The sequence below is a fragment of the Protomyctophum bolini genome (assembly GCF_963924005.1).
Source record: "Protomyctophum bolini genome assembly, chromosome: 11".
NCBI lineage: Eukaryota > Metazoa > Chordata > Actinopteri > Myctophiformes > Myctophidae > Protomyctophum > Protomyctophum bolini.
This window is the reverse complement of record NC_137872.1, coordinates 43168182-43240270: the sequence shown is the minus strand read 5'-3', so window position 1 is coordinate 43240270 and position 72089 is coordinate 43168182. Positions and strand designations below refer to the sequence as shown.

The 72089-nt window shown below is 44.5% G+C and overlaps 2 protein-coding genes across 2 annotated transcripts in view; both read right to left on the bottom strand.

Moving 5' to 3' along the window:
• Window positions 1-44167: 44167 nt before the first annotated feature.
• On the bottom strand, window positions 44168-57861 carry LOC308323519 (meteorin-like protein). The gene is made up of 5 exons (XM_080775248.1): window positions 57731-57861; window positions 53691-54063; window positions 52691-52832; window positions 46018-46077; window positions 44168-44977 (listed from the first exon to the last, which is right to left on the bottom strand). Exons 1-5 carry the CDS (start codon window positions 57817-57819, stop codon window positions 44589-44591), a joined length of 1053 nt encoding a protein of 350 aa, XP_080631374.1. The 5' UTR covers window positions 57820-57861; the 3' UTR covers window positions 44168-44588.
• A 12008-nt stretch (window positions 57862-69869) lies between these two features.
• LOC308323644 (chromobox protein homolog 8-like) overlaps window positions 69870-72089 on the bottom strand; it is a 4372-nt gene continuing 2152 nt past the window's right edge. The window contains exons 5-6 of the mRNA XM_080775405.1: window positions 71484-71787; window positions 69870-70951 (exon numbers count right to left, since the gene is read on the bottom strand). Coding sequence (XP_080631531.1) covers window positions 70143-70951; window positions 71484-71787 — 1113 coding nt within the window. The 3' untranslated portion in view covers window positions 69870-70142. The remainder of the gene's footprint in view (window positions 70952-71483; window positions 71788-72089) is intronic.

Sequence of the window (72089 nt, the reverse complement as noted above, 5' to 3'; positions counted from 1 at the left end):
GACTAAAAGCAGCACTATTGAAAGGCCAGTGACAAAATTGTGTTTGGTTCATGAAACATAACATGTTTTGGCCCCTATTGCTTTGTTTTCTTTGTTTTGGTTGTTTTGAATTGTTACGGCTGCCTTAACAATTAGGAGCCGGTGTGTAAGGGCCAAAATGACCACTGATGTCGAACACATTTATGTAACCTGGGGGTGGCGCTGTTGTTACTTAAGCGTCAAGTTCACAGTCACGGTGAGGGAAGGATTGACCCGGAAGGGCAAACGGCTTTGACCGCAGGTATGTCAGCACTATGAAATGGTTGGAGCGAAATGTTTGTCTGTTTCTGTCTGAACCATCCATTGTCTGTAAATATGTCTAATTATGGTTTATCTTTAACACTGCAGATCTGATGCTGTGCACAACACTGTACATGGTGAAATAAATACATAAAAGCCAATGGAGAGAGCTGCCTGTGTGTATGTTATTGGGGCTGACACACAGGAGTAAACAACACAGCATTATGATGGCGCGTCAGTCAGGTCCAGCGACGGGATCAATCCCATGAGAGATCCGAGGCTCTCACAGCTATAGAATGATGACCAATGCTATAGCATTAATAATACATAATAATGGATATTTATAACACACTTTACATTCGCAAGAATCTCAAAGTGCTACAGCAGTGAATAAAAGCAAAAGAAACAGCACACCATTAAAAACATAAAAAATAACAGGAACATTTAAAACATAAGGGCAAGGCTATAAAAATGCTTTGGTAAAAATGAAAGTTTTGAGTCCTCTCTTAAAAGCGTCTATACCGACTGTGGGGCTCTCAGGTGGGCGCGGAGAGCGTTCCACAGTTGGGGGGCAACCGAGCAGAAAGCCCGGTCACCCATGGTGCGTAGGTTGGTCTTTGTGGCTTTGAGGAGGTTGGTGTTTGAGGAGCGGAGGGAGCGGGTTGAGGATTGAAGGGTGACAAGTTCCTATGACCAATGCTATAGAATGATGACCAATGCTATAGAATGATGACCAATGCTGACCAATGCTATATGTAGGAGCCGGTATCTGAAAACACATACTGTACCTGTGATTTGTGAGAATTGTTTATTTGCAAATTTGTATGGAAATTAATGTTAAATAGGTTTGTATTGTCCAGTGTTTGTTCAACTATTCTGTAGTAGAGTTGGGTATAATTGATCTGTGCAGGGATGGTTTTACTCTAGGGAGTAGCCTATGCAGAGGCTACAAGGTTTTACACAGATGGGTGTCTGAGGCTGTCTCACAGGAGAGGCTAGAGAGGAGAGCAGGGAACTCACAAGGACACTGGATGCTTTGAGGAAAGAGCATAATTATCCCATTTAGACCTGATTTAAAAACATTAACTTTGAAAGAATATATATTCAAAATGTTTGTGCCACATTTTTAAGATTTTTCAAAAATAGCAGACCTACAAGCTCGTATGAGCTTGTAGATCTACTATTTTCCAATAGCTAAATGATAACATGTTTAAAACACCAAAAGGGGTTTCCGCCCAAAATGGGTTAAACTATACATGCATACTGTATGTTCACTGCATTTTACTGGATTTTGATAATAATTTTGTTGCACACTAAGTGCACTGAATGATGTTTGTATATAGATCATTTTACCATGAATTAAAAAAAAAAAACATTTTATTTTATTTTATACATGATTCAAGAATGAGTCTCCTCAGTTCAAAATAGCAAGATTTATTGGCCATAATAACGTCGAGCAATATCAATATCAACTGTCCATTTTCAGGAACTGTCGCCCGCTGTTAAAATGTACTGTTATGCTCTCTGTTGTAAACATTGAACACTTTACAAACCTTTACAAATGTAATTTCCAACAGTGATCAAAGACCGGGTCAAAGTTTAGGCTGTATCATAATTTGTATTTGTTATTTTTATTCTAACTCACGTTTCTATAGGCGACACAGATGATGCTTCGCTGTAAACCAGTGGTCCTTGAGGGGGTTCCAGGTGGTCCCCAGATAAATACATATGAGTTGGTAACCATCTGGACCTTAAAATGAAACCAACCAAACTATCAATAATGCAATAATAATGCAGCTTCCGCCTATACCTTTTCGATCATGTCAAATGAGTTTAATACATGATTCTTCTTGTGATGTTCCAATGACATAAGATCGAAATAAACCATTCAAACAAATATAGAAATACTCAACCTTGGTCACATTTATTCAGTGGCAACAAAAACAAGTCAATGTAGTGCAAGTCCAACTATGGCCAGAACATCTAGATCAGGGGTGTCCAAAAGGTAGATCTACCAGTAGATCACAAAGGCTCTGCAGGTAGACCACATGACATCCTAAAATATATATAATTTAAAATGAAAGAGCTTTTCTCCAGTGTGGACACGCTGGTGTGGGAGCGTACCCATGTTCCCCAGGTTCTATATTCCCAACCATGCAAAAAAGGTTCTTTGTTCCCCAATTAGCCTGTCGCTAAGTCCCACCCAAGCCCGTTGTTGGCCAATACCACATTAGCAACGGTTACTAGGTTAGGATCCTCGTTCAAGCTTGCAATGCTGGTCAAAATGGTTAAGCAGTGTCAATAAATATATTTGACGTACAGCATGTGTGGGTTTGTTTTCTTACCTTATGAGCAAGTCCATTCCATGAATTATTTCGCTCCGTTGTGCAGTTTAATAGTAGCCTACATATTAGAAATAAAAATAGGCTCTCATTGACTTCCATTGTAACAGGGAAACAACTCTCAAACTCACTCTTTTAGAACACTAAGCCGATTATGACCGTTTTATTTTTAATAAAAAATATCAACTGTAATGTTTTTGTTTTGACTTCGGTGTTGCCACATTGTGTGAGAGATATAAGCCAACCCACCTCCAAAAACAAGCCAACTCTTAAAGCCAAATAAGGAAAAACAAGCCAAAACAAACAATAATATGACCATATATAATCCTAATAAAAATATTGTATGCATTTATCATTATAAATACTATGTAGGCCTATATCTATGATAATTCATGTTTTGGTAATGTATTACAGTACTAATTATTAGCCTTAGGCCAAAAGTAGCGGGAAATAAGCAGACTTGGCAACCCTGTCAAGTTTGTGTGGAAATTAAGTTCCTGTTTGCCTACAAAACGATCTGATTGGTCTGAAGTAGCCTCGGTCCCAGATTTACCATCCAGAACGTTGTTTGTAAACAAATGCATTTGATCTCGTCCACTTGTCGCAAACACCATACACAATTTTGGACGTGTTTGAGGGAGATGCTTTAGGAGAAATGTCTGGGACTGCAGCTGGGTGCATCTCAAACAGCATGGCGACTTAATTGTTTACAAACGAGGAACACCAGAACCGCTTCACTGTATATCTCCAACCAATATAGTTACTTTATAAATCTATCAAAAGACGAAAATAAGATGCCATGAGTTTTCCTGATGTCATAAACTGTCAGAATCAGCTTTTGTTGTGTTCGCTTATGTGCTAACTGGCTGATTTTGAGAGCCGTTTCCCCGTTACAATGGAAGTCAATGAGAGCCTATTTTTATAGATACTATTAAACTGCACAATGGAGCGAAATAATTCATGGAATGGACTCATTTGCTCATAAGGTAAGAAAACAAACCCACACATGCTGTACAGCTAATATTGACACTGCTTAACAATTTTGACCAGCATTGCAAGCTTGACCGAGTTTCCTAACCTATAGTAACCGTTGCTAATGTGGTATTGGCCAACAACGGGCTGGGGTGGGACTTAGCGACAGGCTAATTAGAATAAACATAATTCTAGTAAGACTAAAAGTATTTTAGCAACTTAGTCTTACTCTTTGAACAATCCATTGAACTTTAGGCCTGCCTAGGCAACTTAAACTATCTAGTCTTAGCCAACTAAATATGAACACTGGCATTAAAAAAAACTAAAACATAATTGCTCAGACACTTCAACCACTGACGGCAAAAACAAACATTCTTTGTTCTGTATTTATACATACAATTGTATAATACAAAACACTGAAGTCCATAAACCAGAAAATAGATCAGTTAATTCGTTATTTTCAGAGTGTTTGTGCCAGGCGTGGATGATTACATTTATGTATTGATCACCTCCTGTCTTGATTGTTTAATGTTGCTTAATGTAAATCCCTCTGGATAAATGCTAAATGCCTAAATTGTAAACATGATGTCATGGGCCGCTATGCTCCATAACAGGCTTGATAAGCCCAAAGCTTATTGATAACGGGTACTCAATAAGCTTGTTATCAGATTTTGTCGGGTATCGGTTATCAAGCTCAATCCCTAGTGTGGACATGCTGGTGTGTCTTGAGATTCTTTGACTGAGTGAAACTCTTGTCACAATATTTACACTGAAAAGGTTTTTCTCCAGTGTGGATATGCTCGTGTGTCTTCAGATGACATGACCGGCTGAAACTCTTGTCACAATATTTACACTGAAAAGGTTTTTCACCTGTGTGGATAAGATTGTGCTTCTTCAGATCACCTGACAACCTGAAACTCTTGTCACAATATTTACACTGAAAAGGTTTTTCACCTGTGTGGATACGCTCGTGTCTCTTCAGACGACTTGACTGATTGAAACTCTTGTCACAATATTTACACTGAAAAGGTTTTTCTCCAGTGTGGAGACGCTGGTGTATCTTCAGATAACATGAAAAAGTGAAACTCTTGTCACATTTTTTACAACTAAAAGGTTTTTCTCCGTGGATAAGATTGTGCTTCTTCAGATCACCTGACTGACTGAAACTTTTGTCACAATGTTTACACTGAAAAGGTTTTTCTCCAGTGTGGACATGCTGGTGTTTCATCAGACAATCTGACCTAGTGAAACTCTTGTCACAATATTTACACTGAAAAGGTTTTTCTCCAGTGTGGATATGCTCGTGTTGCTTCAGATTACTTGACTGATTGAAACTCTTGTCACAATGTTTACACTGAAAAGGTTTTTCTCCAGTGTGGAGACGCTGGTGTCTGTTCAGCCTACTTGAATTTTTGAAACTCTTGTCACAATGTTTACACTGAAAAGGTTTTTCTCCAGTGTGGCCACGTCCACTTGTCTTCCCCCAATCATCACTGGCTTCAGTGAGTTCAGTGTCAGATTCAAGTTTAACTTCAACTTCAGGGCAGTGTGAAGAGATGTCTTCATCAACTTCACTTTTTACTGCTAGTAATGTCAACATTGACCCAACAGGTTCCTCTGGTCTTTGAAGTAGTTCCCCCTGTTCCTCTTTAACGTGTGGAGGCTCTGGTTCCTCCTGGAGCAGACTGGAGCTCCTCTCCTGTTCAGGAGAAACTTCCTTTTTACACACAACCAAGTGTTCAGTTGAGGTGCTGGCCAGAGGCGTCATTCTGTTTTCATCATCTTCATTTTTTACAGCTACTAATGTGAACATTGACTCATCACCCTCCTTTGGACTTTGAAATAGCATCTCCTGTTCCTCTTTAATCAGTGGAGCTTCTAGTTTCACCTGGACCAGACTGCTGCTCCTCTCCTGCTGTTCATCTTTAATCTGTGGATGTTCTAGTTTCACTTGAACCAGACATGGGCTCCTCTCCTGCTGTTCAGGGGAAACCTCCTCGAAATCTGGAAGGAGGAGAGGGGAGGTAACATCAGCAGAGAGAAACACATTGTGTTTTCTGTCACTCTCTGTGATCAGCGTCTCTGTTGCTAGTAGATGAGATACAGCAGCATAATGTGACACATAAATACAACTGAAGCTACTGGACAAACAGAAACAAAAGAAACAGACACAGGTGGCCAAAAACACACAAGACCAGGGCAAAAATAGGACAGTATGCATTAGGAGAGACTGTTGTTATGCATTTGCATTATAGTCGGATGGCAGTTGACATAAAATAGTCTGTAGCGCTCCATATGCATCCTCAGGGGGAATGTGAGCATTCGGCTGAAGGTGCTGCACCTCTGAGGCCAACAACAGAGGTGGCCTTCTTAACACTTTTAATGCTGGGGACATTTTCAGAACAAAGGGTGCTAGAGTGCCAAACAGATGAGACACACACATTAAAGGAGGTACAGTCTGCTCTAGGGGTGTAACGATATAGTAACTAAAACAGCAACATTGATTATGTATCGTATCGTTTTGCTATGCAAATAATCGATTGTATGAATACTATATTTTTGTGCACGGTATTTAGCAATTTTTAGAAGATAAAAGGGGATTAATTACTTAGTTTAAAATAATGTCAATGTATTTTAAATAGTTACTGTATCGATTTCAAATAATTTAATCGCATCGGATCACCATAATGAACCAATATCGTCCATGTATCGTATGTATCGTATGGCTGTTGAAATGTATCGTTACACCCCTAGTTTGCTCTGTCCCTTTTTGTAGACGGCCTCTGTGTTGTCTCGCCGGTCCAGGTCTTTATTCAAATGGACAACGCGTTGCTTTTTTAAAACAAGCCCCGCCAACAGAGCTAGCTCCCTTTGTAGGAGCAAGATACGGCCAGGTCTTTTGCAGGGTCCTTACAATATGTTTTAAACTCACATGTTCAATGATCTTTTTTTTTTCATGATTACATTTGTTTTTTCATGATTACATTTACTATTTTCTGGTTATCACATGCAATTCTACTCATTACCTTTTTCTATAGCCACATGGTCGGCACCAAACATTTTGAATGCTACGTCCTATTAGGGCTGACCCAAAAAATCGATTAATCGACGTTCAATCGATACGCACGGGAATCGTTTTTTTTATTTTGAATCGAGTAGTCATTAAAAAAAAGCGGACGATTTAATCCGCGAGACGGCCCCATTTGGTCCGCGAGCCTGCATGCTTGCGCCTCGCAGCACCTCGCAACGCCTCCTCTTTCCCCGTGTTAACAAGGAAGTCAACTGACTGCAGCTGCAGTCCCAGGAGCCAGGAAAAATAAATCGAAAGTGTGGTTGCATTTTAAAATACCCTATTTGAATAAAGGTTGTAGGCTACACGAGAGTGAAAATGACCGCTGGGAAAATCCCTAATTTAGAGTGTATAGGCAAGCGCATGCACCACAGCTCAGTGGACATTAAATATAGGCTACCATGTTTGATAAGTCATATAAAAACATTACTTACACGAAAATGAAAAATATAAACTTCACAGATTATAGATCACTTGGAATTATAACAATCTGTTGAGTATTGCCTGAATAATGCCACTATAAAATCCCAACTTTTATCGATGCGCCATTGCGCTGAGAACCTTGTGGAGCCTGGCGGTGTACATTATACTTTTGAGGACCTGCTTGGATTGACATGGTGAGTGCGCTCAGTGCGCGCACCGAAAATTCAAAGATCTGCAATCTCATGCGCTGCGTTGTGCATATTGGCTGAGTATAATGGCACGAATTAAACTAGGCCTATAGATTTATTTTGGCGATGCGGAGAATTGATTTTGCCGTTGCCAGCGATATCTTTTTTTCTTGTCTGAAGACTGACCTGTTCCATCACAGTGAACTCCCATGCAGCAGAGCAGCTCCTACAGACCCAGACCAAAACACCTTTTCTCTTTGGCATTTAATTGCACCTGATCGTATTATTGTAATTATGTAGCCTATACTATTTGCCTGTGTTTTTTCTTTTAATTATGCTTTTTTTGTGCGCCGATGGTGATGCTCCACTTGTTTCAGCCTGTAGGGCTACAGCACTTTGGTCAGCTTTTATTGTTTTAAATGTGCTATATAATTAAAGTTTGATTTAGGCCTATATTGGAGCAGGTGCTGGCAAATAACTAATTACTGTAATGCCGTGCAGTGAAGTTGCGCAAATGTCAACTCAATTAGCAAGCGGAGCTGCTCTGCATGCACTCTGCACTGCAGTCTGCAGATCTCTTCTTAAAGTTTACTTATTATGGTTTACTTTCAACCATAAACCATAATATGATTGACAAACCTTGGATTATAATTCTTCATCGACCAACAGCGCATGCAGCATGACTATATGAGGTAATTTAACTATGTGGGATTTCTCCATCGGCATCGCATGTCGATAAACAATGGGATTTCACTAGTGGCATTATTCAGGCAATACTCAGATTGTTATAATTCCAAGTGATCTATAATCTGTGAAGTTTATATATTTTTTCCCATACGCACACTCACAGTCACATTAACTTTATGATCAATCAAATCAGACAAGTGTCAGGCTTGAAGAGTTCATGCATGTTACCGTTCGTTTACAATTGACAGAGGAGTTTGGATTATATATATTTTTATTTGATGGAGAGGTAATGCCTGTTTCAGGCAGTTGACTTGTTACGGTCGGATGTTTTATTAAGCCTAATTATTTCTGTGTCACTGCTTTCATGAAGGCTGCAACAGTTGTTGCTTATTGTTTAAAATAAATGAGACCAATCCAAGCATGCCTTTCTCTCCGCTATATCGTTGTTTAAGCCAAAGAGTCACTGCTCTCATCCCCCCCCCCCCCCCCCCCCCCCCGTTGGGTTTCGAAGCGTTGATGATCGAAACGCGGGAATCTATCTTGAATCGATCATCAAATACGTAATCGAAGGTCAGCCCTACGTCCTATGCTAGCTACGTGTGTATTCAGCTCTAGACAGTTCCCTCATCAAAAGGTACTGCTTTAGACTTGTGCTTGAATTAGGCATGTACGTTTACCGTTTTCCTTTTTCTTGAACCGTATATGTTTGGACAGTGGACACCTTCCTTGCATGAACAAAAAAACAAATCTAAATGTTTCGTTGTCCATTTCTGTACACCTAGCCCTCATCCAAACAAACTCATTTGCAATGACCTACCAACAGTGATGAAGAAGTGTGTGAAAACATGTAAGGTAGGTGATGATACCAATTTGTTCAGTGGCATAGCAGGCACTACCCCCATTATGTTTTACAAATCTTAGTTGTATAAACACGTTTGTCATCTCGTCTCAGTTCATTTCATGACAGTCACGCAGTCACAGTAAGTAACCTGACACTGGCACGTGTGTTACAGCGGAATGTATGGGCCACGTGTCGAAAATAGCAGATCTACAAGCAGGGGTGTGCTGAAGGCAGCGCGCTAGTTCTGCGAACCCATTGGCTTGAGAGATGAGTTCTGAAGGTTTTTTTATTTCCACAAAAGCTACCATATCACACGCCATGCGCCCCTTAATGCTGACGTCACTTTGCCAGGCTCAGTGGCAAAGATTTCAGCACTTTTTGAATCCAAGGTACAACAGGACAGTCAGAGAGGAGCACATGTTTAACTAGCTGTAAATAAAACGGTACCTACCCATCCTGTACAACTTTACTACGGGTTGCAGCGTTGCATCAAACAGTCCATGTCCCTGGCGGTCCATATCCCGCTGTTCCTCTGACCGTGCTGAATGACTTTTGGAGGCCATCTCTCTCCTGACGGCGTGAGATCTCCTCCTGTGGTGCTCTGTGGAAATCACCAACAGAAAAGAATGTTTAGTTATCATTCAGCAACCTGAATGATCACAGCATCCTGACATGCTGTCTCCATCATGGCCATCGGACATAGATGCTACACACACACACAGACGTGGTCCAAGTATAAAGGGTTTAAGTGGTTAAACTGAAGAGACATTGATAAATTCCAAATATGAAAGTATTCTGCAGCACCACTGGACCAGCTGGGCTAGTCACTGTAGGCTCATCATAAACCCTAACCCACCCACTGGGCTAGTCACTGTAGGCAGTGTTGTACCCGAACGCGTTCAAAGAACGATCGTTCACGAACTCGTTCATATTTCGGGTGAACGTGAAGTTCACGTCGTGAACGGAATGTATTGTATTTCTACTTGGTGAACGCGTTCATTTCTGGCGTGTGTGAACGTCACTTTCTCATGTTCAACTTCGTTCAAGAGTGAGTGTTTCCATAGAGCCTTCCAGGCTAAATCCCCGGCGCTAAAACATACACCCTAAACATGCCTTAATATCTAGAGAAAACCCACCAATAAGTCCTTATCAGACACAAATTAACTAATCTTTCTCAGCCGTCAATGGAGCGCGCATCTAGCTACTGCATTATGGTCATGCACTCATGCTGCATGCACACAGCACGCAGACAAACAGCAGACACTGTCCCAACTCCCAACACAAACACTGAGGAAACTTGTTTTTTGATTAAACATAAAATGCCACGAAAAAAAGCTTCCAATAGCTTAGTTGGTTATTATCGTGTCGAGGATGTACGTGTCCATAATATCGCCACGAACGGCCAACAAAAGACATCTCTCTTCCACAGTGAGTGAAGCACAGTGATGCCTGATTTATTCTTCGTCGTACAATGTGTTGCGTGCTGAAAATAGCTGATTTACACAACACGTTGTGAGCTTGTAGATCAGCAATTTTCATCATGCGGAGAGATGCAGGCTCTGAGAACATTCAGAAACATTTGCCTTCACAATAAAAGCATGCAGCTTTCAAAAGACAAGGAAAATATTTAAGAATTCGGTGGCATTTCACATTGCAAAAGAGCAATTTTTGTAAAATGTAAAAAAATAAAAAAAAATTATACAGAATTAATTTGGATAATGGTAATGGAGATATTGTAAAAGATGTTACTTTATTAATCCCAACGTAGGTTTTTAAGGTTTTGACTTGGAATAAAGTCTAAAGTTTTATATGGCTATGGGCTGTGGCAATAATACAAAATAAATAAAAAGAACGAAAAATAACTATAATAGAACGATGAACTATGAACGGAACTAGCTAATTTAAAAAACAATGGAACTGAACTAGTTCATTTAAAATAAAATAAAAACTTTCCCAACACTGACTGTAGGCTCACAATTCATATTTTTCATTCAAAACGTACATTTTAATAAAATAAAATAACCAATTGACCAGCCTCTGATCAATCATAACAAAATAGAAAAAAGTTGTTAACTTTAACAGCCATGAACATTCAAGTCATATTTTTGTTATTAAATTGTAAGATATAATCCTGCATAGTTATAGTAGCTGTGCTGGTTTAGAAAGTTAGAAATACTAGACTGGTGCCCGGTAACGAGTCGGTAACGATGGAAGTTGGAGATCCATGCCCCACCCGGCTATACAATACCCATTGCACCCGTGTCAGAGTACCCATCTGTCTGTGTCTCTTTTATGCCCATATATGGAGATTTCTGTATCTGTTTTTTGTGGCGGTTCTGGACAACCGTGGGTCCTAACGACTCGACACCGCGGGTGTGGAATATGAAGTCGGCGGGGCGAACGGGTCTCGAGTTATGTGCATTACAGCCGTACACACGTACAGGCGGACACACGGTGCATTTATAGATAGATTTCAGACCTCCTTTTCTTTACAATGTTGAGGGTAAAATGCACTTAGACTTGAGATGTGATTGATTGAATGGTTTATTATATAAATGTCATCATCATCATTGCGAACGCAGTGAGCACTTACTATGAGACCTAGCAGATCATGTCTGTGTCCCCCCCCCTTTGTGCCCATATATGGAGCTGAGTGATTTGTTTGTGATTGATGCAACACACTCCATATTTGGACGTATAGCTGCTTTGGGGACTCCTTATATGGTTATGGCTAAGATAAAAAAATAACTTAACTTAAAAAAAGAATAACTTAAAAATAAATCTTAAAAAAACCCAAATATGTACGAGCTGCGTTCACTTCCCGCGTTTGCGCGTCTTACTGGTTTATTTAACTCACGACCATGATCACATGGTTTGGAGCACAGATTCATAAAAGTATACAATCGAAAGTATACAATACATTATAGATTACTTTTTGTTTTTTAGATTTTAGTAATGCAATTAATTTAAACATAGAAGGGTGGGTAAAAAAATTAATTGGCAGGTATTTTTGCCTGAAATTCATAATGCCAGTATTCTTACATTCCAACAAAACACGATACTCATCTTCAATTCTGGCTTCATTACATAGGTTACAAATCCTCTGACTTCTTTCCAGTCCTTTATATCTACCGATGACCTTTGGGATTCTTGTGTTGTTTAGCCTAATGTTGCAATTAGCCTGTCTATACATACACCATATTACTACAGGTAGTTGTTTTAACTTTTAGGATATACTTGAGAAATTTAAGATGTAAATTTTCTAGTTTTTCAGAGAACAGTCAAACACTTCGTCTAAAGTCTAGAGTAACACCAAAAACAAGCTTGCGGCCTTGTTTCCATTTAGGCCCTACGCCATCAATTCATAGACATGACATGAATAATAACATAAATGTGGAACGCCCTACCAACAGTCATTAAGACATGTGAATCCCTTGACTCCTTCAAAACCGCTCTCATAGGGCACCTACAGACGGCTGCAATTCGAAACTGGCCCCCGTAAAATCTTAATCCCCCCCCCCCCCCCCCCTCTTTTTTCCCCTCACTGTATATGTTTCTTTTCCCTTTTTGCTTCCTTCATGATGAATTCCTGTTCTGTTCTTTAATTATATAGAAGTGTCTATTTGAACGTCTCTGAATGTTTTGATGAATTGAACATGGTGGACCTTCTTATAAACAAGTGTAATGCTTAATAGGGTCGTCCACTCACAGTTAACAGTCTTTGTATTGAGTTTGTGCTTGAAATGTACTGTAGCCTAATAGACGACTGCAATGATAAGTTCAGGACATGTAGTCAGTGTTCTGCGCTGGCTTTTCAGACGCCTATGTAAACATTACATTGATCTGCGTTACAAAATAAACGGTAAAACTATAAAGTCTGACACAATAACTGATACAAAACGACAAAATCCACACTATTAGCGACCACTGTCACGTGACAGTGTGCATTTCAACAGATCTTACGTTAGTTTTAGGCTACTATAAAAAAATAGTATAACTTACTGTACTTTATCAGAGAAACAGCAACGAGGGACTTAGCTACTAGCACAACTGTTGTGACTGGAGCAGAGTGAGAGAAATAAGACGTTTGAGTGAATTAAGCCCGGATTTCTCAAAGCTCTGGGTTGTCCTCTGTGTGTCTTCAGGTTGAAAAGGACAGACAGTCCCTCAAAACGACCAACTGGTTCAAGATTGTTCAACTTTAGCTACTAAAACGTCTGTTCACTTGGAATGGACGGACCCGACGAACACACATAGCCGTTGTGTGTGCACTGCACATGCGCATTAGCACTGGAGTTAGTGTTGCCAACTCTCGTGAGAGAAATAAGCCAACCCACCTCCAAAAACAAGCCAAAACAAACCAAATAACATCCCCATATAATCCTAATAGAATTGATTTTATGCATTTATCATTATACATACCATGTATGTCTATGATAATTCATGTTTTATTAATTTATTATACTAATAATAATGGCCCATAAAGAAAATAAAAGGATCTCTGGAAAAGAAGATGCCAAAAGTCGCGGGGAATTGTAGACTTGGCAACCCTGGCTGGAGCGTGCACGTAGCATAAACGGTCGCTAGGGGGGAGCCATGGTACAACGTAATACTATGCAGCATAGGAATTATACTATAGCAAATACATATCCGTTACTCCAGTGAATTTCAACCAGTGGTCTTAAGGGGTTTCTACAGTAGGTGGTCCCCATGCATCAAAATGATGGAGAGTTGGTAACCAAATGGACCCCTTTTTTAACCCTTGAGTGTAAAATGAAACCAAATGGACCCTTGGTTTCATTCTACACTCTCAACTATAACACTATATAAACACTATAACACTATAGAAACACTATATAAACACTATAACACTATAGAAACACTATAACACTATAGAAACACTATAACACTATATAAACACTATAACACTATAGAAACACTATATAAACACTATAACACTATAGAAACACTATATAAACACTATAGAAACACTATAACACTATATAAACACTATATAAACACTATAACACTATATATAAACACTATATAAACACTATAACACAATAGAAACACTATAACACTATAGAAACACTATAACACTATAGAAACACTATAACACTAGAAACACTATAACACTATACAACTATAGAAACACTATAACACTATAGAAACACTATAACACTATAGAAACACTATAGAAACACTATAACACTATAGAATGATGACTAATGCTATAGAATGATGACCATATGCTATAGAATGATGACCAATGCTATAGAATTATGACCGATGCAGGTATCTGAAAACGCATATATACTGTACCTGTGATTTGTGATAATTGTTTATTTGCAATTTTGTATGGAAATTAATGTTATATAGGTTTGTATTGTCCAGTGTTTGTTCAACTATTCTGTTAGTAGAGCTGGGCATAATTGATCTGTGCAGGGATCTGCTTTAATCAGACTTTAATTAACATCAGAGGAACTCCACCTCCTGCTTTAAACGGTCACTCTGCCACCCTCATCGGGACAAATATCGAAATATGTTTGTATTTGGGGGCTATGGGGGCTGGGGGAGTCAGTACTAGAGTTCTCATTTTCTGCCCGAACCCGACCCGGCCCGGCCCGGCCCGACATTTTAGGGCCGGGCCGGGCCCAAAAAATATGCTAATTAGCCGGGCCGGGCCGGGCCTCGGGCTCTGTGATTTTCCGTGATTTTCTTATTTTCTTTTTTCAAAAATGTTATTATAATAAAAATAGCAATTGTGTAATGTGTACACATTGTGTAGGCTATATAGCCTACAAGTATGTATTTATTATGAAGAGGGCTGCGCTATGGCGATTCACTTCACGACAGGAGGAAGACGGAGGAGTGGAGGTGGGGGGCTTGGAATGGATTACTGCGCGCAGGCAGAGAGAAGTGAACGGTGGGGTGGTTGTTTAATGTTTATACCGCTGGCTGGCCTCTGGTTTGCAGCGCACCAAATGAGCTTCAGTTCATAATGCTAAATGTTTTATAAATCAATCGGATTATCACACGATAGACTGCAACATAACAAAAACAGTTGCACTGAGCCATCTCGTTAAACCCAGCTGGCTGCGATGAATAACCTAATCATTAGGCCTAATCCAACGTCATATAGTCACCAACGATCCATATTCTGTAGTGTATGATCTGACCACGCAATGTTACAGTCCACTGCAGGCTACAGGCTAATGGCTATTTGATTTACAAAATGATTAGTATTATAACCGCCGTCCAGTGCGGCAGCGGCGCTCCTCGTTATATGTGGCCGATTTAAAATAACAGATCTCTAAGCTGTCGAGACACGCCATGAGCGGGTGCATGGATGGTTTGTAAACTTTGTAGGCTATGTTTGTTCTTTTGGACACCGAACGGGGACGATACTTGGGGTCTTGGACATAGCTTCACTTCAGAGGAAACGGGGAGCTACAGTAGGCTACTCACCACCACTGGAAATGGAATCCATTAGAATGATATGGAAATGGTACATAAATGAGCTACATAAATCATTAAGGTTACTTTAGTAACCATGGTTCTTTAAGTAAGTGAGCGAAATACTTCGCTTATGGGAGGTTTCGATCTGAGAAAGCGAGGTGGTTTCGATCTGAGAAAGCGAGGTGCAGATTTTCATTTATGAACTCACACAGGCATTATTTAATGCACTGTGGGTTTAAGGCTCGTGACGTAGGCACCCAGCGCCCTAGGCGTATATAAGGCCTAGCTGCTACGTCACAGGCCACTCGAACAATTTCCTTCTGCCACAGAGCATGACAGAAGGGTGTTCAGCGAAGTATTTCGCTCACTTACTTAAAGAACCATGGTTACTAAAGTAACCTTAATGTTCTTTTAAGTTGTGTTCGCGAAATACTTCGCTTATGGGACTTTATGAACTCCCGTATCCAGAACTTAGCCAGTCCTAGGACTTGGGAATCATTTAAGGGCTGGGGACAAACCTCAGGTTTGTGGCCCGGTCCCACCTAGTGGCTAATTGGGGTAGAGAAGGGTTACCCCAGATAGCCTGGGTTTATAGAGGAAGGAGGGGGCATTGTTCCCTTCCCTCCGGGGCTCTGTAAGGTGGACTTTATTAATATTATGTTATTATATATATTATATATATAATGTACGTAGTCCACCTATGGTGCGGCTGCTCCCAAGACCGCGTGCGCTATAGAAGGCACTGCCACATCTAGGTTATAGTATGTGGCAAAGGTCGAGGAGGAGGACCAGCTCGCTGCTGTGCAGACGTCCTGGATCGAGATGCCCTTGTGGAGCGCCCAGGATGCTGCCATGCCTCTCGTGGAATGAGCCTTCAGCGTAAGCGGTGGCTCTACCCCTTGAGTGGTATAGGCCAGGCGAATGGCCTGCACTATCCAGTTGGAGATAGTGACCTTGGTGACAGGTTTTCCCCTGGTTCTTTCACCCCAGGATACGAACAGTTGATGGCCTATCCTGTAGGGGCCTGTCCTATCCATGTAGGCGCGGAGCGCTCTTACTGGACAAAGGCAGTTCAGCCTCCTGTCCTCTTCCGTGGCGAAGGGGGGAGGGTGGAAAGCCTGTAGGTCCACCGGTACGCAGACCGAGAAAGCGTTCTTTGGTAAGAAGGCTGGGTTTGCTTTGATGGTGACCTTGGTTGACCTGTCGTCGAATCTCATGCACTCTGGAGTGGTCGAAAGTGCATGTAGATCGCTGACCCTCTTAGCGGTCGTTAGAGCGATTAGGAGGGCTGTCTTAAGAGTAAGGGATTTTAAGTCAGCCGTCTGCAGTGGCTCGAAGGGCTCATTTGTTAGAGCCCTGAGTACTAGTGACAGATCCCAGGAGGGGGCCAGGGGCCTGTTGACCCTACAGTCCCTGCGTACGCCCTTCACAAACTGTTTTACCAGCGGATGTTTCCATACTGTCTGGTTGTCAATGCCCACGTGGCAAGCCGAAATGGCTGAAAGGTGGGTTTTCACTGAGGAGAGGCCTAGACCTCTATCCAGGAACTCCTGCAAGAATGTCAGGATGTTGACTATTGAAGCTTGGAAGGGGATAACCTGGTTAGGTCGTTCTAAGCACCACCGCTCGAACACGTTCCAGGCTGTTTCGTAGCGTATTGCTGTTGACTGGGCTCTGGCCCTCTGAATTGTTGCAATAACATTCGGAGGGAGGCCGGTTTCTGTCAGCATCACCCTTTCACGGGCCAGACCCAGAGGTCCAGGTCCCTGGGGCAAGGGTGGAAGATCTCTCCTCTCGCTTGCGTGAGGAGGTCCGCTCGTAGAGGGAGCTGCCATGGTTGGCTGTAGAGGAGGGGAGCTATTTCCGTCCTCCACACGCCCCAGGCTGGTGCTACTAGAAGTAGCGTCAGACCCTGAGTCCTCACTCTGTCCAGAGTGTGAAGAATGAGACCCAGTGGAGGGAAGGCGTAGAGAAGGGACCTGGGCCATTGGTGAGCTAGAGCGTCTAGTCCCAATGTTGATGGTCCTCTCATGGCGAAGAAGAGAGGACATTTCGTGTCCTGCTCTGAGGCGAACAGGTCTACCTCGGGTGCTCCGAACCTGCACCAGATCTGGTTCGCTACTTGGGGGTGTAGTGACCAGTCTGCGTATCGGAGGTCTCCCCTGGACAGCAGGTCCGCCCCTGTGTTTAGAACACCCGGGACGTGGCACGCTGTAATGGATAAGAGACGAGCGTCGCACCATAACGTGAGTTTCTGAGCCAGTTGGTGCAAGCGGGGGGACCTGAGTCCTCCCTGCTTGTTGATGTAGCACATCGTTGTCGTGTTGTCTGTCCTGACCAGGACGTGCCAACCTTGGATGCGCGGTTCGAAGCTCTTCAGTGCGAGGAACACCGCCATCAACTCCAGATAATTGATGTGGCAGGACAGTAATTGTCCCGTCCACAGTCCTCTGGCTGTGGTGCCCTCCAATGTGGCTCCCCAGCCAGACATGCTGGCGTCTGTGGTGACGACTTTCCTGGTCAGAGGTCTGCCCATAGGGACGCCTTCTGAGAGGGCTCGTCTGTCCGCCCACCATTTCAGTGCTAGCACGCATTGTGACGTCACTGTTATTCTCTGGCGGCGACGGTGCATGGGTATGCGTAACGCATTCATCCACCGTTGAAAAGGTCTCATATTTAGCCTGGCTAGGCGTATTATGTAAACCACTGAGGCCATAAGCCCCGCCATCCGCAGGCATGCATGAAATGGAATCGAGCGATCCCTTTTGAATGACGCCGTGGACTGTATTATTGCCTCTATTCTTTCTTGGCTCGGGCGAGCCGTGAAAGAAATCGAGTCCAGCGTTATACCGATGAAGTCTATAGACTGTGTCGGAGTTAACACGCTCTTTTCCTGGTTCACTCGGAACCCTAGGGAGTGGAGGTGGTTGAGCACTTGTTGTGTGTGCAACAGCGCCTCCTGCTGTGAGTCTGCTGACAGGAGCCAGTCGTCTATGTACGTTGCTAGACGAATGCCCTGTTGTCGGAGTGGAGCTATAGCTGCGGCTGTCACTTTCACAAAGACTCTCGGACTCACGGACATTCCGAACGGGAGTACGTTGTATTCGTAAATTCTCCCTTCGAACCCGAAGCGCAGGAATTTTCTGTGCGGGGGGTAAATTGGAACGTGAAAGTAGGCGTCCTGTAGGTCTATTGACGTGAACCAGTCCCCCTCGCGGAGTGAGCGTAGTAGGACTGGCGGCGTCAGCATCCTGAATCGAAATTTCCTCAGAAATTGATTCAGGGCTCTGAGGTCTAGAATGGGGCGAAGTCCGCCCCCTTTCTTTTTTACCAAGAAGTAACGAGAGTAAAATCCGTTTAGGGATTGTATGGTAGGGACCTCTGAGATGGCGCCTTTCTGCAGGAGGGAATTGATTTCCCCCTGTAGAATGTGCACTGCCTCCCCGCTTGCTTTTGAAAAGATGACTTTGTCGAAAGTGGGCGGCTTTGAGGCGAATTGGAGCATGTAACCTTTTGCTATAGTGCGCATGACCCATGGGTAATCCCCCTGCGTCTGCCACTGTGGTAGGTGACGTAACAGGGAACCCTCCATGTTCAGAGGGGATCCTGTCCGTGGTGCTCTGGCGCTCTCTAGCGTTTTGGACGCGTAGAGGCATGGCCTCTTGTTCCTGCTCACACTCTGTGTCAGAGTGTGAGAGGAAAATCGGGCGTGACGGCTCTGGCCTACGACAGCTAATGCTGTCGTAGAGTGGGTTATGCCTCCCACATGTGGGCTTATGCCCGTCAGAGTGCGCCTTATTGTTTTGTTTTTGTGTTTTTTTGTTTTTTCTTTCTTTATTGAATTGAAAACATACACATGTGATTCTCTTGCACATAAAACAACATTTTTCTGAGAGACAAATACAGGGGCAATTTTTGCATATACAGTCTCTCTGAAGCGCTTGTGTTGCGGTTCGGGGCTGAGGTCCGTGACCACTAGTCCCCTCGCAGAACTCTGAACTGTAGGAGGAAGGGGGGGTGCGGCCTTGACCCCCCTCTGGACCCGGCCGGGCGCCTCACTTACGCTTCCCATAACCACGTCCTCTGGGAGCGTCCTTCTTGTAGGGTGGGGGAGAGCGGCGGCGGGTGTCGTCCCTCTTGGTACGTCCTCCGCGCTGCGCTGGTCTGTCCCCGCCACGGTCCTGGTTCCTGGGTGGTCCCTTGACGTCCGTTCTGGTCTTCCATGGTGCCTTCTTAGGCCTGGTAGGGCGGTTGGAAGGGGCCTGGACAGCCAAAGGTTCGAGAGCCTTCATTGTCTTAGTGGAGGACTCGGCCTGCTGTATGGACACGGACATTTTCTCTAGGACCCCGTGGAACAGGCTTGTAGGAGAGATAGGGGCTCCTATCATGTCCTTCTTGACGGGCTCTGAGAGAGGGGCCAGGCTGACCCACCTCATCCTTTCTTGTAGAACGGAGGACACTAGGGCTTTCCCAGTGTGCTCCGCTATCTCGCACTGTAGAGACGCCATCTCGTGATTGAGGCGGCGGAGCTCGGCGAGGTCCTGTGGGCAGGACAGGTTGCCCATCTGGGCCAGGAGTCTTTCTGCAGATCCCTGTAGGAGGGCTCCAGCGTTGACTGCCTTGGCCACGAAACACATGTGGGCGTGCATCCACTTGTTGATTTTCGCTGCCTCCTTGTCTGCTGTGGAGGAGAAGACAGGGTCTCTGTTCAGTGGGATGACGCGTGGGACGGATGGATTGGCGAGGTAGGCCGCCACGTCCTTGTCCATCGGTGGCATGCCGTCCAGACCCATGTCACCGGCGTCCACCATCTCCATCACCCCTCTGGTGCTGCGAGTGGTGCACTCCACTTCCGTCAGTGGGTCCCCCCACGCCATAGTAATGGTGTTGAGGAAACCTTTCCCCTGGGGGAGCTTCTGCTTCTTAAGTGGGAGGGGAGGACAGCGGTCTTCGTTCCTACCTTCCCACTGGATTCTTTTGACTGAAGACTGGGGCCATTCGTGGCCGCAGCGCAGGACCGCCTTCTTGTAAATGCCCATGATGTCGGATTCATCCGTCAGCATTTCTTCGCGGTGCTGCTGCTCCTCGGTCTGCATGTCCCCGTCGTCCTCCTCGTAGAGAGTGCCGCGGGGTATGCTGCCGTCGTCCTCGTCGTCTATGTAGTCCGAGTATTCGGCCTCGTCGACGACGACGTAGTCCTGGACGTAGGGTTCCTGCTGGTAGGAAGGGAGGCTACCCTCCTCTTCCTCCTCGTCGTACCCTGGGGACGGGTCCATGCGGTCAGCCATCCTCCTAGGCACGACAGTATGTGCTGCGCGCTTCGGGGGAGGCTCCGCTGCAGCTTTGACTAACAGCGGGCGCGGTCTAGTCAATGGAGCGGGGGGAAACTCTTCCACGGTAATAGGCCGTGTAGTGTGTAACTTCCCCCGCTCCGCTGGCTGCTTTGGCTGGGTCGACATTTTCTGCTTTGCTCCCCAGGCCCCGTAGTCATGGGTTTCGGCCCTGTCTATCGGGACCCGGGAGGCTGCAGAGTTGGCCGTGGCCGGGGCGCGCGTGCGCGGAGCCGGCACAGGCTTTTCTTTTTCTTTGTTAGCCGCGCTAGCATGCGGCACTGGTGTGCTACGTGCTAACGGCGGCCAGTCGACCTTCTGTCTAGGTGTGGAACGTGGAGGCCCTTCGCAGACCTGCTTCTCCCTTTGAGGAGGCAAGTCTGGGTCGGGTCTTTCGCCTTCGAACTTTTCATAGAACATCTTCACGCGTTGAAGACGGGACCTCTTGAGCGCGTCAGGGATGGTGTCGCAGGGGATGCAGCCGGGGCCTTCCCCGGTGATAGCGTCGCGAGCATGAGTCTGTCCTAAGCAGTAGACACAAATAGCATGCTCGTCCTTTATAGCCATGGTGTTGTTACACCCCCCCACGGCACACGTCTTTCCCCCGGAGAGGTTGTTCTTCTTCGAAGCACACTTAGACATATTGTTTCTTATTTTTTTACTATCGTCACAGCTTAGAGACGGCTAGCTAAAAAACAAGAGCGGCTAAAAAAGAAAGCGGGTTCACCCTTTCCTTCCGTTCACTAACGTCACAGCCAGTGACGGCTAGCTTAAAAAAGAGCGGGCTCGCCTGTTCCTTTGTTCTTTAAGTTAGCTAAGCTAGCGGAGCCGCGGGTAATAGGCCCGTGAAGCCGCACAGCTAAGGCTAAATAGCTTGCTACGGTAATAAGCCGTATCGGAATTTAGCTAGTTTTCCTAGAGTCAAAACAAGTTTCAACGTCGAGAAAAAAGCTGTAATAGAGTTCTTTTCTGCTTTTAAAATTACAATGAATGCTAACCAGTTATACCAGGGAGCCTCACGGAGCTTGAGTCTTGTCCTCTTGCCCGGTTTTCGAGACGCTGAATTGCCCAAAGTACAGGCTGGATAGCTTAATCATGCGACCTCTGTGGCAGAAGGAAAACGAGAGGCCTGTGACGTAGCAGCTAGGCCTTATATACGCCTAGGGCGCTGGGTGCCTACGTCACGAGCCTTAAACCCACAGTGCATTAAATAATGCCTGTGTGAGTTCATAAATGAAAATCTGCACCTCGCTTTCTCAGATCGAAACCACCTCGCTTTCTCAGATCGAAACCTCCCATAAGCGAAGTATTTCGCGAACACAACTTAAAAGAACCTTTATTTCGGCGATAAGTCCATTGAACTCCGTTCTCACTCTCACACAGACACACACTGAAAGAAAAAAAAGAACGCCACTTTTATTGCATGGCCAGCGCAGCGCAGCAACATGCGCCGTCAGTGAACAAAAGTGGCGTTCTTTTTTTTCTTTGTCGGGCTTTATAGGGCTTCGGGCCTAACATTATGGTATTTTTTAGGGCCGGGCCGGGCTTCGGGCTGACCCAGTTAGGGCCGGGCCGTGCCGGGCTTCAAATTTCGGGCCCGATGAGAACTCTAGTCAGTACTACAACACCATCAGAGTCTTTGACTCAGAGACAAACCTGTGGATGGACATGCCTTCTGCACAGTCTCTTCCAGAAGGACGTTGTGGTCATTCAACTTTTACCTACAATGGAGAGCTGTACATATTTGGTGACTGGAACGGTATTAACCCGTTGAATGATCTGTGGAAATTCAGTCCCGAAACCTTCTCCTGGACGAAGGTTGAGCCCAAGGGGAAAGGACTGCATGTCTCCGACGTCTAGGATGTGCTGTTGCATGGTGGGAGATCGCTTTGGAGGTAATAAATCCTTTGCAGAGAATGGAATACACAAGTACACATCATCTGATGACCTGTATGTCTTAGACTTCAGTCCTAGCCTCAAGACATTATGTAAGCTAGCAGTTATTCAGTACGGTCTGGAGCAGTCGGACCTCACACACGACATCAGGTGGGAACTATGGCAGCCATGATTACCAACAACAACAACAACTGGAACAAATAACGTGAGTGTTCTCACTGGATGCTGAAGATCTTCATATACCGGCAACACATGAGCAGCCATAGCTGAATAGGCCTAGCAAGGCTGACGTCACGGTATAGGCTATAACGCCTACCGCCGCCATTGTGATTGTGATGGCCTACAAGCCCTACATATTGGATCTGCAAGTGTATAAAGTTGGTGTTTGAGTGTTTAGTGCACAGTGCTAGAGCTCTTTCAGTTTGCCAAAATGGGATTTATTAAGCCTACTTGAGTAGCCTACTGTTGTGTGAAATACAACAAGTATATAGGCTTCTCACCATCATTTTATCAGAATAAAGGGGATAAAATAGACAATGGACTGACTAACAACGTTTCACCGGCGCATTGATCTCACTGCTGCCTGAGTGTGACTCTCTCTCTCGCTATATTATGGATCTACTATTCTCTCCCTCTCTCTCTCTCTGTCTCTCTCTCTCTCATATATCTCACACACGTTATACATTTGCGTGTGTGCATGGACGTGCTGGCCATTCGGAAATTCGGGACAACTCCCGAACGGCCGGTCCAGTCCAGGCCGGTCTGGGCCAGCCGTTTTTTATTTTTATATACATTATTCGTCGATTGGCTATAGACTATTGTCGATTATCGATTATTGACGATTATTTTAAAAATGCTTTTAAAATAATAAGCTTTCTAGGGTGTGATTGAGGCCCTAAGGATGAAAACAAAATTAATATCCTAATACTGTCCAATGCTGTCCAATGCTTAGATACGGAGGGGGTGAAATTATGACAGGCAGTTTCTGCTGTCAAAATATGATTCCCCGGTCAAAAAACACTTTGTGTTGCACTAGTGCCTCCCAGGGCCCTAAAGATGGAAACAAATCAATATCAACATCTTAATACTGTCCAATCTTTAGATAGGGAGGGGGTGAAATTATGACAGGCAGTTTCTGCTGTCAAAATATGACTCCCAGGTCAAAAAAAAGGGGTTTTAAAACAGTTTAAAAAAACATTTTAAAACTGTTTTTCATATTTAATATCATATTTAATATCCCTCAAACTTATTTCTAATGGTTTGAGCCTCAATCACCACTCTGGAACCAGTCCTTTCTTTCTGGACTTTGAATGCAGTTTTAGCTGCAATACCACAATGTCCTGAGGTGGTGGGGGTGCTGATATGCAGATTATTTAATATTTGAGGCATTATAATACTGATGCTATAAAACCAGGCTTGTTTCCATTCCATGCCAGTTTGGAAAATCAACAATGGCGGACATTGTAAACAAAGTGGAAATGCACATTTGGAACTGAAGACTGAAGAAGAGGAGGAATTATACAAAGCAGGGTGACATTGATGACATCACGATGAGGACAAAATCAGTTGAGCTGTTCCTTAATTCCATTAAAGCACCCATATGATATGAAAGCCTTATTGTTCAAAATTGGTTATTTGTGGGGATAGATAACACATATGGGAGCCCCTAAAACACATGTGTATTTGTGTATGTTTTGCCATCTTATCTTTGTATGGTTAAACAAATTAAATTGAAATAGGCAGCAGAAAGTAATTGAAGCTGAGTCCAGGAGTCCACGCAGGCAGCAAGGAAAGAAAGAAAGGATATATTACCAGTTACCAATTCAATTCAATTCAATTCAAAGGGCTTTATTGGCACGAGAAAACATACGTTTACATTGCCAAAGCAGAAAGAACAATACAACAATACAGCAATACAATCAAAACAAAAATTATGTACTTTGAAGGTCAGAATCTTCAATAGATCAACTTCTGTGTACCAAGATAACTCGATGCAGGTATAGTGCAGGAATATACACAATTATTAGTCTTTAGGGTGGTTGTGTTCCATTTGATATCCTTCTCCTATCACAGCAACTCACAAATCTTGCTGCTGTGTTTGCACATTGTTGTACTTCGCCCAGCAGATATGGGAGTTTTTTGTCATTGGTCATGTTTTCAAAATCTCCGTGTGTGGTTGTAATCTGTGGGAAGTATGTGTCTCTGATGTCTTGGTACAATGGGCAGATGGTTAGGAAGTGTAGCTCGGTTTCCACTTCGTTTAGTGTGCAGTGGGTGCATAGTCTGTCTTCTCTCGGGATACAGGTCTGCCTATGACGGCCTTTCTCGATCGCGAGACTGTGCTCACTGAGTCTGTACCTAGTTAAGATTTTTCTTTGTTTTGGGTCGGTCACGGTGCTCAGGTATTCTGCCACTGTGTATTCTCTGTTTAGGGCCAGATAGCATTCTAGTTTACTCTGCTTTTGTGTTGCTTCTTTCCAATGTGTCAGATAGTTTTCCCTTTGCTGTTTTATAATTTGGTTTAGTCCAATGGGTTTTCTATCTCGTGGCTCTGTTTGTGTTTGTGCCCGGAGTTCCAGGGCCAGCTGGCTGAGGGGGCATCTCTCTAGAGTTTCACTGTGTGTGAGTGCCTTGTTATGGAGTGCATCTAGGTCACTTTCTTTTAGGTGGTTGTAGAACTTAAGTGCTCTCTTTTTTATTTTGATTATGAGTGGGTATCGTCCTAATTCTGCCCTGCATGCATTATTTGGTGTTTTTCGCTGGGTACGGAGAATGGATTTGCAGAATTCTGTGTGTAGGGTCTCGGTTTGGTGTTTATCCCATTTTTCCAGGTCATGGTTTGCTAATGGTCCCCAGATCTCGCAACCATAGAGGGAAATTGGTTCTATCACCGAGTCCAGTATTTTAAGCCAGGTTTTAATTGGGATGTCTATTTTGATGTTTCTTTTGATGGCATAGAATGCCCTTCTTGCCTTGTCTCTCAGGTCCTTTACAGCTTGGTTGTAGTTCCCTGTGCTGCTGATGTTTAGGCCAAGGTAGGTATAGTTTTTAGTTTGTTCTAGTGGGATTGTATTTAGGAAAAATTGGTGGTTTTGGCGGCTGGGCCTTTTTTGAAATATCATGATTTTAGTCTTGGTTAGGTTCACTGTCAGGGCCCATGTCTGGGAGAATTTGTGTAGGAGATCAAGTTGCTGCTGTAGTCCTTCCTTGGTTGGGGACAGCAGCAGCAGGTCATCTGCGTAAAGTAAGCATTTGATTTCTGTGTTTGCCAAGGGGATGCCTGGAGCTGTAGACTGTTCTAACGTTTTTGCTAATTCGTTGATATATATGTTGAAGAGTGTTGGACTCAGGCTGCATCCCTGTCTAACACCACGGCTCTGGGGGAAAAAGTCTGTGTGCTTTTCGCCTATTCTAACTGCGCATTTGTTGTTGGTGTACATTGATTTTATGATGTCATAGGTTTTTCCCCCAATGCCACTTTCCAACAGTTTGTACATCAGACCCTCATGCCAAATTGAATCGAATGCTTTTTTGAAGTCGACAAAGCAGGAGAAAATTTTGCTTTTGTTTTTGTTTATTTGGTTGTCAATTAGGGTGTTGAGAGTGTAAATGTGGTCTGTTGTGCGATATTTTGGTAGAAAGCCAATTTGTGATTTGCTCAGGACGTTGCTTTCTGTGAGGAAATTTAGAATTCTGTGGTTGAGGATCATGCAGAGGATTTTTCCGAGGTTGCTGTTTACACAAATCCCGCGGTAGTTATTTGGGTCATATTTGTCTCCAGTTTTGTGGAGTGGCGTTATTAGCCCTTGATTCCATGTGCTGGGGAAAATCCCAGAACTGAGCACAATATTTAGGAGTTTTAATATGGCCAGTTGGAATTTGAGGTCGGTGAATTTTATCATTTCATTTAGAATTCCGTCTGCCCCACAGGCCTTCTTGGTTTTAAGTGTTTTTATTTTGTCTTGTAGTTCTTTTAGGTTGATTTGGGAATCTAGTGGATTCTGGTAGTCTTTTATGGCTGACTCTAGGTTTTGTAGTTTATCTTTTATTTGTTTTTGTTCTTTGTTCTTCTCGATTGGGCCGAAGAGGCTTGAAAAATGATTTACCCATACATCTCCATTTTGGATGGGTAATTCGTCCTGTTTTAGCTTATTAAGTCTGTTCCAGTTTTCCCAGAAGCTGTTTGTCTGTATGGAATCCTCAATGTCTTGCAATTGGTTTCTAACGTGTTGGTCTCTTTTTTCTCTTACTGTGTTCTTGTATTGTTTCAGTGTTTCCCCATATTGGAGACGTGTGTTGTGGTTGTCTGGGTCTCTGTGTTTTTGGTTTGATAGTTTCCTTAATTTTTTCCTGAGATTCTTGCAGTCATTATCGTACCATTTGTCATTCTCAACATTTTTTCTGGCTTTCTTGTTTGATACTTTTAGGTTTGCTAGTGAGGCTGTAAGTTCGAATATATAATTGAGGCCTTCTACTGCCCTGTTTACACTTTCACTGTTTTCTTCAAAGGTTTTTTCTAGGAACTGGTCCAGTTGTGATTGGACTTGTTTTTGTCTAATAGCATTTTGGAAGGCTTCTGCGCTATGTTCCTTCCATTTGTAACGTTTTCTTATATTGTGTAGTTTGTTTGGCGTTTGTTCTTTGTGTCTGTGTGTTGATCTGTTTAGATAGGCTGTGGTTCTGTTGTGGTCTGACAGGGGTGTTTGCGGGCTGACTGTGAAAGCTCTGAAAGATGCCAGGTTCATGTCAGTGATAAAGTAATCTACCGTGCTGTTTCCCAGGGATGAGCTGCATGTATATCTACCGAATGAGTCCCCTCGGAGTCTACCGTTAACGATGTACAGACCCAGTGAGCGACAGAGCTGTAGTAGTTGTGACCCATGTTTGTTTGTAGTTTTGTCGTGGTTGAATCTTGGGGGACATGTTGGGGAGCTGATGTTTTCCCCTCCTGGTAAGTGTTTGTTTCCCTGTGTGTTGAGGGTGTCAGGCCCATGTCCTGTTCTGGCATTTAGGTCTCCACAAACTACAATGTGACCTTGTGCCTGGAAACGGCTGATATCCTCTTCTAATGTGGGGAAAAAGTCCTCCGTAAAGTAGGGGGATTCAATTGGGGGGATGTAGGTGGCACACAGGTAGACATTATTTTCGGTTGTGGTAAGTTCCTTGTTTATTTCTAGCCAGATGGAAGAAGTTCCAGTTTTGACTAGCTTAATGGAGTGGATTAGTTCAGATTTGTACCATATTAGCATACCTCCAGAGTCCCTTCCCTGGGTGACTCCTGCCAGCTTTGTAGATGGTACCACCAGTTCTCTGTAGCCAGTAGGACAGCCAGTGGGGCCGTCCCCTCTGTGCCATGTCTCTTGTAGAATAATGATGTCTATGTTTGCAATCTCTTTGACAAAGTCTGGGGTTCTGCTCTTGATGCCAAGGGCAGTTGACCTCAAACCTTGTATATTCCAGGATGATACAGTGAGTGATTTGTACTCCATTGTTCACATTGTTGTTACATTCCAGGGGTTCTGCCCTGGGCCCATGCTGCGTAGAAGTCCATGAACATCTGCTCGATGTTGTGTGTGCTGGGGATGGCTCTGGTCAGCGCATGTGCGTATGTGTATGGTTGGCGAGGGAGGGGGAGAGAGGGCGGTGGTGCGACTGATGCCAGAGTGTATGGGATGGACATCAGTGGTATGGGTGAGCTGTGTATGTCGTGAGGTCTGGGTGGAGCGGTGGGGGTGGGCATCAGGGGTGTGGATGGGCTGCCCTGGAGTGTGGTATGAGGTCTGGTTGGAGCGGAGGGGTGTCTAGGAGAGGGTCTGCCTGGTGGATAGGGGTGATGTCTAGTAGAATGTCCTGTGTATGCAGTGCGTTGTCGTCTGGGTGTAGGATGTTGTCCACGTTGGTTTCGTTTGTAGGACGTTGCGTCTGTAGGATGGTCGCGATCGAGTGCGGTGTCCTTCAGGCTCTTTGCAAAAGCTGGGATTTCAGCTTTGCGGATGTGTACCCCGTCGTGTAGGCTTCCCTTGTGCAGGGTTGGGTGTTCTGCGAAGTGGACCTTATGCTTCCTTGCACAGATTTTGGAAGTCTGTGCGTTGATTGCGTCGATGTAGTTGTATTCTGTGTCTCCTCTGTGTAGCAGTGCCGAGATGACTACTTCTGCGTTGGGAAATGTTGAGGTGGCTTTCTCTATCATTCCCTTGGCTTTCTCTATCATTCCCTTGGTGGATGTGACCATCTGGTAGTTTTCCAGGTCCCATATGTCGTTTGTGCCGGTGTGGATTATTATGTGGCTGGGGGAGCCCAGTCGGTCCCTGGTCAGCAGCTCCATTGCACGTGCTGTGTTTCGACATCTGATGTGTTCAACTCTGTGCTTTGGGAAGAGCTTTCTTGCATCTATGTATTTCCCATTTGAGTCAGTCAGGAGTACAATTTCTGGGTTTTGTAGCTGACGGTTTTCCGGAGGTGTAGCAGTGAGGGTGGGTTGGGATGTAGCAGTGGGTTGGGGTGGGTCTTCTTCTTGAACGATCACTTGGCTTACAGGTACCGTTGGATGGGGTGAGTCTTCTTCTTGAACGGTCTCTTGGCTTACCGTTGGTTGGTCAACGCTGCTATGTGCTATTTCTAACCGTCCCTGCTGTCTTGCCTCCCTTTCAAGCCTTTCTATCTCTCTCCTGAGTAGTCCTATTTCACTTTCTGTCTTTCTCCTTAGCTTTTCTGTGTCTGTTCTCATACGTTCCCTAGTCTCTGCTATTTCCTTTTCCTGTCTTTCCTGTCTTTCCCTTAGCTGTCTTATCTCCTTTTCCATATGCTCCCCTAGCTGTTTAAACTCCTGTCTGAGCTTCAGCTCACTGTCTTGTAGCTGTTTCACCTTTACTTTAAGCTCACTCTCTTCCTGTTCCTTTGTGGCCCTGTCTCTGGGAGTCTGTTCTTGCCTGTGCTCCAATAACTGTTGCTCCATCTGTACTTGCTTATATTCTAATTTATAGAATTTGTCTGCCAACTCGCTAAACAGGTTTGGCTCTATGGTGTGACCTTTTGTGGCACTGATTGGTGGGGGTGGGGTCTCTACTGTGTTTGGATGTGTTGTGTCTATGCTTGGAGTGAGCTTTACTTTTGCCATCTCCCTGATTTTAGTGAAGTCCTTCTCTATGGGTATTCTATTCCCCTGGATTGTTACTTTTCCAGAGTTGAAAATGTTTACAGTGGTGTGACCTTCCTCTGAGTGCAATTTAAGACTACATCCCTCGGTCAGCGGTGCCTTTTTTATCTCTGTGTAGTGCTCTTGTGTGGCTTCAATCCATGCCTGAGGTCTATTTGTGAAAAAGATTAGGTTTGTTACAACCTTCTTTGTGTCACAGTCTGCATAAAGTGTCTCTATGTTGCTTGCCAGGAGTTCAGTCTTGTAATTATCTTTTGCTGTTTTGGACTTTAATGTGGCTGGGTATTCAATTGGAATTGGTGCCGTAGGAATGTGTGCTGTAGCTAAGGATTCTGTTGTCATGGTTGCCATTGTTCAGGTTCACACCTAGCTTGCCTCGTTCACCTGGCTTCACACCTAACACCCCTCCCCCGGTACTTTCCTTTGTTATGCCTTCCTTTGTTATGCTACTCTGCTACTGCTACTATACCACTATTACTCTTGGTATATGGGTTTAAGTGTTTAAACTGTTCCCAGTTTACTATGATTTCTACTCTATTCTATTTTACTACAGTCTTACCACAGTCTTACTACACTTCAATGTCTCTAAAGTTCTGTAATGTATCTCAATCTGCAGGCGTACTTACTCAAGTTCTTTGTTTGTCTTGGTCCTCGAGTTCTTTGTGTGTCCTTTCTGGTAAAGAGCAAGTTTTAACTCCAAATGTTTTGTTGAGTGTTAAAAAGTTGTTTTGTTTCTTGATGTCCTTGTTGTCCTTGGTATAATCCTTTTTGTTCTTTGTGAAAAGTGTAAGTATTCCACAAAGGATTTTAAAAAGTATTCCAGGAATTCAGGAGCTCAAGAAGACACAACCTCTCACCTCGACAGACAGACAGACAGACAAATCACCACACGATGGCACCAAATCACCAATGAGCTACCAGCTCCCTTCAAAAGTGTTGCCAGCCATGTCCACTAGCCACTAGCTTTGGGCTTTTATTGTTTTATTATTATTATATATTTTTTCTAGTGGTTTCTTATGTGGGCTTGTTGTCTAATGTTGTTTAATTTGTTTGAACCAGTGGTTCTCAAACATTTTCATGTCAAGTACCGCTTGGAACCCCCAAATACATGTATATGATTTGTTTCAAAGGAGAAATTAAATGCCTGTGAGGACCCCCAGAACTCTGAGAGTGTACACATTGATTGATTGATTGAAATCTTTATTAACAGTTTGCAGAATTACAGTACATTTCAAGCACAAACTCAATACAAAGACTGTTAACTGTGAGTGGACGACCCAATTAAGCCTTACACTTGTTTACAACAGGGTCCACATTGTTCAATTCATCAAAACATTTAGAGACAAACAAATAGACACTTCTATGTAGTTAAAGAACAGAACAGGAATTCATCATATAGGAAGCGAAAAGGGAAAAAAATATATATACAGTGAGGGGAACAGGGGGATAAAAGAAAACGAAAGACAGAGTGTAGGGCGCCTGCACACAACACCATGCGTTGATGCCATGTGTGCATATGTGCAGGCACCCAACACCACGTCCATACAAAAACATAGTACAATCCAGATAAAAATTCAGCTTTTACAGAGGCCAGTTTCGAATTGCAGCCATCCGTAGGTGTATACAGGGAACCAAATGGAAGCCCACGGGTCCATTTGGTTCCATTTGTACACTCTCACACTCAGAGTTAGGCTACACACCCGTACAGGGGACACTTTTGAGAGACCCTGGTGTAGCAGAGTGTTTCCAGTCAACAATGTGCACCGTGACTCTGTTTGACCAGAATGGAACAGATTTAATTAGCATATCATTGCTAACACCAAGTCGGAAGAGGCCCGGAACAGTTATTTCCAAAAGTGGCGAGAGCCTATTGCTTCGTCATCTGTCATAGTTACATCTTAGAAAGAACCAAACAAAACAAGCAAGCACCACAGAAGGCAATTGAAAAACTAATGGATGCTTTAAACTCTAAACAATAAACTATTTTTATCAGCTGTACCAAACTTATCTCAGTTCATCCTAACATAGTTTTTGACCTATTTAAAACAACCTTTCAAAACACAATTACAAAGTACCTCGCATCACCGCAAGACTTAAACATTGCACATTTGTAAATATAAAACACAGTAGGCCTACAAATTATGAGACAAACATGAATCAATAGACACGGTCAAAATGAATTTAAATCTAATGTGTAGCCTACAAATTAATTATAAAACCCAAAACACATCATCATCATCATCATCATCATCATGTTTCGACCACAGTCGAGATCACAATACCACGCCAGACTTTCCGGTCCTTCATTGCCATCCGCAGTTCCTGCCTACTGATGCATGTGTCTACTATAGCGATGACATCAGGGAACGACAGTTTTCTACCTCTGGTCTGCTTTGAGGCAGGAATCCAGAGAAGAAATAAGAAGATATAGCCTCATCAGACAGTGGCCTTGTGGTTAAGTGTCCGCCCTGAAACTGGGAGGTCGGCCCGGGGTCGGTATGACCCCGGCCGGGTCATACCAAAGCCTGTAACAATGGGACCCAATGCCTCCCTGCTTGGCACTCAGCATCAAAGGATTGGATTGGGGGGGTCAGAACAACCAATCAAATGATTCCCGAGCTGCGGCTCACCGCTCCTTGGCAGCGGCTCACCGCTCCAAGAGATGAGTCAAATGTGGAGAACAGATTTCACAGCGGTAACGCGTGTGACAAATCAGCGGAATCGTCCGTTATCCCTGTATTAAATACGAATTCAACTCAGGACGTTGGAATATGGCCAATATGGCCATACTGGCATATTAGACATTGTGGTGTTTGGCTGTGTTCACCCGGACTGCACTCATGCAGGGTGGTGCAGACATATCCTGGTCAAGGACTCCCCTTAGACCGACATGTTTGTGCCAGGGTGGATGATTACATTCATTTCTTGATCGCCTCTTGTCTTGATTGTTTAAACATGACGTCATGGGCTGCTATGCTCGATAACATTTCATTTCATTTCAACCTTCATTTAGTTCTCGGAGAACACAAAACATGACATAAAACAAGAAAACAACATAGATAAATAGAGTAAAATTACTGGTAATAATAGTGCTCAATTAAAACAGGTACAGTTGATATTTACCAGCGTTGATATGTCAAGTTGAAAGCGATATAGAGAAGGAAGAGAGCTGTATTTTAGTGAAGTCTGTAAGGTGTTCCAAGTGTGTGGGGCAGCGCACTTGAAGGCAGATTTTCCAGATGTAGTGGAGGCATGTATGGTCTCAAGCATCAAATATTCTTGAGAGCGTGTATGATAAGAAATGGTTTTCCAGGGGCTTGATTATCCCAAAGCTCATTGATGACGGGTACTCAATTAGCTTGTTATCGGGTATCGATTATCGAGCTCCATCCCTAGTCATTGACACAAAAAGCAAACGCTCCCATAGTTTCCGTTCCGGATTTCCCAGTATGTTGATTATCACATACTGGGGGTATTTCTAAAGTAGGGAATTGAAAATGTACTTAAGGTACTAAAAGTAAAAGTACTCATGTTGCAGAATGTCCCATTTCACAAAGAGAGAAAAAGAGAAAACCTAAACAAACAGAACCAGGTGCATCCCGTGCGGTGACAACTATAGAAGTGATCATCTCATTACCCTATGAATCCACCAAGGACATAAAGACAAACAAAATCACATTTTGCCATAATTCAATTATCAAAAACAGATTTTCACCAACAAAGACTGACCCTGCACCAAAAAAGAAAGCAGGCCAAAATGGAAAACCTTTTCAACGCCCCCCCCCCCCCAGAAAAAGGTTTGCCATTAATTTGCTCTCCTTTCTAGGTGGCCATGATCTGTTTTTGGCTTTGTGCTCTTCGGGGTATATATATACCCCCGGCCCGGGGCCCACGCAGGCCTCTGTGTGAAAGCCATGGACACAGCAGTGGCGGCTGGTGGGGATCATGCTGGGTCCATATTGTACCCCTGGGCCTCCACACAGCGGTTGGCCCACATGGGAACGCAGTCCAAACCCTGGGGATAAACCAATTACTCCCCGCGGCCAGGGGCCATAACTCCCCCGCCGCGGGCGGCCGTGCGAGGGTCTCCGGGCTCCACGGGCGCTGGCCCTATATCCTCCCGCCCCGGCCTCCCTCCTGGAGGGTTCCACCCACGAGAGGCTGCTGGAGTTCCCATGCGCAGAGCCTTATAGATATAGACAGAGTTACGCAAGCTGCGTTCACTTCATGGGGGCGAGTCCAATGGCGGCTCTCCTATACATAGACTTCTATTGAGCATGGGGACAACCAACTGGGCCAAGTCCTGGACCGGAAGTATAGGCAGAAATGCATTGGACTCAGGCAACAGCCTATAGCTTTAATGATCTTAAAATACTTAAATCCCTTTACTTTAAATTGTTTTGTAGTAATAGTACAACATTAAACATTAAAGAGACTTTTAGTTGTTACTGTACAAAACATTTAAACAGTTGTCATGTTGCACACATGCTTAAAACAGCTCTTGTTTGCGCCGCCCTCGTTGAAAACAATGTATTTCCAACTCCAGCTTCAGGCTGCATGAACAGCGCTCGAGCGCTCTGTTTCTGCCCCCTCAATATTTAACTCTTCTATTAGATGGCTCTGGTTTGGCCTTGCTTCAGACCACAGCCCACACCCACTAGAACACACACTATGATGCCGCTGGCCCGCTGGAACATTTGACTTTTACTCTCAAAGCCGGGGGCTTCTGTTCTGCACAAAAACCTGGGATGTTGCTTACCTTACTATTACGATCAAGTCTCTCTAGAAGCGTTAATATTCCGGGCGAGAGGCATGTTGAAGTCAGAAATGAAGGCAGAAGTATAGCCATCTGGTCAAAAGCACAGAGAGGAGAGCTCCCGAGATCACACGTGGCGATCCTTTCTTTCTTGCTAAACAGGGAAGTGAACGGGACCGCACATGCGTGAAAAGCAAGGAGTGCATTGCAGAAGGATAGGTCAACCCCCTGATTATTATTTTTTTTCATTTGATATCAATGAAACGTGGACGTGTGTACATTAGCTATGACGTCTCCACACGTCATACGGTCTTAACCGGCCGCACGTATGTTGAAGCCACAGGTTAGTCTTAACCGGCCACGTAGCCTATATATCGGACTAATGGGTATTATGACAACAGATAATATCTTATTACAATATTATTATAATAATACTAGTAGGTAGTATAATGAGAGAGATAAGGAGGGAGGGACTGTGCTGCACATGGTGGAACATTGTGCTGGGTGAATTGATGAGGCCTGAAGGTTGGTGGACGAACAGCAGCCGTGACAATATTCATTGTGTCTGCCGGAGGCCTTGTCACCATGGGGGTCATTGTGGAGGGGCCATTCACCCACCGGGTCATTTACACTTTCATTGGCAGCCATTTAGTCCCAATAAAAAGTTCAACACACCAATTTGTGAGTCCCCGCTCAGCCAGAGGGAAGGGCGGTGGGGGGTGTGTGGTGGGGGGGGGGGGGTCTACCCCTAAAAAAGAAAAGCAGTTGCTTTAAAAGTCAATTAATTGTTCCCCCTCTTCTGGGAGGGGGCTGATGGGGGAGGGACCCCCGAGGGCTCTCAAGGGGCCCCACATCTGTCTATTCAAACTGCAGGGAACTCCACAGAGCTCAGAAGAAAAGACAAGAGTCCCTCTACTCCTTGCTTTGGCTATTCTAAGGCACATTTGTGTGTCATTTTATGGCAACGCAGCTATACTATTAACATGGTTTAGACCAAACTTGTCAATGCCATGGAAGGACCTCCAAAATACACATTTAGCCTCTGGCCTGTGGTGGCCCCAGCACTGCAAAATGGATTAAGAATAGCTGATCTACAAGCAAGTAACCTAATGCACTGCCTGCTGCCACGCTTTGTGGGGTTTTATTTTTGAGGGCCCCTCCTATATATATGCAGGTTCAATGTTTGTAACAAATACAACACAAACATTAAATGCCATTAACAATAAAGAGAATTGTTTGTTTTGACACCATTTGTTTTACATCACCTAATCATAGCAACATGAGTTATAAGACTTTAATATATTAGCGCCCCTCACTTCACACGGGTGTGATCTTTTATTTTTTGAGCGGCGCTATAGCCCCTCCAATGCATGGCTTTCCAAAATGATGTCTCGACTCTCGAGGCAGCAAAGTCTATGGACTTTTAATATTTGTTAGAGCCAAATTAAAAAACAGTCTATGGACTTTAATGTTTCTTTAGGGTAGTTATGATGTAATTATTTACCAGCCAAGTCTATGTACTTTAATGTTTCTTTAGGGTATTAAAGGACAACGTAAGATATCATCTGGCTGATCTATTCAACAAAAAAGAAAAATCTCCTTTCCACTTTGAAAACCCATGACCTTAAGCACATTGTTTCCGTCAAGCAGAAACTTTGTATCGCCATATCTTAACCTTTTTTTACTACTGTTTACTACTGCATCATACAAGAGTGTTGCACACAAATAGTGAAAATGGCAGATAGGGCTATTTTCACTCTTTTCTTTTTAAGGAATGACTTTGGACATACAGTGTAAGCTTTGGACATATGCAGTGTAAGCTTTGGACATGCAGTGTAAGCTTTGGACATATGCAGTGTAAGCTTTGGACATATGCAGTGTAAGCTTTGGACATGCAGTGTAAGCTTTGGACATGCAGTATAAGCTTTACACCCGACTGCAACGATTTGTATGTCATTTTGTGGTCGAGCAGCTACCCTAAGATGCCATTTAGAAAGAAGAGGATGGGAAATAACTGAGGGGGGAAAAGACTCAAGTAATTACATTTAAATCCTATTCTCCAGATAAATATGAGCTTATATAGAGTATTATCATATGGGACACAATGGGCCCAGGGGTCATTTGCGTTGAACCCTTAACCATATAGTGTCCATCAATAGGAACACAGATGAGTGCATTGGAGGAACCTCATGCAGCTCCAAAACAATCAGTGTAAAAAAAATATGAATAATTCCATCCCGATTTAATGTCATATGACAGCATATTTTTGCCGTGTTGACTGAGAATGCAGCTGAATCACTCTATACTTTTGTAATAATTTAGGTTCTTAAATTCCATAAATGTTCTAGTATCCCAAGTCCTTCGTGAATGTTATACCTCGAAAATAGCCGATACAGCGTCCCTGCTGTATTGGCTTAAAAACAGAAGAAAAATAGCCCTGCATCTACAAGCTCGCTCACGGCGATGCGATACAATGTGAGCAGTGGATCAGCTATTCTTGCTATTTTCAAATTGTTTGAAAGTGGAAGAATTGGTTGAAGTTTTTTTGGAAATAATTGAACATTTTTCAGTATTTGTTTTACAATAATAATGATCTGCACCACAGAGGGATTGCGTTTTCATTCTCCTTTCCAGTTGCCCCCCCCCTGCGCTCTGCGCTCTCCCCCCTCCACCCCCACACACCCACCATTATGAAAACCACTGGCTATACAATATGAAATCGAATGAAGTCAATCAAGCTACTATAGGTCTTTTCATGCACAATGTGCTGTTCTGGCAAGGCTGGGAAAATGAGATTAGAACGTGACGCGCTCGTCCACTGAAGGACATCGAGAGTCGTGTCCAATTTATTATCAGATAACTCTCTTTTTGCTGCATGTTGTTTTGAACCGTTCCCTTACCAGCCACAATACAACAGGGAGGACCAGCCACGCCCCCTGGGGGAGGAGCTAAAGGAGAGGAGGGGGTGGTTTATAATGGCCACCCTCCCACCACCACGCCACTGCTTTCACCAGACGGGTGATCCATCTCCTCTTTCTTCTCAGCCCTAAATAATAAATATGATCAGTTTGATGAATGGCAAGTGAATGAGCATTTCCCAAGAAGAACATGGACGGTTCTTTGAGCCGATTGCGGCAAAGAAAAAAACGGAACAATGGTGGAAGAAAAGAAAATACAAGAGTTCAGTCAGTTTTAAGATGTGCTCACTGTAAATATATTAGTAGTAAAGAAAAACAAACACACAGCTGATATGTTTAAAAAAAAAAAAAAAAAATACATATCGAAAATAAGATGCTATCAGTATAGTCATAGAGGGTATACTATGCACATGCATAAAGTGAGTGGCAAAGTGAATTTAATACCGGGTCCGTTCAGATAGACTTTTGTAGGGGCCGTCAAGGCCAGAAAGTATACTGCCACTCAGTAGGAGTTGCATGCAGCATAAGTTCAGGGTATAAAGCAAGTTTGTGTCAACACAGCAAATGTGATATTTTAGAATTCCTTTTTTTTTAGCACACGTGAAAAATGATGACTCCCTCCTATAATATCCCGAGGCAATTCAGAGGCCGACAAAAACCAGCAGAGAGCAGAGAAGAGCAGCAAGCACTTTTGTGTGGAAAGAAGAATCACAAAGACTCACTACAACACAGACTCACTACAACACAGACTCACTACAACAGACTCACTACAACAGACTCACTACAACACAGACTCACTACAACACAGACTCACTACAACAGACTCACTACAACAGACTCACTACAACACAGACTCACTACAACACAGACTCACTACAACAGACTCACTACAACACAGACTCACTACAACAGACTCACTACGTGACTACAACAGACTCACTACAACACAGACTCACTACAACAGACTCACTACAACAGACTCACTACAACACAGACTCACTACAACACAGACTGAGACTCACTACAACACAGACTCACTACAACACAGACTCACTACAACAGACTCACTACAACACAGACTCACTACAACACAGACTCACTACAACAGACTCACTACAACACAGACTGAGACTCACTACAACACAGACTGAGACTCACTACAACACAGACTCACTACAACAGACTCACTACAACACAGACTGAGACTCACTACAACACAGACTCACTACAACAGACTCACTACAACACAGACTCACTACAACACAGACTGAGACTCACTATACAACACAGACTCACTACAACACAGAGACCCGGTCCTTATTGTTAGTCTCTCCCAGAATGCTGGGTGGGCGACGGCCGGGGGGCGGGGGGGATCGAGGGAACAAACAAAGGCCCTGCCCTCTAAAAAGAAAGAAAGAAGCCTCTCTCCCCACTGCACTGCGTGCAGGCAATGCACGGTGCTGGAGGCCTCGGTCTCTCAGCTACATGCATGCAATGCATGGGCCCCATTACAAGGCCCCCGGTCCTTGTAATGGCCTTTTCACCAGCGCTCCCACAGTGATCCTCCAGTGCCTCGCCGCCTCCAACAACTAGAAACAAGGTCCCTGCAGTGCCGGAGAGGGGCCAGTGTCGCCATTAGACCGACAACCTATACTCATAACCTAACCCTATAACCGCAAGCACGGAGCATTAATGCATGTCGGAACCGACCAACACATTGTCGGGGGTGACGGGTGATTTCCGCATGTCGAACCTTTGGTGTGTCGGATAAGCCCCGGGTTGTTGTGGCAAAAATATTTTTGATTAATGATATTATTGTGATCAAAATATGCATAAAACATTAAATGGCACTTTTAGTTAAAACGTATTGGGTAATTGATTTGCTTTGGTTGAAATATGTGTTACAGAGCTGTTGTAATAGTACTCATTGCTTGTGTAGTGCAGTTTTAGCTGCAGTACCACAATGTCCTGAGGTGGTTGATATGCAGATTATTTAATATTTGAGTCATTTTAATACTGATGCTAGATAAAACCGTGTTTCCCTTCCATGCCAGCTTGGAAAGTCAACAAGCTGGCATGGAAACATAGTGGAAATGCAATTGCATTTTGAGTGAAGAAGAGGAGGAATTATACAAAGTAGGGTGACTTTGATGACATCACGATGAGGACTAAATCAGTTGAGCTGTTCCTGAGAGCAATTTCCATTAAAGCAAGGTTATTTGTGGTGATAGAAAACACATATGGGAGCCCCAAAAACACAAAATAAATTGAATAAGTTGGATTTTATGTCCTTTAATGAGGGGTAGAATTACAGAGGGAGCCTTCAGAGAATAAGATTATTTCCATTTGACTGAAACCAAACCAGTCTTAAAGTAGGGCTACAAGTTCATAATTATGCCTGTACGTTCCAGAATGAGGTATACATATCCTTCCAAGAATTGGTGGTCTTCAACTTGTCTTTCGATGATCAGCTCTCGGAGTGTGGGGTTTTCCACGATCTGAGCCCCATACTCATGCTGACGTAGGATGTCTAGATCTTGATCTTCTGCCTTGATGTGCCGATATAGATTGCCTGCGGAAAGGATAGATGAATTTCATTAATATAGCACCAAAAAGGCCTAAAAAACAAGGCTCCAGACATTCCAAAACAAACTCGTGAGGCTACTGCTTCGCTTGTTACTTTTATACAACTCTTACCCCTGTTAATTTTTCCTAGGTCAAATTTTTTAACTGTCTGCATTAGTAGACTAATATTCTGCACAGGTTGGCTTATTTGTCTTGCGAGTGTTTGGCAACACAGCATATATACACTGATTTACAGGCCAGGCCTGCGGGCCACTTCCGGCCCACTAATCAATGTGCTTCGATGTCCTCAAAGTCACGCATGCAACACGCTTTTGTGAAAAGAAAGGCAGAATGGACGTTCCGTTCCAGAAATAATGGCAAAAACATTGTAAACGGCCATTACATTTTATTACATGACACTTATATTATATTTATATATTATGCAGAGTTCATACCAATGAAGCTAGAAGCGGCTTCATTTTAGCTTGCTTTATTTTTCCAGCTACTGGCGGTGTGAACGCGGCTTTAGGACTATTTACGTATCACCAGAATTATTCAAAATAGGGTAAATTAGATTACTTTGATTACAAATTGTGTTCAGTGCCATCTCTACAGGGGGGCAATGGGGGGCATTGCCCCCCCCCCCCCCCAGATTGGATTTTGTGCCCCTCCAGTCCAGATTGGCCAGTAGTACACTACCCTACCAATATTTTTATCTTTTACAAATGTTAAATAAGTTCTCCATGATTATTGTAAATATATACATGTTCAAATTAATTGAACAGTTATGTGAAATACAAGGTAATATATGCATGCAGAAGACATAATGCTCAACATATTTGTATTTATTTGTTTGTTGTTGGTGGGCACTGGTGCCTACTTGTAGCCTTTTTCAAGCATCACTTTGTTAATAGGCGACTATTTGTTATACATAGGGGGTTTGAAAAATTAAGTGCCCCCTTTGGAAATGAAGTATGCCCCCTTGCTAATTTGTGCCTGGAGGTCACTGATTGTGTTATTGCCAGAATATAACTGGAAGGTCAAGCCAGAATTCACATTGCATTTGTCTTTATACATTATGCCAGTTGTTTTCAACCAGTGGTCCGGGGACCACCAGTGGTCCTTGAGAGGATTCAAGGTGGTCCCGAGCTAAATGATGGAATGTTGGATCTTTAACTCTTCAGAGTAAAATAGAACCAACTGGACCCTTCCGGTTACATCTGGTTTCATTTTACGCTCTCAAGAGTTAAATTATTGTTAAACATCTGCATTACTTAATTTACAAGAATTCTATGTAAAATAATTGTTATTGTGATCAACCTTTGCCTGTTATCTCTCATAATGGTACCAACATCAATACAGCATGGAATCGTGGACAAAATCTTATCCAACGATAACAAAATATTATTTAGTTTTGGGTCTGTTTTGTGGTGGTCCGTGGCTCAAATGCTGAATAAATAATGTGTCTTGATATGAAAAAAGTTTGAAAACCCACTGCATTATGCATAAAATAAAGAACTTATCAAGTATCATTAATGTTGTCATTTTATCAACTGGCCCCTGGTCCATTGCCATTTTTGTAATGTGGCCCACAGGCCCACTATTAGAACTGCCAGGCCTAGAGGCCTAGAGGAAGCCAAAAGGACAAGAAGACTTTCCTGTATTCAATCAATCAAACAATCAATGATACACATGTTTTGCCTGACAAGTTTTGTTCAAATGTATTTAAACTCCCCTCACCGTATCATATGGGCCATCTTTTGGCCGTTTGCACAATCTGTGGGCATATTAGTCAATCAGGTCACTGATTCTGACGTCACGGCGGGGAAAGGGCCAGTATGAGACTCTGCCCTTCCAAGACAGTCAATATCCTGAAACAACTGGCAATTAAAGCAAAAATAATCAAAAATAGAAAGGTGCAGGATTATGTGGGGGATTCAAAGGCTTGTAAATATAATGTTTTATGTCGTCAAGTGGATTGTTAACAGCACTGAAAGAAAGCAGTCACCGCCTGTCTCATGTTATTGATTATTTTACGAAGTACAGAGTACTATAGTGTTTGTTCAGTAACATGTTGTCTCCGGGTTTTTTTAACAGAAACATTTTCAGGTCGGGATACCAATTGTATCCAATCAGGATAGAGAACGCAGTCAGGATTCAGATTAAACAAGTGGAATTGTAAGTGATGACACAAAGAAATGAGCATCACCTACCTGAAAATGTTTTTTCTGTTTATTAAAGAGCGAGAGAGACAGGGAGACTCCTGAACAAACACTCTATAGAATATTGTGATTTCCAGCCCGTCTGTCCACCATGGGGTCAAGAGCCCCCTCACGCTCTGCCCCCTCACCTCTGGAACTCCCTCAGCCCGGATATTAGAAACATGGACTCTCTCACCATTTTCCAAACTCACCTCAAAACCCACCTGTTTAGGCAGGCATATGGCTGCCCTCTGTTGTCCTCTGCTGGAAGCTGTACCTTAGTTATGTTTTGCTTTTAACTGTGTTTGTAGAAACTATTAATTTTAACCTGTTGACCTTGAGTGCCCTGAAAGGCGCTTTATAAATAAAATGTTGTATTATTATTATTATTATTATTTAATTTAACCTTTAAACAAGATACTTTGTTTAAATCAAAACATATCACTTACCCTATACATTTAAGGGTAAGACCACTTTTGTAGAGGTTTGGTTTGTGTAGTTACCTTGCCATGATGTAACTCCAAATGTGGACAAGAAATCGAAAATAATTGCTCCAGTGATTTAGAAATTGATCATTCAAAATATGCTCCTCATTGACTCACATTGTACGCTGAAACAGCTCTCAAAGTCACTCTTTCAGTACGTAAACAAACAAAAAGTTGATTCAGACAATATAGAGCATCACCAAAACTCACTGTTTTATTTATTTTTATAAAGATGTTAACTTCCTGTTGATTTTACTATTTGAAGATCCGTATCCGGATCACACGGATCCAGACCGGGTTTTCTTCCTAATAAAATGGCAAAATCAACAGTTAACATTTTTATAAAAAGAAGAATTAAACGGTAAGAGTTTTGGTGATGCTCCAGTCTACAGTATAATATTGTCTGATTTAACATTCAAGTTTGTTTACTCACTAAAAGAGTGACTTTGAGAGATGTTTCTGCGTACATGTTTCTGCGTAACGCATTGAGAACTTTTTGTCCAAAAGTGCCCTCTTACGGGATTTCAGCCCCTGCCTCTCTAACACTCTCTGCACGGATCATTTCCATCGATGAAAAACAACTGGATCCGGTCCAATACTTATAGTGACCGTGGGGCTAAAGAATGGTTCACAAGCTGCATGTGTTCACGTTAACTCTTCCATTGGAATTAACAGCCTCCCTGCATCACCTGCTTCCGCTCTCCTAAAAAGGTGGCCAGCTTCTCCACGCAGATTTAAATTTTTGGATGAGTGATTCCCAAACCTTTTCATGTCAAGGTCCCCCAAATTGACACTAATCGTTTGAAAAGATACAAGGACCCCCATGAGAGAAGCTTAAGGCTCTAGCAGTGATTCTCGGCCCGTTTAATTTCAAGGACCCTCAGTTTGCATTAGTCTATGGACCCCCCATTGAATGGCATTTCTATCTCTGGGACCCCAATTTATGTTGTAAAATCAATCTGAGAGTGTACAAATGGAACCTCCATTTGTACACTCTCAGAGTTACAGACCCATAAGGGTCCATTTGGTAACTATGTATCATTAGCTAACCTAACTATCATTTAGCTGGACAGTGGGGACCCCCTGGAACTCCCTCAAGGACCCCTGGGGGTCCCCGGACCCCACTTTGGAAACCACTGGTCTAGGGGTAGGCAACCTAAGAGCCATTTTTGGCCCAAAACATTTCTATGTGGAGACGCAAAATGTTTGCTTTAATAAAGCAAACTTGAATTATTTGTGATTGTTCTGGTCTTTCAATATTACATGTTATAGTTTTCTAATTTCTCAAGGCAAATCATTATCAAGTATACCAGTAAGCCAAGCAGCATTGGTGGTGAAAACAAACAAAGCATTAGCATTAATACCTTCTTTATTTTCCTTTATTCCCTAAAGTAGTTAAATATTTTTGTACAGGCAACATTGTTTTGCAATATCAAAATGAAAGAAAAATGTTATGCTTACTACAATAATACATTATGATTGAAATGAAGAAGAATTAGAGAGAGAGAGAGAGAGAGAGAGAGAGAGAGAGAGAGAGAGATTGACGCTTCCTCAGTTCAAAGCAGTGTTGTTTTTGGCAGTAAATTTATATTTTAGTTTAGTTATATAGTCTTTGGACTGAAAATGTATTTATTTTAGTCACATTTTAGTCACATGGAATGTCTTAGTGTTAGTCTAGTTTTAGTCGACTAAATGTCATTAGATTTTAGTCGACTAAATCAAGTGTAGATTTAGTCGACTAAAATGTATTTTGGCGGGTCTTGATGCCGTCGTAATGACTGTTTTTTTTGGGAACCTTGGGAATATTGTGTGGTTTGGTCAGGTCCAATGTTTAGTTCAGTAACCGTGGGGCTAAATAATGGTTCAGAAGCTGCAGTGTTCACTGTAACTCTATCATTGGAATTAATAGTCTCCACCCTGATTCCGGTCTCCAAAAAAGGTGGCCACGCGGTTGTTCTATTTTTGGATGTTTTGGGCTATACATAGGACGAGAGAGAGAGAGAGACAGAGAGGCGCTTCCTCAGTCCAAAGGGAAGTCGCAGGAAGTCTGTCCCGCCGCCCGGGCCGTCCGGTACAGAGACAGGAAGTGTTTGTATCTCGGGGCGCACCCCAGCCAGGCCTCCCCGAAGTGTTCTGACCCCGTGAAGAGGAACCGCCCGCCGCCCGGCTTGACGCCGCACTGCAGGAGCGCACGGACCGTTCCGTGCCAGGAGGAGGAGGAGGAGGGGGACGCCGGCGGGCCTGGGCCGGGTCGGGAGCCCATGCTCCCTGCGGCCATCGCTTCTTCTTCTTCTTCTTCTCGCTCGAACGTGCTGCTGCGTTGCCGGTACAACCTGCCGCCCGACACCTCCACGAACGACGTCTGCCGCCGGCGGTCGTGGGAAATGCTTTTGATGTAGCCACGCACCACTGGAAAGAGCACAAAGGGAAGGACAACGTCTCTCTTATATATAGGAACTCTTTTTCGCCAACAGAACTTTGTGGAACTGGTTCCGTTCTTTTTCTTTTATTTTTATGATGGTTTATGTCACATCTGCATCTTCAGGGAAAGAAGAAGTTTTTTTCTTTTTGTTCCAGTTCCGAACCAACTTTTAGGGATCCGAACCAATTAATTTGGTTCAAAATTAGGCTGTAAAAAAAAGAACGGAACCGGTTCAACCCTGGTGGAAAAGGGGCCTTAGTTTGATTACACTCTCCCTTTACGCTGCTCCACACGACTGATGCATCCTTTTTTTGTTCCTTTTACACAATAAGCATTTTCTGATCTTCCCAAAGCCCTTTCTTTTCACAGATAAGTAAGCCTGGGACCGAGGCTATACCCAAAGCCTTATCATTTATTTAAAGGTTTTATGACATTCATTTTAATTTCTTTTTTCTTTTAGGTTTTATGACCTCAATTACACCCAAAAAACCTGAACTTTGAACATTCAGTGGATTTTCTGTGGTCTGAAGTTTTCTTTGGGGTTTGGAAGCCTTTTGAGCTACAATGAAAACAGGCAACACAGTGAAAACAGTGACATCTGCTGGCAAATCCCATTGACATATATGGGATTTGCAGGCTCTTACATCACAAACTGCCGACAAATCAGAGCACCTGTTTGAGCCAGAAAACCCCAGATCACAGAAAATCTACTGAATGTTAAAAGTTCATGTTTTTTGGGTGCAATTGAGATTAGAAAACCTAAAAAATATAAGAACAATTACAAAACCTTTTTTTTAATGTCACAATCCCTTTAAAGCCGCAAATCAGTGAGTTCTACATCCTTCCCAGTATATACCCCGACGGAACGCAAGGTCAAGAACAAGTAGATTTAAGTGAGGCAAGCAAAGAATTCTTGAAGACATGATATGAGGTAATTGATCCAAGTAGGGGAAAATTAGTATTGTCTGATATTAGTTTAAACGTCTCCCAATGTCTTTACTGAGTGATTCTAGATTCTAATACTCACCAAAGTGACTGTGGCAGATGGCCAGGAGCAGCTCTTGATCACTGCAGGGCCGACATTCACCTATATGAGACACAAACAATACAGAAAGTCAGACGGTCTGTTTGCATTTGCAAGTCAACTAATAGTAACAACTTTATGAACCAGTTAAACTCTGATCTATACTTAGTTGACTGGGATCCCTCTGGGCTCTATGTGTGGCACGCTCCTTTTTCTCCTTTTCCCTCTATAGTCTAGTCTACACCAAATCTCTCTTTGCTGAAAATAGCCGATCTACAAAGTAAGAAACTTTCCACAAGCAGTGTGAGGCTTGTAGGTTGGCTATTATTTTGGGCTATAACGCTCGGCCCAGAATAGGGACGCTAGGCTAGGGGTCCATATGGTTAAAGACACCAGGTCTGCCTCCTCAATTGATCGCTGGCGATCCTTCTGCACCGTCGTACTACAACGACATGTAGAGCAGATGTTACTTCCAGTGTTAATTAATGTTTTCGTCGACTGAAACTAAGACGAAAAATGTTCGTCGACTACCTTTTTTCACTGACGAAAACTAAATGAAAGCTTAAGCTATGATGACTAAAATGAAGACTAAATATATTGACAATTTCGTCAACAGATAAAAACTAGACTAAAATTTTAGGAAGGGACCAGTGGACAAGAGATCCAGTATAAGGTCATTTTACACATTTTAAACAGTCATTACATTTTAGTCGACTAAATCACCTGTAGATTTAGTCGACATAAACCGTGTGATATTTAGACGACTAAAACTAGACTAACACTAAAACATTCCGGTTGACTAAAATGTAGCTAAAACGATATTAAGTTTTATTCCAAAGACTATGACTGAACTAAAATAGAAATTTGCTGTCAAAAACAACACTGGTTACTTCATGGATTCAAGTTCTCAGTCGCCACGGCTGATTTCAGCCATTCGGATTCTATAGAACAGTGTTTTCTCAAATGGGGGTATATCTTAGAGTATATATGAATAGAGACGGCACCCAGAGGAAACCCTGAGGCGAAATGGACATAGTGGCCGAATTTGGTATTGCAGCACTGGGCCAATTCTGGTCCGTTGACTATCATTAGCGCACGTTCATGATGACACGTGGACGCTGTTTCATACGGCCCAATTTGGCCCAATTCTTCCCAGAATGCACTCTGTTCCTAACGTTGAAGGAGGAGTGAAATCGCCTCATGCGCTTTTGAGCAACTTAATGCAAGTGGATGAGAGGAGAAAGGGGTATATACAATAGTAGGGCATTCACTTCTTCATTTTTACTAGTTGCCTAGTTGTTTTTTTTAAAATATTTGTACATTTAAAAACTGTGTACATTGGTGACTATAACTATAATCTACCTGATCTTGAGGCCTACAAAATCGGGGGGAAAATTTTATATATATTTTTTTTTAGTACCAAGAAGGTTGACTAGTGGATTTACTAGTCGCTTAATGCCCTAATATACACATAGTGGTACTACAGGAAGTATACTTGGGGGGAAAAAAAGACAATGGAAAAGTTTATTTGCGGTTATGTTTCACGATGAAACATTGACTAAAAGTATGTATGAAAGCTTTAGACAAAATGCAATAACAATTTTGACTAGCACACCTAGGCTGTTACTGAATAGAAAACAATAGGCTATACTTACTTTCATCTATCTTGTACACACTATCTTCGTTTCGTTAGAAGTTATTTGAAGAGTATAGCGGTGGAATACATGTTCAAGAAAACCCTAATGATTTCAGCCATTTTGTAAAAGCAAAGGTCAAATAAAGCCTCAACATGGCTGCAGGCTGTATGGCTATAGACAATATCATTATCTCAGATACTTTGCTTGTTTATTAACCCATTTAGAGCTAAGTTCGAGTCTACAATGCCTGCTAAATCCTGACAGTTTTCTGAAAAACCCTGTTTCTATGTTAGTCGTTCTCAAACATTTTCCTGTCAAGGACCCCCAAAAATATATAGTAATTGCCCACCGAGCCCCATCTGAAAATATGTTGTTCCAGGGACCCCCCCAGAAGCAAAGATTTGAGTTAAAACATTCGCTCTGAAAGAATATTCAAAGATTTGAGGCACATTTCACGATTTTTCTAAAATAGCAGACCTGCTATGAGCTTGTAGATCAGCTAAAGTATAACATACTGCTTTAAAACACAGTGCCACTCTTTCACACATTGTAGATTAGGACTTGGCCTGACAAAACCTTTCAGTCGTGAGATATTCTTTTTGGTTTAACCCATGTGACTGACGCGTGATTTGGAATCCCACCAAAGTTCGAGGATCCCACTGCTGTTCCAGGATCCAGGAACAGTTGGCGATCCTTCTGCTCCGTCGAACAAGGACATGTAGAGCAGATGTTACTTCCAGTGTTGTTTTCGTCGACTGAAACTAAGGCAAAAAATGGTCGTCGACTATACCTTTTTTCACTGACGAAAACGAAATGAAAACTAAGCTATGATGACTAAGATTAAGACTAAATATGTTGACAATTTCGTCAACAAATAAAATCACACCTGTGTGAACTGAGTGGTGCAACTCACCTCTCTCTCTCTCTCCCCCCCTCTTCTCTTTCCCTCTCTCTCTCTCTCTCTCTCTCTCATTAGCAGGCAACAGTGCAGCACTATCTCTCTCTCTCTGTTTCTGGCACAACAGCGCCCCTACTGGTATTCATAGTCATACTGGTGCTCATAGTCACACACATTAACATCACATAGGTGAACACGGACATTGCTGTTCCTTGGAGTGGTTGCACCACTCAAAAAACTACACTCAAATGTTAGGAAGGGACCAGTGGACAAGAGATCCAGTATAAGTCATTTTACACTTGGTTCCATGCTGAAAACAGCTGATCTAGACGCCTTTACCATGATGTGTCTGATTGGCTCCCAGCCGGTTAAGGTTTAGGTATAGTTTTATTGAGGTTATAGGTTAGCGACTATACTGGCCAATCACAACAATCCTGGAGCTGCGGTGGGATTCCAAATCACGCGCGACCGTGACAACCCTTAATTATCCTTGACGGTTTGAGACGGGCGGCGTTTGAACGGTCACAAATGCCCGACCCCGCGCCCAGCCATCTGAACCGCTTTGACAATCGGTCGGACACACACACACACACACACACACACACACACACACACACACACACACACACACACACACACACACACACACACACACACACACACACACACACACACACACACACACACACAGGCCCCCTTTTCATCTGCCTGGGATCATAAGACATGCAGATCAACCCCGCACAGGGTCAGATGGAGGAATGCCGGGCATGCGAGGCCTCTATGCCCACCACACTGCAGCGACCGGATCAAAAGAAGCCCCCCACCCCCGTGCGCGCGTTTGACTCTCATTATGCCAGCTTAACTTGGACGACCTTGCGCCGGTGTAAATCTCTGCATAAGTCAATTGACTTTGTCTTCTAGAGACCAGTCTGTCAACAAAGCCAAAGCAGACGGAGAAACGGAGGCCGGCTGGTTATCATCAACGCTCGCGGGAAACAGAACAATGACCTCATCGTTCTCACCACATCACTGCAATGGCCCAGACAGCCGCACGCGCACGCACGCACGCACGCACGCACGCACGCACGCACGCACGCACACACACACATGTGCACAGTGACAAGGTATTTCTGGAATCTGCAAACTATTTGCCAGCTCCATTGAGGCCCCTGAGGGCCAGTGGCCCTCGGCTGCCCTGTGGGGCTGCTCTCTGCTCCCTGCTTTGTGTTGAGAGCCGGGTGACAGACAGACCTTGACTTGACAGATAAAACGGATGGACGGGTCGGTTAAGACAAGGCGGACAGAACGACAGACAAAACAAACAGCAGCTGGCTTGGGGTTGTCTTTAATTAATGCTGATATATAGCTGGCCATTTTGTGACTCCAAGTCACAGGCTCACGATACCCAGTAAAAACCGGTAAAGAATCGAAATGGATTAATTTGGGTCCATTTACACACTTTGCATATATAGTTAAAGGTGATGTAAGTGATCTTATATCAGACAGCGACCATATGAAAGACCTATATGTATATGTATATGTATATGTGCTGATTTGTTTCATTCTCATTTCTCTTTTTTTAATTTTGATTGACTTAAAAAAAATCTAAATGAGCAAGTTGTGCTCACTCACTGTTCAGCGCTCTGGGAAGTTTCACATGGCTATGTGCACACGCCATGCGTAGACTTGTTGTTGGCGTCCTGCACAATGGCATTTGGCCTGGGTCCTTATTGGTAGGTTAATAAGATCCATAGTTTATCTGTAGCGGTCTGCAATTAACCCATTCTGTACGGGAACCCGTTTTGGTGTTGGCATTATGTTATGCATTAGCTATTTAAAAATAGCAGATCTACAAGCTCATAGCGTGCCACCGAGTGGCGCGCTACGAGCTTGTAGGTCTGCTATTTTTGAAAAATCGAAGAACGACTGACATTTTTTAGAATCTGATCTCAGGTCAGAATGGGTTAATCAGACCAGTGTGTGTCCAGTAGAAACCTCGTATGAATCTGATCTCAGGTCAGAATGGGTTAACCTGTTATTCAAGCTTCGCCCTCAGCGCCAATACAAATGAAATTGTCTGCTGGCCACCGTGGAGTGGACTATAGCTATAGGCTGATATCAATCATTTATTATTGGATGCAGCATGCAGAGCCTTTGCTTGCTGGTGACGTGCACTTGATGATGCAACAATGATAAGTTATTGACACCGATATAAAAACATGAACAATTGGATATAGATATGAGCGGTGACGTTATCGTTTCTCAAAAGCCGTAGCGAGAGAGAGAGAGAGAGAGAGAGAGAGAGAGAGAGAGAGAGAGAGTGAGAGAAGTGAAACATTGAATTTATACCACGCACGCTACAGTTGTACAATTTGATTATTGCAGTCCCGGAAAACAAATCCCCGTTCATTTTCCTCATAGACTTTTCAGAAAAGTATTTATTTAAAGACATTTACGCCGCGGACAAAGCCAACTCTTGTCGTGACAAATCATGACAACAAGCACAATGTTTTGGGCCGAAACAAAGAATTAGAAAGTAGGAAAAAACACGTTTTTTTGTTGTTTTTCCTTCTTTGTCATTTTTTGTTTGGTCCAAAATATTTGTCACGACTCGAGTTGGCTTCGTACGACGCTTAAAAGGTCTTTAAATAAATACTTTCTGGAATGTCTATGTGGGAAAAATGCATTTCTAATTTCTAATTTCCTGGGCCTGCAGGCATCGTCATGAAAGGGGGCGGGACTCTATAGTGGTAGATGATAATGGCACAAGGATGAATTAATAATAAGACTTTGAACATTAGCCTATACAGATAGAGAGTTTGCATGACAGAATTACAGGTGGTAGCCTAAACGCAAAGCATTTTAACCCATGGGCGCTCAGTAATTTAAAAAGAAAAACACTCAATTCTACCCCAAATCACCGACATAGTCGATTTGCACGGGATTAGTATTACCCCGGTGTTTGCTGAATTATGGTAGGTAATTTGACCTGTAATTTATTATTAGAGCCCAAATCACCGACATGGTCGATTCGCACAGGATTAAAAACACAGACGTCCTCCGTGATTATTCCATATTACCTGAGGTCCTGGCAATACTATAGTCCCGTGCGAATAGGGCTTAAAGGAGAATCCCATGCTAGAAGGCTTTCTTACCTTTCTTTGTAGTTGTTACGTCCCCACCAAAGAGGTCCAGGTGTTTTTTTGTGCAAAAACTCCTTATTGGCTATTTCCCCTACCATAAGCCCTCAATGAATTACATTGAATTGAATGGGGCTATGGGGTGTTCATTTGCTTATTTGCATCGAAATAAGTAGTAAAGTGTGGATATTATTTACATTATGAAGAGAGGATATATAAAATAAAATAAAATTGAGCGATGAAAATAAGCGAATTAGCACAACACCCCATAGCCCCATTCAATTCCCATTCAATGCAATGCAATTCATTTAGGGCTTATCGCTTATGGCAGGGGAAATAGCCAATAAGGAGCTTTTGCTCAAAATAACACCTGGACCTCTTTGGTGGGGACGTAACAACTAAAAATAACGGTAAGAAAGCCTTCTCGCATGGAATTCTCCTTTAAGTCACAATACCCAGTAAAACCCGGTAAATAATCTAAATGGATTCATTTGGTCCATTTACACACTTGCATAATAGTTAAAGGTGCTGTAACTCAACCCCCCCCTCCTCCCCACTACGAATACAAACTGACTGCAAAAATAACCTTAATATTAGAGAAGATATGATCAATGAATACTGAAACCAGATATAATCATTAAAGAAAGTTTATGCATGCACTATGTGTACTATACTATGTATACTCTTCATTTTCCAGGCATTCAGTTGCAAAAAAAGGAAAAGAAAATGTCTAAAAATCTAAATGTGTAAAGGCTCATACATAGTCTAGATTTCCGGTGGTGGGGTGACCACCGAACTACAACATGACGATGACGTCACGAGCCACGGTGAAGAGCAAACCACCGCCACTACAGCTCCAGCCCTTCTCTCTGTTTATAACTCACCACCGCTCAACGTTATTTCAGCTCCAGGGTGGTCAGCTCACCACCGGAGCGGCGGTCACCTCACCACCGAAAATCCAGACTATGAATGAATATAGGCCTTAAATTGTGCTCACTCACTGTTCAGCGCTCCTGTTCTTCCCTGCAGGAGGAGGTGTGAGGCAGCGGGAGGGCTGCCGCCGCTGCTGTTGGTCCCCAGCAGCAGCTCGTACCTGAAGCCCACCACCCGCCTGCTGACGTCGCTCTGCGCCGGGGGGCTCGCCTGGAGGTGGGGGGGGGACCATTATGGAATTATTTATGATCAGTATAGTGTCAAAAGGCCCATGGAAACTCACTGCCAATCATGCAATCAAGGCTGAGTGGCTGGCAGCTTGCTCACTGCACACAGGTGTGGGAAGCTATAAGTAGGACTGGCTGCACTCATTCATTCATGCATGCTTCACCACACCGGCTTGTTGTCTACCAACCTCCAGAACACCATCTCTCTCTTCACCCTCCAACTGTGTGCAGTGAGCAGGAATTACATGGGGGGTCGGCGGCCAATTACAGATAATTCTGGGGGTCCTTGACATGAAAAAGGTTGATCACCATTCACCACTGACATAATTAAATAGAAACATGAGGTTTTTCAGGAAACTGTCAGGATTTAGAATTTGTTTTGTAGAATCGTCCTCCCTGCCTGGAGGTATAGATGCAGCTTAACCCATTTTGGGGCAGGAACCCCTTTTGGCGTTTTAAAGCTTATGTTATACTTTAGCTATTGAAAAATAGCAGATCTACAAGCTCATAGCGCGGCACCGAGTGCTGCCGCGCTATGAGCTTGTAGGTCTGCTATTTTTGAAAGATTGTGAAAATGTGCCTCAAATCTTTGAATATATATTATTATACAGAGTGAACATTTTAACTCAAATCTTTGCTTCTCTTCTGGGGGAGGTCCCTGGCTGGAACAACATATTTTCAGATGGGGGGGGCGGAGGCATATTACATATTATAGTTTTTGGGGTCCTTGACGTGAAATATTGAGCACCACTGATACCAAAACATAAAGGTTTATGAGAAAACGGTCAGGATTATTTAGAAGGCATTTGTATATAATCGTCCTCGGGTATAATCCCTATACCTGGAGGTAGATGGCGGGTCTGCGTGGACCGCCGTCCGCCCGGTAACAGAACACCTGCTCCGGCAGGTGTTCGTCGTCAGTCGTCAGCAGCAGCAGCAGCTCCAGTTCTCCGCCGCGCTCCACGTACATGCGGAGCCCCGGTCCTCCCCCGCCGCCGCCGCCACCGCGGAAGGGCTTGACGCACACGGCGCCATGGCGGTTGGCATAGGACGACAGGTTGGGCTCCAGCACCACCCGGAGCGCCGGCCCGTGGACCCCCGGGTAGAACCACTCCACCCTGCCCTCGGTGCAGCGCAGGCGTACCTGAAGCACCATCCTGGAGTTGTCCACCGCCTCCTCCTCCTCCTCCCCCCCGGGCCAGGGAGACACACCGCTGGGAGTGGATTGGATGAATGGAGGCGAATGTTAAAGGAGTCATTTGGGTGATTTGGAGGGAAGAAAACTCCGGTCCGCCCCGGTAACAAGATGTGCACATGCACGCACTAAAGGGGTTAACTGGGGACAGGGAGGAACTCCTTATAAGGTCAGCACACTATAGAGCGTCGCAGCCCCGCCGTCTTTCGTGACGACGCTAGGACCAGAAGTGAATTCCTCATTCATTGTCCCCATAGACATTTTTAAAAGTATTTATTTAAAGACGATTAACGCCACGGAAAAAGCCAACTCGAGTTGTGACAAATCATGACAACAAATTTTGGGCAGAACCAAATATTACAAAGTAGAAAAACGACAACAAAAAAGTAACCCGACGTTTTCTTCTTCTTTCTAATTATTTGTTTGGCCCAACTCGAGTTGGCTTTGTACGAGGCTTAATTAAAAGGTCTTTAAATAAATCCATTTTGAAATGTCTATGAGGAAAATGAACGGGGAATCATTTCCTGGTCCCTGGCTATAGGACAAATAAAGAGGATAGAGCACGGAGGTGTGGCCGGGTCTCCTGCGGGAGGTTTGCACGTTCTCAGTGTAAACAGGAACTGCGATGATGGAGTGTTCCAGCAGAGGTACTAGAGGTGCATGAGAGTTGCTGACCCTGAACTGAAATAATAAAAAGGAAATATAAAAAAAGAGAATAGTACAAAGTTGATTTTGTTTTTATTTTTAAAAGTATATCAATTTCATAACTGTGGAAAAAATGTTGCGTATAACAGACTGAAAGATCATAAAGGACAAGCTTACATTTACTAAATGTTAATGTTTTTGTATATTTTGTTTGTGTCAAACTTTTATTTTCGTGAAATGACAAAGGAACATGGATATACTGTTCATTCAAGTGCTGTGGATGATATAATCATTTGAAAAGGGAAGTGTGACTGCTGTTTAATTCTCAACGGTTCTGGATCTCATTATTTACATCACAAGTTATGAGTTTTCTATTTATAGCACCTCTGCTGGAACACTCCTTCATCGCAGTTCCCGTTTACACTGAGCATGTGCAAACCTCCCGCAGGAGACCGGGCCACACCTCCGTGCTCTATCCTCTTTATTTGTCCTAGGTCCCTGGTATAGGGGGCGGGACTGCGACGCTCTATAGTAGAACAAATATAAGTGTAGAAAAAAAACAGTGATATTTGAATTAAGTGAAATCACTGCATATTCAGCTTTCGGTGAAGAGGTGACCACCGAAACGGTGGTTATAGTAAAAACAGAGAGATGGTGCATTTATATACCGTCTTTATCCAAGGCGCTTTACATATAGATTGTGCAATTACATTCACCCATTCACACGCACATTCATACGGCGGAAACCATGCAAGGCACCAGCCAGCACATCAGGAGCAATTAAGGGGTTCAGAGACTTGCTCAAGGACACTTTGACACTAACTCTGAGGGGAGCCCACAGGGTTCGAACTGGCGACCTTGCGGTTACCATCCGGCCACTCTATACCCCTGAGCCACCGCCGCCATGTGATGTGCGAGTGGCATCAGCGCTGCTGGTGGAGAGGAGAATTTCTTGAGATGTCTGTCAGAGCGTGCTGAATGCAGAATGCACAGCGAATGAGTTGACAGATAGACACAACATGACGACACAGAAAAAACCTATTAGGTTTATTAGGTAGTTTTACTTTCACCTGCACCAGGTTTAAATAAATCTAACCCAAACAACAACACAATAAGAGTCACATACTGTTATTATGATTAACTCGTTGTAAAAACTAGGTCCTAAATAAGTCATTATTAGGCCAATTATTATACCCGAATTAGCCCCTGCTGAGTGGTGACCATGCACATGACATCATGTTGTAGTTTTTGGCGGTCAGCTCACCTCTTCAACGAAAACTGGACTATATAAATAGGGCTTTATACTTTTGTTGGCTAAAGGCCTATTCATAGTCCAGTTCTACATCATACTGGTGTACGAATTAGACTTTTAGACTAAACAATTTCAGGTGACTAAAATAGGACCAAAACTAAAAGGTGTGTTGCTCAAAAAAGACTAAGGCCTCACACCTTTCGATCTAGCACACAACATTGATGCATGCTAGTATATACAAAGGGTGTGATACATCTTGCCCCAAATGCATTTCCAATGGAAGTCACGTGGTTTGACACAACATTTGTGTTGTACGGCTTTCGGCCGTGTTTCGACTGCCCCCCCCCCCCCCTCTCATACAACACAAATGTGTCAAACCATGTGACTCCCATTGGAAATGCATTGTGAGCTTGCGTCAGTCAATAAGTCTCATACAACAAACATACATCAATCTGTTGTGAAGGTGTGAGTCAGGCCTAAGAATTTGCTGTCACAATAAAACAATGGGAAGCAGGAGACAAAACATAACACAACACACATCATCAATAGGGCCGTCACGATTATGCAATTTTACTTGAATTATACTAATTATTGTGATTGGCGATTTCATTGTGTTTGTCGTTGAATATTGGAACATTTCCGTGAGGCTTTTATGGGCTCAACTTCGCAAAAATGTATAATTTATTAACTTTATGCTTTACAATACATGAATAGTGGAAATAGCCGATGGCGCGTTTTGAGCTTGTAGATCGGCTATTTCCTTTGTGACAGGCCTATACACACAATTTCTTCTCCATGTAAAGTGGGGTCCAGGGACCCCCGTTCAGGGGTCAGTTGAGGGGGTTCCAGCCAGACCCAGGGGGTCCCCGCAGTGAAATGAGCTGATGTAGCAGCTAAATCACTTCAACCCCATAGTCTATATAGGGCCAGTGGTTCTCAAAGTGGGGTTCAGTGGTGGAAGAAGTACTCGTAATTAGTAAAAGTAATTGTTTTACTTAAGTAAAAGTACCAATACTGCAATTTAGAACTATACTTTGTTACAAGTAAAAGTACGGAATTGAAAATAAATAAAATGTTGATGTATAGCCTATAGGCGTGGCTCCCAAACATTTCAGGAGATTATTAGACATTTTGCCCAGGACCCAAAAACAACAAAAAGTGAACATTTGGGAATATACTTTTTATATACTTTTTAAACATTTTGAACACAAATCTTCTATGGGGTTCCTGGCACACGGAGGGCATTTCTGCAGTCCACCAATATTAATAATAATAAGCTCAAGTTTTGAAAGAAATGTTTTCAATTGATGAAAAGTTGTATTTTTTGTTTTGTTTTTCGATTTAAAACTTTTTAAATCGTTTTAAATGATAATAGCCTATATATATATATATATATATATATATATATATATATATATATACATACGCACACAGCCTAAATGTTGGCTATACATTTAACAAGATATTCTGTAGGCTGGTGTTTAAATCATGCGTTCCCAAAGTGGGGTCCGGGGAAGGTACTTGAGGGAGTTCCATGGACTATAGCCTACCTACCTAGCTCAATTAGAGATAGTTAGTAACCAAATTGACCCTTATGGGTCTGTAACTTTACTGTACAAATGAAACCAATTATGGACCCTATATGGTCTATAATGTTGATCTGGGGGTCCTTTCGTCCTTGACACGAATAGGTTAATGGTTTAAATCGCCTACACGTCGTGCATTTTGTCTGTAGCTCGATCCATATTCTGTCACAGTATATCATTTGAAATAACATGTTTGTCCTTACCTTCCACTCCAGTTGCACAGATCAGCGGTGCACAGCTGAAGAGCCAGTAGAGAAACCAGTGAAAAAACGAGAGCATTCATCAGCGACATCTTCTTAATTATTTAACCGTCCACCACCACCACCACCACCACCACCACCACAACACGGTGAAGATAAAAGCAATAATAGTTGCACTACTCGGTGATAAAACAACATGACTCGAGTGTGCACTGTGCACATGCAGCTTCTATATCAGCACAGCCTGCGAGCGTGGGGATGCGACCAGGCAGCAGCACGATTCTGGCTGTGACAGAATTTTAGGATTGCCCCTTCCCTTAACTCCAAAGGAATACCCCCCCCCCTCTCTCTCTCTCTCTCTCTCTCTCTCTCCATCTCTCCTTTATTTTAGGCGACAGTTTATAGGCCTATACTTTCAGATTCCCCCCCCCCCCCCACACACACACACACACACACACACACACACACACACACACACACACACACACACACACACACACACACGCACACACGCACACACACAGTTTACGGACGGACGGACGGACGGACGGACCAGACAGACAGACAGACAGACAGACAGACAGACAGACAGACAGTCAGTCAGTGGCTGAGGTTACATATAGCTTCAAGTCTGCTGCGCTTGTGCCCCCTGTTGTACTGAGCTCGTAATTACAGCCCTTAAACTGCCTAGTAACAACAGGTTCAACTTCTTTAACCAAACATTTGGGAACATTTTCACAGTTGGAGAGGGGGGGGGTGGCATCTATTAAACAATTCGGCAGTTAATTAATTCCTGGACCTACAGATGGTTGGTTAACTTGAATTTATTAACATAAACATGAAATAAATAGTGCCCAACAACTTTTCTGCCTGACATGTCGATGTCATGATTCCAAGTTCATGTTGGTGGTGCCATCTTGTGGAGACAAAAGGTAAAAAGAAACGCAGGCCCAGAACGCAACGGGCTAAAAGTAAAGCCTGTCCTGGCTTTGAAGGAACTAGGGGTTACGTATGTAACCAAAGTTATATAACAGCGAGCAAGGCTGCTCACTTATGGGAGTTTGCGCCCCCTAGCGTAAACACAGAAGCATTATATAAACTCACAGACAATTTTGGCTGGGACTTTGAGACGTGATGACGTTGAGAACCGCCCACCGGTGCGCTGGTATAAAAGCGCGTCAACGTCCCTTAGTCTCCATTCGATAACAATTGTTCTCTTCTCAAGCAACAAGAAGGGAATCCTAGTGAGCAGCCTTGCTCGCTGTTATATAACTTTGGTTACATACGTAACCCCTAGTTATATTAATCAGCTTAGCAAGGCTGCTCACTTATGGGAGACTTTATTAACTCCCTTATTGTCATCGCGAAGTCTGGACCCTTAGGGCCCGTACCATCTGTGAGCAAGGACCACAGTACGTCCCCAAAAGGACTACTGCCCCTCCTTGGGAAAGCCAACCAGGCTCAGGTCTGTCATAAGCGCCTAAGAGGAGCCGACAGAACAACCAGCTCAGCACCCTGGAGAAGACCAATGTCCCCCCAGGGAGCCGAGTCACTCCACTAACTGGAGGCCACGCTCAGGACCGCATGCGCCATCGGCGCTGCTGTCACATCCAGCCTATAGAAGGTGGCAAAAGTGGAAGACGATGCCCAACTTGCAGCGGAACAAACATCCTGAACAGAGACCCCCCTACAGAGGGCCCAGGATGACGCCATACCCCTCGTGGAATGCGCCTTCAACCCTATGGGAGGCACCATATTCCTACCAGAGTAAGCCCGCTCTATAGCCTCCACGATCCACTGTGAAAGCCTAATCTTCGAGATAGGCAGTCCCACAGTCTTGGGATCCCAGGAGACAAACAGCTGTGTAGTCTTCCTTGTCGCCTTAGTTTTGTCCAAATACAACCTCAATGCCCTCACCGGACAGAGGTTATGCCTCCTCCTCTCCTCCTCAGAGGCAAAGGGGGGCGGACAGAACGCCACCAGGTCCATCGGTACCGGGGTAGCCAGGCGGTTCTTAGGTAAAAACGCCGGATTGGTCTTCATGACCACCCTAGCATCCCCATTAAACCTCATGCATTCCGCACTCGTGGACAACGCATGGATATCACCGACCCTCTTAGCGGTCACCAAAGCTATTAACAACGCTGTCTTCAGCGACAATAGCTTCATACTCAACTCCTCCAAGGGCTCAAACGGTGGTCGGGACAGAGAGTCCAGAACCAAAGCAAGGTCCCATGAAGGAACCAAAGACTTAGTCACCGGAAGGAGACGACTAGCTCCCTTCATGAACTGGCGTACCAGCGGGAGCTGGCCCACCGTCTTGTCCTCAAAACCGATGTGGCAGGCAGAGATAGCAGCCAGATACACCTTGACAGTACTAAAGGCTCTGCCTTTATCCAAGAGGTCCTGGAGGAACGACAGAACGACCCTCACTGGCGCTTGAAAAGGCACCACTTGAGCTGGTGAACACCAGTCCTCAAACAATCGCCATCTCAAATCATAGGCGTCCCTGGTCGACTGCGCCCTCGCACACTGAATAGTGTTGATGACGCTCTGGGGAAGACCCTCCGCGCCAAGATTCAGCCTTTCACGGGCCAGGCCCAGAGGTCTAGATCTTCCGGCCGCGGGTGGAATATCTCGCCCCCCGCCTGAGTCAATAGGTCCCTGCATACTGGAAGCTGCCAGGGCCGATCGTACAGGAGAGGGACAATGTCTGACCTCCAAGAGCCCCATCCTGGGGCCACTAGGATCACCGACAGGCACTGCGTCCTCACCCTCTCCAGTGTGGGAAGGATGAGAGACAGCGGGGGAAAGGCGTAAAGAAGGCCCCGGGGCCAACGGTGCGCCAAGGCATCCAAGCCCAGCGGCGCCGTTCCTGCTATGGAGAAAAACAGAGGACACTTGCTGTTTTCCTCCGACGCAAACAGATCCACTCGTGGCTCGCCGAACCTCTCCCATATCTGCTTGGCCACTGTCTTGTGCAGCGACCAAGCCGCGTAGAGGTACCGGCCCCTGGACAACAGATCCGCTCCCGTGTTCAGGAGTCCCGGAACATGGGAGGCCCTGACCGACAGAAGGTGCTCGTCGCACCATAAAGTCAGTCTGTGTGCTAGCACATGCAGTTTGGTGGACCGTAGTCCCCCCTGCTTGTTGATATAGCACATCGTCGTCGTGTTGTCCGTCCTGACCAGGACATGGGAACCGCTGATGAAGCGTTCGAAATGCTGCAACGCCAACATCACCGCCATCAGCTCCAGGTAATTTATGTGGGCAGACTTGGTGCTGCCACTCCATACACCCCTGGCCGTCCTGCCCTCGTGGGTGGCACCCCACCCAGACAGGCTGGCATCGGTCGTGAGTACTTTCCGGGATGTGACCATCCCCATGACCACGCCCTCCGAGAGGAACTGAGTGCCTCTCCACTGGCGTAGCGCCTCGAAACACCCTATCGACACGTGCACAAGCTGATGACGACGATGCTGACCCACATTTAGCGACTGCATCCATCTTTGAAACGGTCTCATGTACAGTCTGCCTAGCCGAACAACGGATATCGCAGAAGCCATGAGACCCGCCAGCCTCTGACAAGTCCGGAACGGGACCTTGTTGCCTGTCCGGAACAAGGCCAGACATGACTGAAACGAGCGAATTCTCTCGTCGGAGAGACGCGCCGTGAAGGACACAGCGTCCAGTGTCATGCCTATGTAATCTATCGATTGTTTCGGCATTAGGACACTCTTGGCGTAATTTATGCTGAAGCCCAGAGACGTCAGGTGATCTACTACCCATCCTGTGTGTAGTCGCAGAGTCGACTCTGAGTCCGCATAAATTAGCCAATCGTCCACGTACATTGCTATCCGAACGCCCCGTTGACGTAGCGGAGCGACGGCTGCTTGCGTACATTTCACAAAAGTCCTCGGACTCAGTGACAGTCCGAACGGAAGGACCAGATATTCGTATATCTGTCCCCTGAAACCGAACCGTAGGAATTTCCTGTGTGGCGGGTAGATGGGGACGTGGAAATACGCGTCTCTGAGATCGAGAGTCGTATACCAGTCCCCTCGACGCATCATACGCAGCAGAGCCTTGCTCGTGAGCATTTTGAAGCGAAACACTTTCAAATAGCCGTTCAGAGCCCGCAGGTCTAGAATGGGCCGCATGCCCCCCCCCTTCTTTTTCACGAGAAAGTAGCGGGAGTAAAACCCGGTGTTGCTCTGCTCCGCCGACACCACACGTATAGCCTTCTTCTCCAACAGAGATGTTATCTCGTCTTGGAGAATTTCGGCTGCCTGACCACTCGCTTGCGAGAAGAGAACGCTCCCACAGGTGGGAGGTCTTCTGGCAAACTGTAGTTTGTAACCCTTCGAGATGGTGTTCAACACCCAAGGATGAGCACCACAACGTTTCCACTCTTGTAGACACAGCGCCAGAGGGGTCGAAGCCAGCTCCGAGCCGTTTTTGTGGCGGAGCGGCGCAACGTACGGTCGGAACTCGGGTCTTGAGCCTCTGTTCTGCCGTACGGACCCTGGGCTCTGGTGCCGTGTCCGAGGTGGTTACACTTGCATTTTGGCCGACAGCCACAGGCCCCCTTGGAGGCCCGGGCCGTGGGCCCAACCCCTTGAGTTTCAAATGTCGACCCACGAGACCGGTTTTCAGTAGAGAACACTGCTTTATTAAAGAAAGTGGTGGTACAGAAAACTTTGGAGAGACATTTATTTTCAACAAACAAGTCTTCTTCCTGTCTGCGTGGAGAGCGTCCTGCATGAGGCCCGTGGCCGCTATGCTGCGCTTCAGAGAAACTCGGGGACGGGTGGGGGAGACAGTGTCCGGTGTCTCCCCTTGGGGCAGGTCTGGTTATTTCGGCTTCCCGCCGGGTGGTCCACCCTTCCTGGCATTGCGGGGGCCGCCGGCCGGAGACGCCGAGGGGCGTCTAGGCCTGTCGCCCTTCTTGCGGGTGCGCGGTGGACGAGAGGAAGAGGCCGCTGCCGGCTGAGCCCTCTGACCTGCAGGGAACTTGGGCCCCGTGAAGGTGCTCGTCCTGGACCTGGAGCGATCGTCCCTTTCCTTGGGGCGATCGTAGGACGGCCTGTAGGGCGGAGCCTGTTTGGGCCGTGCTCCGGACGCCGGGAGGCAGGCGCCAATGACCTCCGTGTCGGTCTTCGTTTGCCCGTCGCGGGAGCGCATCTCTTCGAGCATGGACGCGAAGAGCGTCGAGGTGGAGACCTTCTGCTTCAGCGGGTTGCGTCCCACCTTGGGGGACAGCTCCAGCCACCTGGCCCTCTCGAGGACCAGAAGCCTCGCCATGGTCCCGCCCACCATCTCAGTCTGGGCCTGAGTGAGACGGAGGAGCTCGAGGTGCAGGCGCCTCAACTCAGCCATGTGCTCGGGGGTAGGTGTGTCACCCGCCTCGAGCAGGACATAGGACGCTGACCCCTGCAGAAGGGTCGCAGCGTTCAGCGCTCTGGCCGCAGTTGAGGCGCACCTGTACGCTGCCTTATTCATCTTGGAATCGTCCTTGTCCGAAGGCAAGGAGAAGTCCGGGTCCTCGTGGAAAACGTTGGGATTAACGCCCATGAGCCATCCGGCAAAGGACTTGTCCATGGGAGGCATGGCCTCGAGGCCTGCTTCCCGTTGACCCGCGCAGTCCAGCAGCTTCATGCCTCCGGTCAGAGAGGCGGAGGCTGAGTAAGGCTGTCTCCAAGACGTCATGAGGGATTTCAGGAACCCGTCATCGAGGGGGATCTCAGCCTTGATCTGGGACTTCACTGGGTTGCCCTGAATCCTCTTGCGGAACTGCTCGCATAGGGTGTCCTTAGACACCGGAGGTTCGAGGCTGGCCGGCCAGACCAGTCCACAGCGGATCGTGGCCTTCTTGAAGAGGTCGACTATGTCGGTGTTATCATAGTGGAGCTCTGGTTCGGCCGGAGCTACTGGGGCCATCGGAGCTATAGCGGCGTCGGCCGGTGCAACCGTTGCAGCACTTGGTGTCGCGATGGGGGCGGCGACGTCGGCCACCTGAACGGTCTTGACGACTGGAGGCGGGACCGCCATTCCGGTGTCGCTCTCGCCGTCGCTCACCTCGTCATCCTCCTCCTCTTCAGAGGTGTAGGAGGAAGCTGAGTCCTGAGATGAGGACTCGTCGGAGTCCATCTCAGCGTCGTGCTCTGGGAGAGCTCGTGCCTGGCCCGCGTCGTCGTCTGCAAGGATGACGACGTCAGGGGCGTCGGGGAGCGGTGCCTCCATGTCAGGGGACCAGTGCCTGGCTCCTTGTTTCAGAGCGGCAGTGTAGGCCTTCTGTGCGATGGAGGTTGCAACGGCGTGGGCCGCCTCCTCAGGCGTGGCCCCACGTCCCCTCTCTGCATCGTACGTCCCTTGTGCAACAGCCCGGGCTGCTTCACTAGGGGTCGGGGCTCCGATAAAGAGGCTCGGAGAGTAGCGGTTAGGGTCAGCTGCCTCCCTAGAGGCTTCCTGACGCTGGGCCTCGTCCTCTCTCCCCTGTGCGTGGGCGTCCCGTTGGGTTCGGTACGCCCTGTGGGCACGCTTCAGCCTGCTACGCTTCAGCAAGTCGGAAAAGGTGAAGCAATGCGGGCATCGCTCCGGGTTTTCCGTCGCTTCCACAGCATGGCCATAGCCCAGGCAGTAGAGACACTCGTCATGCAAGTCGTCATGGGCGAGCAGGCCCTTGCAGGACTTGCACGCCCTTTGTATGCACTGGCTGTGAGCGTCCGCCCGGGCGTGGCGGCGTTGGCGACGGGACGTGGTCTCTGCCATCACACGAGGCTAGGAAGCACGTGGAAACGAAGAGCAGAGTTAAAAGCAGCCACGTAGGTGGAGGCTTCGTGGGCGAACACGTTACAGGCAAGGCTCGCTGGTTCATATAACTCTGGTTACAACAGTAACTGCGAGTTTAATCAACCAGTTTCACAAGGCTGCGCGAACACGTTACAGGCAAGGCTCGCTGGTTCATATATCCCTGGTTACAACAGTAACCGCGAGTTTAATCAACCAGTTTCACAAGGCTGCGCGTTTCGGATCACCACCACGCTGCCGCGGGCTCGAAAGGCCGCGGGACGTTGTATGTGGAGGCCGAGTAAAGAGCTATTATTAGCTGTTAAATGCTGGCCGTCAACACGAACGTGAGAGCTAAACAGAGATATTACTATATGCTGTTCAGAATACCACGCCGTCACGGGCTTCAGGGCCGCGGGACGTGCGTGTGCTGTGTCGGCTACGCTAGCTTGTTAAAGCAGGCCGTCGACACAGACGTGAGAGCTAAGCAGAAATATTACTATATTTTCGTGCAGCTCACCACGCCGTCACGGGCTTCGGGGCCGCGGGACGTGCGTGCGCTGTGTCGGCTACACTAGCTGTCAAAGCAGGCCGTCGACACAGACGTAAAAGCTAAGCAGAAATATTACTATATTTTATGCAGCTCACCACGCTGTCACGGGCTTCGAGGCCGCGGTACGTGCGTGTGTTGTGCCGGCTATAGCAGGCTAATGGTAGCAGCCACCGATGCCGGCACACGTGTGGAAACTAGCAGAGGGTCGAGACCGTTTCTAGCCCGTCACACGTCCGGGACCTTAAGTCACCGAAGTTTGTGTGGAAGCAAAAACACGCTATTGTTAGCCGTGTCAAAGACCGTCACACGGGTAAAGAAACTTAGCAGGGCTCGAGCCACCACACAAGTTACATTACCCACCAAGTTATTATTAACCTTGGTTTTAGGAAAAAGGACTTACCGTTTTTCTTTACTTCTCAAAGCCTCTAGGAAAGCAGTTTCCGCGGTACCGAGAGGTTTTCTCGTCCTTGTGGAAATAACTCAGATGCTATACCTTGGGAGACTTCGCTTGCGCTGTGTTACACACATGAGAAGAAACAAATGAATGGAGACTAAGGGACGTTGACGCGCTTTTATACCAGCGCACCGGTGGGCGGTTCTCAACGTCATCACGTCTCAAAGTCCCAGCCAAAATTGTCTGTGAGTTTATATAATGCTTCTGTGTTTACGCTAGGGGGCGCAAACTCCCATAAGTGAGCAGCCTTGCTAAGCTGATTAATATAACTATAGGCCCGGGCGGGCAGCCCCCCTCCCCCTCCCCTCCCCTCGGCTAGTTCACATCAAAGGGCCGGTGCTTTCTGATGAGTAAGTCTTGTGTTTTGGACTAAATCACAGTCATATGGGGAATTCATCCAGATGTTTTTTCAGCTGTAGGGCAAGTTCTTTCTTTTTTTTCCTTCCCCCCTCCCCTCTGCCCAGGCCTATAGCTAAATTGTATCTTGAGCATAGTGGTGCATGGTCTGGTACAAGTAACTAAGTAGGTAGCCTACTGTACTCAGGTACTGTACTTGAGTACAATTTTGATTATTTAGGCCTATTTATATTGAATTATTATTACAAAATGTATATATTATATATATATATATATATATATAAGGACCTATACACTTCAGCCCAATTTATATTTGAACATAGCCGATATACAAGCTCACAATGTGTCGTGTTGTTGTGAGCTTGTAGATCTGCTTGTAAAGGGACCTTCAGATGAGTATAGCCTACTTTTACTTCATACTTAATATAGATTTTACAGATTGTTTGTTTTTAGTTCAATGTTTGTTTTACGTCACCATGCGCCCCTCACTTCACACGGGTGTGATTTTTGACAGGTCCAATGTTTGTCCTTTATAGTTCAATGTTTGTTTTGTAAACGCCATTGACATTGAAGGGACATTTTACGTCATATTGTCTCTTTATTGTTAATGGCGTTTAATGTTTGCGTTGGCACCGATTGTTTTACGTCACCTAATCAACATGAGTTAGACTCTGAGGGGAGAGAGAGGGAGAGAGAGAGAGAGAGAGAGAGAGAGAGAGAGAGAGAGAGAGAGCATAATGGATGAATAGTGGCTTTGTGAAGGACGCCTATAGCCCGTATATAGTCCCTCTCCCCCCTCCCTCAAAATAAATATACAAAAAAATAAAATGTACTGATCACAGCTGATAACAGAAAAAGAATGAACTAATCAGGATGTTATGCATGTAGATCTGTTGTGTTGGCAGCGACACCCTTGCGCGATAGAGTAAGGTATAAATTACTAGATTTAGATATAGCGCTGTCATCAGATTGACTGATTGATGATCATATATAAACAACACCAGGCATTGGAAATTACTTTGAGTCATTCCTCACCAATTGTTGTCAACGAACCCCAGCAGGTCACATCTAACAAAATCAAATATTAAAATATAAAATATGCAAGGGCGGAGAGAGAGCGAGAGAGAGAGAGAGAGAGAGAGAGAGAGAGAGAGAGAGAGAGAGAGAGAGAGAGAGAGAGAGAGAGAGAGAGAGAGAGAGAGAGAGAGAGAGAGACGTTTCAAGCAACTGTTATAGTTTAGCTTTCTTGGCTCTCATCCACAGCGGCCTATATGCGGCCCTCGTGTGAGTGTGACTCTTCGGGTTTTATTTATTTAATTTAAAAATAAGAATGTATACGTAAAGTTCAGACTAATTTGAAATAAACCCGAAACCCAAACTATATAAACTTTTCCCATGCCTTGTTGTGTCATATTTGTCTCTCTATAACTATACGGTATTTTGAGTGATTTAGTTCAAGATCAATTAGACCAATTAGATCAATTAGATCAATCCAGGCCTAATTATTATTATTATTATTATTATTATTATTATTATTATTATTATTATTATTATTATTATTATCTGATGTGATGATGATATAGGCTATAATAAATTGACGTGCAACTTGAGTGATGATTTGAAAGGAAGAATGAAAGACAAAATAATTAAGGAATCAAATCCGGGATCCCTGCACGTCCTCCCTTCCCGCGATATAAGACATCTCAACGTCATAAACAACGAATCCTGTGTTGAAGTTGAACTTGGGATGGGATCTTCCCTGCCGTGTATACAAATAATGTAACTCTTGAGAGCGTAACGTGAAAACCAAATGGACCCGGTTTCATTGTGCACTCTATATAAAGAGTTAAAGATTATAAGGGTCATTTAGGTGATGGGGACCACTTTGGAACCCCCTCAAGGACCACTGCGGTGACTGCGGTCCCCGGAAGCTGGTTGAAAAACACTGGGATATTTTAACTTAAAGAAAGTAGCCTAGGCCTACTTCAAAAAGTAACTTATAAAAGTAGAAATACCACAATATAAAAAAAATACTCAAGTACAAGGCCCACATGTGTTCGAAATATTATAGATACTTGAGTAAAGAGTTAGTGAGGTACACATATAAGTATTGTCAAGAAAGAATATACTTAAAGTAACAAACGTAAAAGTAGTAAAATTATTATAAATACAAGCTCACAACATGCATGGCTAAAGTCGTTGTTTTATAATAATAGTAATTTGCAGAAGTAAAAGTATATAGGCATATTGACAATTGGAAATAAGTAGAGTAGAAAATAGTTAAAAAATAAAAATAAAAAATTAAATGTATATAGGCCTATAGAGCTATGTATGTAGGCCTACTTATCCAATGTTAGGAATCAAAATGGTATATCATTTGTTTTAAGGTGATTTTAAGGTGCAAAGTTATGTGACTTGTAGGACTATACGTCATAATTGTATAGACCCATATGTAGGCCTACACATGACAATTCTTTCCCCACATGGATCATGGCTGATTTGGCTTCGAAACAAATATACTAAATGTGAACCAAAATCATATAGACCTACTGCACTTATACATGCTGTAAGTGTGTATAGGGCAGTACAATATGATCTAATGATTGTCTAAGACAATCAGAATCATAGAATAACTTTACACTTTGAATACAATTTGCAAAGTGTATAGGCACATCTGTTCTATATGGTTCTTCAAGCAACACGTGTATGGCCTATGAAAAGCTATAGGGCATTCTTGGTTATAGATGAAAACAGTTTATATCTAGATGTTTTGTTTATACGTGAAGCAATAATCATTCATTATCTGCATCATGTGCGAAAATTGGTCGCAAACCATAATCAGCCATGCTCGTGTTGGTGTTGATAAGCTTTGCCGCAAAGGGTTTTTATGGTTTAAGGTTTAATCATTATGTCAGGAATCAATGCAAACACTCGTTTTCACGACGTGCATGCATGGGGGGGGGGGGGAAAGATCCGCCGACTCAAGATAATTCCGTTGAACATGCACCTCATCGAGTTCTCACAAGTGACCGAGTTTCGAATCGGGGACCCCCCGCCCCACCATGCAGTCTTTGAATAAGCTATGGGGGTCCTCGAATAAGTGGGCTCTGTTTTGGAGAAGACAAAAAATATGCTGAAACAAATCGTGTCTCATTATTGGTCCTCTTCGTGTGCACACAATCTTTTCAACGGGTTCTATCTATCGGCCAAATAGGGGCGAGGTATAAGGCTACGTCCTTGAAAATATTTGACAGTTGAGGGTCCGTTTTTCAGTCCACACCTCCAACTTAATTATACTGCATGTGGTTCAATTCAATGATACTGTAAACATTTAAAATCTGCACGCTGTCGCCATGCATGTGGACATTGAGTTCCCCCCCCCCCTTTTTTTAATCAAACGAGAGAGAGAGAGAGAGAGAGAGAGAGAGAGAGAGAGAGAGAGAGAGAGAGAGAGAGAGAGAGAGAGAGAGAGAGAGAGAGAGAGAGAGTGTCATATAGCCTATAAATGGACACAAATTAATTATTCCTTCAAATTGTAATTAATCACCTGACATGAAAGTGTTTTGCGGGGAAATAAGTCGAAAACGAAACGAAAATAGCGACATTTCACTTATACATGCGAAGTTGTGCTGCCTTGTATGGATGGATCTGAAACGATGCACGCATGCAGAGGCGGAAAGGTCAACAATTAATTGTGGAAAAGTTGTAATTACAAATAAGTCTGGTCGACCTTTACGACACTTTGACACAGGATTCGGAGCTCATATATATTCTCCATGTCGTAACCAATTAACTTTTTGGGGGACCCACCTCCAATTATCTATATGACCATATAAGTTAAAGGCCTTATATGTTAATTATAGGTATTGGCTCGCATTATATAGGCTATACTCAACATTTAGAGAACTGCACGTAAAAAGATCTAGAAGACAATTCAATATGGTTTCATTGATTTACTTTTTTTATTTCATTGATGTGGTATTATTAACAACACAGGACATGTTACATTATATAGAAAAAATATATATAGGCATTAGGTAGTAATGGTTCCTGCATGTGCTACTATATAGTCAGTTATTAGCTTGTTGAAAACAGTTGTTTTTATATATATATGACAATAATAGGCAACTATTTGAACTATATAAACACAACTGAACTATATATTTATAGCATTAATATAACTCTCACGGTGTAGCGGTGGATTCGGAAACGGGAGGAGGAATGATATATATATATATATATATAATCCCTCGCCTGTATACTCATCTCGTCATGTCTCTGAAAAAGCCTCTGTCCGTGTTGCACTCTTTGATGGTGACGGTCAGGCAGTTGGCCGTCACGTCGGTAACCGTCACTTTGTCCACGTTCAGAAGACACGGGGCCCAGGGCGAGGAGGAGGAGGAGGAGGTCTCCCCCTTACTATTGGCACCGCCGGGCGGAGGGGCTCCTGCCGCGGCCTGCCGCCTCTGCTGCTGCCGCTGCTGTGTCAAATCCAGCATCCTGGATCCATGAGCACTTCTAGGCCGATAATGATGGCTCTCCGCGGCCAAGCGCTTGAGCTTGTTGTTGTGTCGGGGAATGAACGCGCCTGCACCACCATGGCTCATCATGTGCACAGTCCTCATGTGGTTTCCTCCTCCGTGCATGTGGTGTAGGTGCCGGACAGCCTTCATGCGGCGCAGGTGTCCACCACCAACGTCCGGGATTAACAGCGGCAGGCGGCGATCCGTCCTCCCCTCTCCGCGGTGCCCGCCGCCGCCGCCCAAGCCCAAGGACTTTGGCGTGATGGTGGTTTCCTCCTGGAACCTCCGGGTCAGCTGGATGAGGCTGATGTTGTCAGACGGGTTGAAATCATGCCGCGGCGGCGCCTGCCTGTTGTTCGACGCGTCGTGTGGTGATGCTGATGATGTTGTTGATCCTTCATCGACTCCCAGCCGGCTCCGCTTGTTGGGGACACCGACAGGGGGGAGGTCCGTGCAGGGCGTGCGCGCCGGCTGCTGCTGCATGAGGCCCCCCGAGTTGAGCTTGGGTTTGCGGCCTCTCTTCTTGGGCACTCGGGTGAAATCTTGACCTGTGCGAACACATGTGGTGGAAAGCAACCCCATAAGGCCAAAAGCATGCTATAGGCCTATTTCTACTTGATTATTTCCAATGTCCAATAGCCATATTGTTCTATACATCTTTGATCCAAATATTGTAGCCTATACGTTTACTCCAGTAGCCTAGCTGTTATTAGGCCTATAGTTAGATAGAGTATTAGCCTATTAAAAAACATATAGGCCTATTATGCACTTCAGCCCAATATACATTTCTACAAGCTCACAATGCGTTGCGATGAGATTTTACTTTTTTTTTCTTTTTTTCTACACATTTCAAACATGTGTAATGGGACATTTCGGCCTAATGAGTGAGTCCATATATACTTTGGGTATAAGGCTACTAATGTTGATGCCAATATACTTTTTGCACATTTACTCAAATACATTTTGAATTCCGGACTTTTAACAGAATATTTCCACATTACAGTATTGATACCTTTGTTTTGTTTACTCAAGTAAAAAAAATATATGAGTAGGAATATAGCTATATAGCCTGCTGCCTACTTTTTCCACCATGACTGCCTGTGAAGGCGGAGGAGGTCAGCGGTGGTGGTGGTGGGGCCGGCCTGGGCGCCCTTCTCTCCGGCTCCGTGGGGTGGTGAGGGTGACCCACGGCCACGGTCTCGCCTCTGTTGATGGCGCTCGGCGGGAAGATGGTCGGCGGCACGGCGCGCAGCCCCTCCCGGGCCCTGGGTGTTATTGTGGGCTCCGGAACCGAGGAAACGTGGTGATGATGAGCCCCCCTCGGAGATTCTCTCCTCAACAACTCCTGTGTCTTACTACTGTTGGCTTTGGCTTTAGCTTTGGCCTGCAGTGCAGAGGACGCATTGCATGCATGTGCACGCAGCCATATATAGAGACACAGAAACAACAATTAGTCAGCCGTTTTGCCCCCCCCCCCCCCCCCCCCCATTCATGTCTTCAATCTGAAGCCTATAAGGCTTAGTTCAGATTGTTGTCATTTAAAACATGTAAAACTGTCATTTAAAAAGGGCCTATATTAGAATAAGACAGCTGGCTGCATGGCAGACTGCACTGAACGCGCTGCAGTGCTTAGATTTTTGTAACGCAACTAAAACATGTAGGCCTATTGCGTCAAAGGGTGGAGGG

Coding starts and splice junctions, on each gene's coding strand:
- LOC308323519 (XM_080775248.1), bottom strand. CDS start 57,819: ATGTCGCTGATGAATGCTCTCGTTTTTTCACTGGTTTCTCTACTGGCT. Junction 54,064..57,730: donor CTGTGCAACTGGAGTGGAAG/GTAAGGACAAAC, acceptor ATCCACTCCCAG/CGGTGTGTCTCCCTGGCCCG. Junction 52,833..53,690: donor GACCCGCCATCTACCTCCAG/GTATAGGGATTA, acceptor CCCCACCTCCAG/GCGAGCCCCCCGGCGCAGAG.